The sequence below is a fragment of the Benincasa hispida genome, chromosome 8, assembly GCF_009727055.1.
Source record: "Benincasa hispida cultivar B227 chromosome 8, ASM972705v1, whole genome shotgun sequence".
NCBI classification, from domain to species: Eukaryota; Viridiplantae; Streptophyta; class Magnoliopsida; order Cucurbitales; family Cucurbitaceae; genus Benincasa; species Benincasa hispida.
The window spans coordinates 42,473,245-42,545,095 of record NC_052356.1 but is presented as its reverse complement, the minus strand read 5'-3'; the positions used below and the strand labels follow the sequence as shown (position 1 = coordinate 42,545,095).

The 71,851-nt window shown below is 34.3% G+C and overlaps 5 protein-coding genes and 1 long non-coding RNA gene across 9 annotated transcripts; 1 reads left to right on the top strand and 5 right to left on the bottom strand.

The window, feature by feature from the left end:
• The first annotated feature begins 22,956 nt into the window (after window positions 1–22,956).
• On the top strand, window positions 22,957–39,929 carry LOC120083186 (anaphase-promoting complex subunit 8). Its single transcript, XM_039038826.1, has 5 exons — window positions 22,957–23,164; window positions 35,169–35,388; window positions 36,151–36,457; window positions 38,119–39,369; window positions 39,482–39,929. The coding sequence occupies exons 1-5, from the start codon at window positions 23,122–23,124 to the stop codon at window positions 39,569–39,571; spliced, it is 1,911 nt and encodes a 636-aa protein (XP_038894754.1). The 5' UTR covers window positions 22,957–23,121; the 3' UTR covers window positions 39,572–39,929.
• On the bottom strand, window positions 31,694–33,948 carry LOC120083187 (pentatricopeptide repeat-containing protein At1g74900, mitochondrial). The gene is made up of 2 exons (XM_039038827.1): window positions 32,019–33,948; window positions 31,694–31,926 (listed from the first exon to the last, which is right to left on the bottom strand). Exon 1 carries the CDS (start codon window positions 33,826–33,828, stop codon window positions 32,326–32,328), a length of 1,503 nt encoding a protein of 500 aa, XP_038894755.1. The 5' UTR covers window positions 33,829–33,948; the 3' UTR covers window positions 31,694–31,926; window positions 32,019–32,325.
• A 1,328-nt stretch (window positions 39,930–41,257) lies between the features above and the next one.
• LOC120082448 lies at window positions 41,258–42,897 on the bottom strand. Its single transcript, XM_039037628.1, has 3 exons — window positions 42,737–42,897; window positions 42,549–42,637; window positions 41,258–41,620 (listed from the first exon to the last, which is right to left on the bottom strand). Exons 1-3 carry the CDS (start codon window positions 42,776–42,778, stop codon window positions 41,467–41,469), a joined length of 285 nt encoding a protein of 94 aa, XP_038893556.1. The 5' UTR covers window positions 42,779–42,897; the 3' UTR covers window positions 41,258–41,466.
• A 3,250-nt stretch (window positions 42,898–46,147) lies between these two features.
• Window positions 46,148–51,134, bottom strand: LOC120083755 (serine/threonine-protein kinase fray2). Of its 4 annotated transcripts, none has more exons than XR_005483535.1 (7): window positions 50,237–51,134; window positions 49,517–49,568; window positions 49,221–49,310; window positions 47,459–47,523; window positions 47,225–47,386; window positions 46,985–47,129; window positions 46,148–46,402 (listed from the first exon to the last, which is right to left on the bottom strand). XR_005483535.1 is itself a non-coding variant. In XM_039039613.1 (7 exons), exons 1-6 carry the CDS (start codon window positions 50,897–50,899, stop codon window positions 47,079–47,081), a joined length of 1,083 nt encoding a protein of 360 aa, XP_038895541.1. In that variant the 5' UTR covers window positions 50,900–51,134; the 3' UTR covers window positions 46,148–46,421; window positions 47,060–47,078. The 4 variants fall into 4 exon arrangements, 3 of the variants coding, with proteins under 3 accessions (XP_038895541.1, XP_038895540.1, XP_038895539.1); XM_039039613.1 differs by having other exon boundaries at window positions 46,148–46,421; window positions 47,060–47,129; XM_039039612.1 differs by having other exon boundaries at window positions 47,060–47,129; window positions 50,237–51,133.
• A 1,332-nt stretch (window positions 51,135–52,466) lies between these two features.
• LOC120083409 lies at window positions 52,467–54,650 on the bottom strand. Its single transcript, XR_005483415.1, has 2 exons — window positions 54,338–54,650; window positions 52,467–52,880 (listed from the first exon to the last, which is right to left on the bottom strand). It is a non-coding gene; the product is annotated as an uncharacterized LOC120083409 (long non-coding RNA).
• Window positions 54,651–67,178: 12,528 nt separating this feature from the next.
• Window positions 67,179–71,734, bottom strand: LOC120083835. Its single transcript, XM_039039725.1, has 4 exons — window positions 71,574–71,734; window positions 71,163–71,339; window positions 69,065–70,360; window positions 67,179–67,620 (listed from the first exon to the last, which is right to left on the bottom strand). The coding sequence occupies exons 1-4, from the start codon at window positions 71,586–71,588 to the stop codon at window positions 67,588–67,590; spliced, it is 1,521 nt and encodes a 506-aa protein (XP_038895653.1). The 5' UTR covers window positions 71,589–71,734; the 3' UTR covers window positions 67,179–67,587.
• Window positions 71,735–71,851: the final 117 nt, after the last annotated feature.

Below are 71,851 nucleotides of genomic sequence, written 5' to 3'. Positions count from 1 at the left end.
AAGTTGTTATTGAAAATATGTATTGCTTATTTCGTTTTAGAAATAAATCCAATAAACTAAAAGATCCATGACTATTATATGAGTACTTGAACTTTATGTGGAGACATAAAAGTGGATCAGGTTTGAGTAAATAGTCAAAATGTTCTATAGTATATGAATAAGGTTGGGTGCCTTATTTGGGTAATACTATAGGATGCGACCCACTCTCTAGTTGTTACAAGGAGTTGTAAAGTGCTATAAACGATGTGATCCTAATTCATACATGTTATGACATGAGGAGTGGGAGCGTCTTGTGCAACAGTTTTTGTATAAGATCGGATCACGAAATAAGTCACTCTTACTTTATAACGTTGTTTACTGTTTAAGATTGGCTATTTCAAAGTAATGACCTAGGTAACTTGACCTTTGAACTCCTGTTTATTCGGGATTATCCTTAGATTTGCATAGGTGAGGGTTGGCTCAACAACGCCAACTCAATAAACCTCCATTTTAGGGGTTAGACCAGGTAGATAGCTGGGGACATAGGGTACAAGATGGAACTCACTCCTATCCGCTTTCAGGGATAATAGATAGGTTGTTTCCTTAACTGCTGACTCCGGGTCTTGAACAAGGGGCCCAACCCTCTCATTGGCCTGAGAGGGACTCAGTTTGTTGATCGGATCACAAACCAATTGTTCATCAGAGGATCAGTGGGACTTAAGGAACAAGAGGTAATCTCGGGAGTAAAACAGAAATTTGACCAACCGTTATTACGAACAACCTGTGAAGGGTTAACTTACTAATCATGGTTATATCGAGTGGACATAATATATCAACAGTGAGAGGAGTGTAAATATGACATTTAGTGGAGTGACCCATTAGTTAACGAATGAGGATTAATTTGGTATAAAGAGTTTAACCAATTAATCTCGGATCATTGGAGCCCATGATCTGTAGGTCCACAAGGTCCCCCTAATAACTCGTAAATGGAATAGCTTTGGAGTGGCGTGATATGTTAATTTGAAGCGTTCAAATTATAATTAAGGGAATTAGTAATTATATGAGATATAATTACGCGTTTAATTTTAGAATTAAACGGAATTGGAGAATTAATACTTAAATATGATTTAAATATTACATTCATGAAGGTGGAATTTGTGTAAAATTAATTTATTATTTGATATTAAATCAATTAGAATGAATTAAATTGTTTAATTGTTTATTTTTTTTATTAGAAAATTAATTTATGAAATTAATTTTGTAAAATTAATAATGTTTTTAATTTTTGAAATCAAATTTATTTTAGAAATCATTTTGAAATTAGAAAAATTGGAAAAACACAAATTTGTGAAAAGTTGGAAAACTCCACTCACCATCATCAAAGGAGCTCACACTAAACCCACTTGACACTTGCTTCAATTCTCCAAGCATGAGCTCTACCTCATGCAGCCTTCTCCATTGCATGATAGTTCTGCAATAAATAGAAAAGATTGAAGTGGAAATTGGGCATGCATTAGTTGAATTTTTGCTAGAAAATTTGAGTTGAAGAAAGTGTTCTTCAAAAGGGTGCAGCAGTGAGCTTCTTCTCAAAATTCCCTTCATTCAAGCTTATTTTGAGTTCTACAACTCAATCTAAAGCTCCAAGAGAATAGTAGGGAAGATCTTGAGGTGGTTCACAACGAGATTTAGAGAAGATTTGCAGTTGAATTTGAGTTTCAAGAAGTTCTACAAAGGTAATACTTGAAACCCTCTTATTATTGTATGAACATACTTTATTTATAACCAAAGTTGATGATTTAGAATGCTTATTGATCCTTGTTGCTTCTGTTGCATGCTAACATACACCTACGATAGAGAGTCAAAATAAGTGCTACCGAGGGGCAGTCAAATACTCATTCACTAAAGCAAGACATTCTTGACTAAATACTATCCAGAATAACTCGTATTCTGATAATCATTGAGTTACCATTTTTGGTCAAGAACTTACTAGTAATTCTGCAAGTGTAACCCTCCATTTTCAGATCTTAAAGATTAGCGGCCCCAATGATGCTACCGAATTGGAGAGTCAAGGTTGAGAATCGACCTAAGAAATCCTTTCCAGTTATGAAGTTTGAGTTGTTGAGTTTTATGTCCTAAAACTTGTGGTTTGTAAACAATAAAACTTGTTCTGAAAATTCAATAAGTTGTTATTGAATATATGAATTTCTTATTTCGTTTTAGAAATAAAATAAACTAAAAATATCCATGACTATTACATGAGTACCTGGATTTTATGTGGAGACATAAAAGTGGATCAGGTTCGAGTAAATAGTCAAGATGATCTATAGTATATAAATAAGGTTGGGTGCCTTATTCTAGTAACACTATTGAATGCAGCCCACTCTGTAGTTGTTACAAGGAGTTGTAAAGTGCTACAGACGAAGTGATCCTAATTCGTACATGTCATGACATGAGGAGTGGGGGCGTTCTGTGCAATGAGTTTGCACAAGATCGGACCATGAAATAAGTCACTCTTACTTTATAACATTGTTTACTGTTTAAGACAGACTATTTCAAAGTGATGACCTAGGTAACTTGACCTTAATTCTGAGCTAACTATGAACTCCTGTTTATTTGGGATTATCCTTAGATTTGCATAGGTGAGGGTTGGCTCAACAACGGCAGCTCAATAAACCTCCATTTTAGGGATAAGACCGAGTAGATAACTATGGACATAGGGTGCAAGATGAGACTCACTCCTACCCACTTTCAGGGATAGTAGAGAGGATGTTCCCTTAAGTGCTGACTTCGGGTCTTGAACAAGAGGCCCCACCCTCTCATTGGCCAGTGAAGGACTCAGTTTGATGATCAGATCGCAAACCAATTTTTCATTAAAATATCAGTGGGACTTAAGGAACAAGAGGTAATCTCGAGGGTAAAACAACCATTTGACCCAGGAATTATTACGAACAACCTGTGAAGGGTTAACTAAAGGAAATCAAACACGAGGATTTTCATGAGTAGCGGAAGGGATCGTTCCAAATTCCATTTAAATTGAACACAAAATAATTACAGTCTAAACGAAAACTAACAACTCATGCATAATAAGAAATTACAGCATGTTAAACGATGATACAAGGGATATAGAATGCATACCTTTAAAGAACCATTCTTCTTGAATCCCTCGATCAATCTACAAGCGTTCAAGAACAACACCCTCGAATGCAACGACCAGTACAACACAAACACAACAAACGCAACCTCCACGAAACCAATCAAGTCTAACTCGATCCATGAACTTAGTGAGGACAACACTGGTTACCTTGGTAGGTATTAGAATCCAGGAGTTGTGGGCTTTATGTGATCTTGGCTTGAGGAAGAGACAGGAGGACTACGATCGAGTAGATGATCAAGCAAGTGAGAGATAAGCAACTGGTCTATCGTATAGAAGATATGCTTGATCGTTTAGCAAATGACAGCCTATCGTATAGATTTAACCACTCAATCGTGTAGCTATGATCAGTTGAATGACTATCGTATAGACAAAGCTAAGCAATCGTTTAGTCTATGCACAGCTATTGCTTAGTGAAGCTCTTTCACTTGATAGCTTATCACCGTGAGTACTTTTCTGAATGAAGTAACTCCCTAATTTTAGGAAAATAATTTTCCTTTTATCTCATGGTTAACATAAAACCGCCAATAACCTCCCACTCAATCGGTTATAGAGAAAAAGAATATAATTATCATATAATTAATATATTATAAATAATTATGATAACCAACTTATCATATTATATTTATAACCTATAGTTTTAATATTTCATCTCATGAAATATATAAACCATAGTTCTTTTTCTATTTTATGGTACTTAATGTAAATCATATTTACATTAATTCCTCCACTTGGATGTATCTCATACACCACACCAATTATATCACATATAATTAAATTTCCTCTTGTTAATTTGAACACTTCAAACTAACTCTAAGAACTAATTCTCAACTTGAATCCATTGAGCTATAAGGGGACCTTATGGACCTATAGCTTGAAGCTTCAATGGTACGTGAATAACTAACTAAACTCTTTAGTCATGGGATCCACTATCCGTTAACTATCGGACACTCCACTAAAAACTGACAGCTGTACTCTTCTTATTATAAATATATTTCTGTGTCCATATTAACCAATTAATAGTGCGATAACTGTGAACCCTGAACCCTAATTTCTCTACTTGTGGATGTTAACCACTGAGACCAGTGTGGTGAGTAGGTAATGTGAAAATTAATGTTTAATTGTAAAGAAAAGGGTAAAGAGTTAGAAGAAAAATTTAAGTTTGAAAGCTTGACTCTTGAGTGAAGCTAGAAAAATTGGCTAAGTGTAACCCATGCGTTGGAAGCTAGAAAAAATGGCAAAGTGTTTGCCCATACATTGACCTTGTGCTAAGCGTTGGAATTGAGTCAAGGGCATTGGCCTTACTCATTTTAGAGGTTAGTTGGGCATTTATGGAAGCCAAAGTGTGGTCGAGTGAAGAGAAGCCATGCATGGACAAGGAATGCGGTAGCCAAGTCTTGAGAGGTTAGCATGCATACGGAAAATTCAGGTGTGCGCGAGCGTAGGCGCTGGGTGTTGGAAATGCGCGCGCGGATGATCGTGTAGCTACGAGGGGCGCTAAACAATGCGCTAGACGATCGTGTAACTACGGGCGGCACTAAGCGATGCACTAGACGATCGTGTAGCTATGTGCGACGCTAAATGATGTGAAGTAATGCGCTAGACGATAGCGCTATATGATGGATGATAGCGCTACACGATCAGCATCAGCACTAGATGATGATGCTAGACGATGACGCTACACGATAGGCGTGGGCACTAGACGATGAGCGTGATACGTTAGATGATAGGCGTAAGTGCTACACGATAAGCGTCAGCGAGAGCTACACGATGAGCGAAAATGAGAGCTGTGCGATAGGCTATGTGCTACACAATGAGCGAGAGCGAGATCGTTGAGTGATAAGAATCAGCGAGAGATCACTAAATGATGAGCTGCATAATGGGTGGTGAGCTAAACGATTGTAGCATGCATTTATCAGTCTTAACCACTGATTAAGGGCAACAACTATCCTTAGTACAAGATTTAACTCCATGTAAGCTGAAGGTGTCATATTAAGCCTTAATGGTAAGCGGTGGAAAGCAGTATAAAAGGAGAGGCTGAACTTCAAATGATCAGTTTGATCATTTCCTCCGTGCAAATTGAGAGATCTTGGTACTTTGGAAAGCTTTAAGAGTATCTTTCAAAGGTAACACTTCTGAAAGAAGGTTTCACCGGAATAAGGCCGGAGAAGGGAAAAAGTGACCAAAGATTCTGTTCTCGGGTGAATCCGAGCCAGCAATAAAGAATTGAGTCTCCAGGACGAACCACACAAATTTTGAAGCTAAAATTTTAAGGTAATCTTTCTGAGACAAAGAAGAAAATTTCTTGAGATGATCTCTATAATTTGAGTTATTAATTCTGAAATTTGAATATGGAATTTCATGAACAAGCAGACAGCTGCTTGGGTTGAGTAAGCTGGTAGCTCGAAGTAAAACGCTCGAAAAGACCAAAGGTTGAGCATTCCTTTGCGTTGGACGTGCTATGTCAGCTGAGGAGAGCTTGCATTGAAGTTTTGGACACATAAGCAGCTTTGTGGACAACCATGTGTAGCTGAAGGAACACTTAGAGCAAAGTGTTGGTTGCACAAGTGGGTTGCGTTTGTGAGGAGCGGTTGGAAGCATTGCATGAGCCAAACTCTCAAGGAAATTTCTAAGTGCTAAACCTGCAACAAGGTATGCGTTGAGTGAAAATCTTCTAGGTGAAGGCTAAACGCAAAGCTTATTTGAGGGTTAGTCTCAAAAGGGAGACAAATTCTAGTAGCTAAATATATGCTTTTGTGTCCACAGGATTGACACCAGTGTTAGAAGCATATCAACCGTTGAGGAATAGTCCTAAGAGTTGTGAGTGACTACATATTTACAATATTTTAAAGAAACCATGTTTTAAGAAATATTATTTTCATGCTAGTTAGTTTTACAAAGTAGTTTCCAAGAAAACCATGAGTTATGTTTTAAACGCGTGCCATATATGAAAGTTTATTGAAAAACTATTTATGTGTGTTTAAATACACCAAGCATGCGTTAGTGCCTTTAAAAACATGTTTTCTCTGCATTTGCTTTACATGGTTTAAAGAAAAAGTCATAGTATGACTAGTTTTACTTGAAGCTCGATATTGAGGGACATTTGAGAAGGTATCTGAGCAAAAGTACCTAAGGTATGGCGGTACTTATTTATAATCACGTGCACGTAGGTAGTTAAAGTAAGAGATTGAGCAAAAGGGTTCTCTCTTGACTATGTTAGAGATTAAGCAAAAGGGTTCTCTCTTGACTAAGCAGTTGATGTTGGGATTTAACCACAACAGGGTTATTCTCAACTAAGTAACAATTTAAATGTTTTATGATGAAAACATCTTTACATGTTTTATGCTTGGAAAATGTTTATACTTCAGTACAAGGTTACTATAAATATTTATATTTCAGTATGATCTCTTTATTGAGACTTATGCATGAGAATATGTTTTCTTTCATAAGTCACTCACTGGGATAGCATGCTCACCTCGTTTTCAAATGTTTTTCTTTCCCCAGGTAGTGGCCAAATCCTCAGGAGGTTGCTCTGCCACTCAAAGACAATAGTTATTGTAACCCATCTGCTAGGTGGTTACTATAAATCTTGTACACCTGTTATAGTTGTTCATGTAGGGACTAAGTTTTAGGTGTCGGGACTTATGAGACTTGCAATGTAATCTCTGTAAATGTTTTGTGTTTAATACTTAATGTTTTGGCCATAGAGGCAGCCACTGTGTTTGAGATTGCATATTGGTATCAGATTTATTTCTGCTAGAGTTAATAGGCAGTAAGTGTCAAAAGGGTTGATAACTGCTGCTGTCATGTCTTTTCCTAGGCTCAGAGAGTAGTCTGAGAGGGGGTGTGACAATAAGCCTTCATAGATTGCTCGTAAGTACAATTGGGCCAATTTACCATTTTGCCCTATAGTTACATCTAACTCCTTAAGTATCACTGATTTCTCTAATGAACAGTAAGTCATAGTCCTACTATGACTGGGTCCTCTCTTCCAAAGAGAGGGTGTGGCCACTATGTTCAAGACCTGGAATTAGCCCTTAAGGGAGCAATCTATCTACTTACCCCTGCTTCGGGGAAGGAGTGAATTCCGTCTTGTGTAACTGAGTTTTTCAGCTCCCCAATCAGACAAATCTCCAGAAAGGTAGGCTTGTATAGTTGGTAATCTGACCACTCTCACCCATACTAATCAAAGGACGCCCTCAAAGGCAGGAGTTTCCAAAGGCCACTCTCACCCATACTTACCTCTGTTTCGGGGAAGGAGTGAATTCTGTCTTGTATAACTGAGTTTCCAGCTCCCCAATCAGACAAATTCCCAGAAAGGTAGGCTTGTATAGTTGGCAATCTGGCCACTCTCACCCATACTAATCAAAGGACCGCCCTCAAAGGCAAGAGTTTCCAAAACACTTAGGATTAAGGTCATGTCACCTATGGCCGTTTTAGTGAGATGTAAGTCTCAATTATCAACGATGTTATATAAAGAGATTAATCATCTCGTGGTCCGGTCTTATGCAAACTTTTTTAATAGGACACCCCTGTTCGCATGTCTCCACATGAATGGTCAGAATCAGACCATATGTAGTAGTTCACAACACTTGTAAACCTCTATAAAGCGGATTGTATCCGTAGTGTTACAAAGATAAGTTTCCCTTCTATATCCTTATACTACAGACCATTTAGGTTATTACTTAAGGCATGATTCACTTGTATATCTCATATACATGCTTAAGTCTACGTACAATAACCATGGATCTTTGTTTATTAGATATGGGTAAATTAAAATAAAATAACTCTTATTTTATTAATAACAATGTATACAAAGTTTACAAACTACGAGACTCTGGGAGAATTAGTACACTAATCCCAATAATCTCCCGCTTATCCTAATGCCTCAAGAGACTAATGACAATACAATAAACTAAGGCATACTCTAGACCCCAGTATCATCTCCCACTTGCCCTAGACAAAATGTCGCATGTCCTGTAGACCTAGACTCTCCAAATGACCCTCGAATACTTTAACCGTGAGGGCCTTTGTAAACAGATCAGTAACGTTGTGCTCCAATGCGATCTTCGTGACAATCACATCACCACGATGCACAATCTCCCTGATCAAATGATACTTTCGTTCAATATACTTGCCTCCACGATGACTCCGAGGTTCCTTTGAATTTGCCAAAGTCCCGTTGTTATCACAATAGAGAGTGATCGGCAAAGACATATTTGGAACAACTTTCAAATCTGTAAGGAACTTTCAAGCCACACAACCTTTTTAGCAGCTTCACAAGTGACTACATATTCGACTTCCATAGTGGAGTCCACGATACATCCTTACTTGATGCTTCGCTAAACTACAGCCCCTCCATTTAGAGTGAACACTGACCCTGATGTCGATTTCCGAGAATCTCTATAAGTCTAAAAGTCAAAGTTTGTGTATCCTGTAAAGATCAAATCCTTATCTCCATACACAAGCATGTAGCCCCTCATTCTCCAAAGATACTTGAGGATCGTTTTGACTGCCGTCTAATGATTTAATCCTAGATTGGACTGGTAATGACGGACAATCTCAACTGCATAGCAAATGTCAGGTCTAGTACATAACATTGCAATCATTAAGCTTCCAACAGCTGAAGCATAGGAAACCTGTCTCATCTTCTCAACCTCTTGAGGTGTTTTAGGGAATTACTCCTTAGACAAAAAAATTCCATGCCTGAAGGGTAATAAACCCCTCTTGGAATCCTGCATCCTATACCTGATCAACATTTAATCAATGTATGATTCTTGAGACAATGCTAACCTCTTGTTCTTAGAATCTCGAATGATCTGGATCCCTAAAGCATATTGCGTCTCTCCTAAATCTTTCTGGAATTGGCCGGCTTGCCACTTCTTAATGGCAGTCAGAAAACCTACATCATTCCCAATGAGTAGGATATCATCCACATACACCAGGAAAGCTACTGAGCTGTTGATGATTTTCTTGTAAACACAAAGCTCATCAATGTTTTGATCAAAGCCAAACGATTTGATCGCACTATTAAATCTAATGTTCCATGATCCATACATTTGTTTCAGCCCATAAATGGACCTATTCAGTTTGCAAACTCTTTGCTCTTGATCTGGAACAATGAACCTCTCTGGTTGAGCCATGTAGATAGTCTCCTTAAGATTACCATTAAGAACAGCAGTCTTGACGTTCATTTGTCATATCTCATAATCATAAAATGTGGCTATGGACAGGAGTATCCTGATAGATTTCAACATGACAACAAGTGAGAAAGTTTCCTCATAGTCCACTCCCTCGACCTGGGTATAACCCTTTGCCATGAGTCTAGCCTTAAAGGTCTGCACATTTCCATCTACACCTTGTTTTCGCTTATAGATCTACTTACACCCTATAGGTTTCACCCCATCAGGCTGATCCACAAGTTCCCAGACGTTATTGAAGTACATAGACTCCATTTCCTAATTCATGGCTTTAATCCACTCATCTTTATCAATATCCTCCATTGCTTGCTTATAAGACAATGGATCCTTAACTCCATCATCAGACATGATGTTTTGGGCTTCAGTCAAACCTATGTAGCATTCCGTCGGGTTCGCAGCCCTTTCACTATGTCGAGGAAGTCTCAACTCTTGAGATGGTTGACTAGATGAACTGACATCAACAACTCTTGTTGATCTATCAGTCCATTTAAAAACTCTTGTTGAACCCTCAGTAGTCTCACTAGAAAACTCATGTAAAACAAGCTTGCTTCGTGGTTATGATCCCATATTTGGTCTTCTTCTAAGAAGATATAATTTTTCGACACAAATACTTTGTTCTCACTCAGATCATAGAAGTATCTACCCCTCATTTCACTAGGGTAGCCTACAAAGAGAAAAAATTTTGAATGCAGTTCCAACTTCTTTGGACTAGCCACAAGCACGTGGGCTAGACATCCTCAAATCCTGAAGTGACATAAAATATCTTTATAGTCTTTCTATAGCTCAAAAGGGGTTTCAAAAACACTTTTTGAAGAATGTTGTTCAAAATATAACATGAAGTCTCCACTGCAAATCCCCAAAACGAGTCTAGAAGATGAGCATAACTCATCATAGACTAAACCATGTCTAACAGGGTTCTGTTTCTTCTATCTGATACACCATTTTGCTGAGGTGTACCTGGGTCCGAGAGTTAGGACATAATTCCATGTTTTATCATATAATTATGGAATTCAAGATCCATATACTCTCTACCAAGATCAGATCGTAGTGTTTTTATCTTTTTACCTAACAAGTTTTCAACTTTATTCTTATAATCCTTGAATTTGTCAAGAGCTTTAGACTTACGTTGCATTAGGTGTAGATACCCGTATCTTGAACAATCATCTATGAAAGAAATGAAATAAATACCCACCTTGAGCTTTAACATTCATCAGACCACAGATGTCTGAATGTATAAGCTCCAAGGTTTCCTTGGCTCTGTAACCTTTTCCAATAAAAGGTCGTTTGTGTTGGGTTTTATGTCTTAAAACTCGTGGTTTGTAAACAGTAGAACTTATTCTGAAAATTCAATAAGTTGTTATTGAATATATTTCTTATTAAGAATCTAATAAACCTAAAAGTCTCTTGACTATTACATGAGTACTTGAACTTTATGTGGAGACATAAAAGTGGATCAGGTTCGAGACAATAGTAAAAAAATGGTCTTTAGTATATGAATAAGATTGGGTGCTTTATTATAGTAACACTATTAGATGCGACCTACTCTGTAGTTGTTATAAAGAGTTGTAAAGTGCTACAAACGAAGTGATCCTAATTCGTATATGTTATGACATGAGGGTGGGGGCGTCCTGTGCAAATGAGTTTTGTACAATATCGGACCATGAAATCAGTCACTCTTACTTTATAATGTTGTTTTCTGTTTAAGACTAACTATTTCAAAGTGATGACCTAGGTAACTTGACCTTAATCCTGAGTTAACTATGAACTCCTGTTTTTTCAGGATTATCCTTTGATCTGCAAACGGTAAGAGTACTCCAACAACACTGCTCAATAAGCCTCCCATTTTGGGGATAACACCGGATGAATAGTTGGGGACATAGCCCTGCAAGATGGAATTCACTCCTATCTAATTAGGGTTAGTAGAGAAGTTGTTCCCTTTAAGTGCTAGTACATACAAGTTATTTTCCATTGAACCAAAACCAATCTCCATACCATTCTTGAAAATAAACACTTTACTCTCAAGAAAAGAGACAGTATACCCTTGTTCAATGAGACAAGACATTGAGATTAAGTTCCTTTTGATATGAGGAACTAAAAAAATATTATCCAGTAACAAATAATGTTTCTTGTCCAAAAATAACTTCAGCCTACCTTCAGCAATAGCTGAAACAATCTCGCCAGTACCGACTCGAAGAGTCAACTCTCCCTCTTACAACATTTGCCAGGAACTAAATCCTTGGTAAGAAGAACTAACGTAGTTAGTAGCACTTGAATCAAGTATCCAGGCAGAGTCATCATTCTCTACCAAACACGTATCCAAGACCAATAAATTGCATTTACTGTCTTTAGACCTCTTTTGGAGAGTAGTGGGTCAGTATCAGAACCTAAATAAATTCCAAGTTCCATTTTAGAAAACACTTCTCGTCGATGAACTTCATCGGAGTCAGCAACACTTGTTTTCTCTAACTGGAGGTTATTTTGGGAACTGACACTACTGGTTTCTTTGTCATCCATCCCTTTATGCTCGAAAAGTGAGAATTGACATTCAGACAATTCTTGCAATGAGTCCATGATCTCACATGCAATGCCCATGTTCTTAACTCTTTTGGTCAATGCCTTATGTATGTTAGCCAAAATGTGAAGTGGGGCCAACAAGTTAGCCTTCATCCACACCTCATATGCATTACGTGTTGGGTTTTATGTCCTAAAACTCGCAGTTTGTAAAATGATAAACGTTTTCTATTATCAATATACTTGTTATTGATCTCATAAATTGTATGAAAGTCTAAATACAATAAACTAAGACCCATGACTATTGTATGAGTACTTGAACTTTATGTGGAGACATAAGAGTGGATCGGGTTTGAGTAAATAGTCAAAATGATCTATGGTACATGAATGAGGTTGGGTACCTTATTCTGGTAACACCATTGGATGCGGCCTACTCTTTAATTGTTATAAAGAGTTGTAAAATGCTACATACGATATGATCCTAATTCATACATGTTATGACATGAGGAGTGAGGGGCGTTCTATGCAATGAGTTTGCATAAGATCAGGACCAAGAAATAAGTCACTCTTACTTTATAACGTTGTTTGCTATTTAATACTGAGTATTTCACCTAGATGACTTAGGTAACTCAATCTTAATCCTGAGCTAACTATGAACTCCTGTTTATTCGGGATTGCCCTTAGATTTGCATAGTTGAGGGTTGGCTCAACAGGCCAGCTCAATAAGACTCCCATTTTAGGGGTAAGACCGGATAGATAGTTGGGGACATAGGATGTAAGATGGAGTTCACGCCTACCCGATTTAGGGATAGAAGAAAGGTTGTTCTCTCAAGTACTGAATCCAGGTCTTGAACAAGAGGCCTAACCTTCTCACTGGGCTGAGAGAGTTTGGTTTGGTGATTGGATAATCACAAATCAGTTATTCATTAAAGGATCAATAAGGACTTGAGGAATAAGACGTAATCTCGGGGGTAAAACAGATATTTGACCCAGCCGTTATTACGACAAACCTGTGAAAGGTCGACTTGTTGATTATGGTTAAATCGCGTGGACATAATATATCTATAGTGAAGGGAGTGCAACTATGGGCTTTAGTGGAGTGACCCATAGTTAACGAATGGAGATTAATTTGGTCTAGTGAGTTTAGCCAATTAATCTCGGATCGTTGGAGCCCATGATCAGGTCTGCGAGGTCCCCCTACTAGCTCGTAACGGACTAGCTCTAGAATAACATGATAAGTTAATTTGAAACGTTCAAATTAGAATTAAGGGAATTAGTAATTATATGAGATATAATTATGTTTAATTTTAGAATTAAATAGAATAGGAGAATTTATATATTTAAATATGATTTAAATATATAAAGATGGATATGTATTAAAATTAATTTAATATTTAATATTAAATTAATTAAGTTTTATTTAATAATTAATTTTTTATTTTTAAAATCAAATAGATTTTTTAAATCAAAATTTAATTTTTAGATAAAATTGGAAAAATTGGAAAATAAAAACACAAAATGGAAAAATGGATTTTTCCATTATCCATCACCAAGTAGCTCACACACATTGCATTGTCTTGGCCTTGTCTTCTCTAAGTATGAGCTGCAACTCATGCAATTCTTCTCTTTGCATGTTGATCTACAATATAATGAGAAGATTGAAGTGAAAATCGGCATACAATCTACAGAATTTTGAAAGAAAATTCGGTTTGAAGAAAGGTTCTTTAACATAGGTTGCTATAGTGAGCTTTTCTCCTTCATCCCTTGATTCAAGTTTGTTTTGAGTCCCACAACTCAATCTAAAGCACCAAGAGAATAGTGGGGAAGATCTTGAAGTGGTTTACAACAAGATATGGAGAAGATTGCAGCTGGAGAAGGTGTTTTGAAGAAGTTCTACAAGAGGTATGTCTTAAAACCCATTTTTCTGCAGAAGCATGCTTTATATTATGCCAAAATTAGTGAATTTGAGTGCTTAGATGATCCTTGTGCTTCCGCTGCTGTTGATACAATCCTACATTATGAACACTTCGCGGTGCATCAAGGATCAAGACTTGAGGACACTCCTCGACCATGACAAACTCGAGGTCGTTTACCACAAAATATGTTTTAACAGACTCTTTGCATTGTATGAAATCGGTCAAACTAGAGAAATTTAACAGAAAAACAATCATGTTGCTAAAAAAAAGAAACACATTGACCTACATTAGGTTTTAAGCAAATACTCGTTGAAAAACATACAACATCCTATATGGTTTAGAAAAACTGAAATGAACCCTGTGTGACATCTAGTTTCGCAATGATGCTTCAAAGGTTTAGGACAAAAGCCGCCGAAGGGTGGTCAATTTATCCCTCCTCTAAATTGAGACATTCTCAACCAATCATTAATACCAGAATAAATCTTGCTCCTATAACAACTAGCCATCATTGATTTGGTCAAGAAATCATTAACTTGCTTAACAATTTCTCGTAAGTGTGACCTGTCATTTTAGGCCCTAGAGTTTCGCCACAAGAAGGCAATCCGAAGGGGAAAAATCCAATTGGGGAAAAAACTAAAGTGACCCTATCCATTTTTGGAGTTCACCTTGAAATTGACCAACTGCACAAAATCCATCTGAAAGGGGACGCTCCCAGGGCTCCACGAGGGAGTGCAAGAAGATCTCATGGTGTGAAACAATAAAGGAGACCGCAGGACATATTGACATACACCCTTCACCCACTTACTATAAATACTCTCTCCGTCCACCTTGATATTGACTCATGCAAACACCATCCGAAGGGCGATGCTCCCAGGGCACCATGAGGCTAAGCATGAATCTCACGTCATGAACATTCAGGGAGAAACGTGAGTGGAATCATTGACATATCATATATATCTCTTTCTTCCACTGAGTATTTTATAACCTAGAGTTTAGTTTACTTAGAAAAAACACGGTTAAGTATTTTAACTAAGTGATTTTTTACGTTTGCCTAAGAGTAACTCTTACCTTGGAAAGTTGAACAACTTTTAATCATCATCCATTAAACTCTTTAACGAAGTCTTTGATCAACTGTCGCATGCTTGCAGTAAATCTATCTAATTCACCTTTCCAGGTAGGTTTCCAAGTAGGGGTGTTCCATTTCCGTCAGTTTAAATACCCCAACCTAGATAGAGACCGCCTTCGATAAAAAGTCCCTTATAGATAGATTTAATACAAATTTAATATTTTATGCCAATCAATTTAATCCTATTAAACCTATTCAAAAGATTAAACTTAGGTATCTAATCTCATTAGAACCTTGAACTTAGGTCTGTCTCAATACAATTTTGAAACCCTTTTAAAACATGAGTATACCTAAGTTCGTATGTAACTCTTTCTTAACGATTTTAGTTCTAATTTCCATTATAACACTTATAAACGGAAATAATCAAAATCATCCACAACGTGAATAAACACATACAAGGCATTCATAACTCTTATAAATAAGCCTAAGTGTCATGCTCCATGCATTGTTCATTCATTGCTACTTTTATATAACACTTATACAACCAAGCAATGAACCAAACATACATGCTTCCATACACCCTTATACTATAACGCTTATAATATAAAGATGATGCATGAATATGTTTACTGTATGCATAAATATAACTTTTATATTTCATGATATACACATGCTTTCTTGTAGTTTCATCATGCCTTTAACTATATTATAACACTTATAATATATGATGCATGAATCAAATGCATAACCTAAGGTGGGTTTCAAATTTATTTGTATACACTATGGCATATAAATAACATACATCTCATGTACATTAAATAAAAGTTGATGAACCGAGATAATTAGCCTCAAATCCTAAAAAACAAAAGCTAATTATTACAAAGCACAATGAGTCTCCGGTTCAAATAGGCGAATTGGGTCTTGAACCGTTCGGGCGAAGAGATGCATCTCCTTGATCGTGTAACAACTCCTTGTGATCACCTACACAATAGAGTAAACTCTTTACTCAATCATTTACCAACGCTGTGTGAGCATAAATGATCGACTCCGAAAAAATTAGGACACCAATCCCAACATTAACTTACTAATCATGTTTATATCGAGTTGATATAATATATCTACAGTGAGGGGAGTGCAACTCCAGGCTTTAGTGGAGTGACCTAGTAGTTAATGAAGGGGGTTAATTCGGTGTAAAGAATTTAGCCAATTAATCTCAGATCGTTGGAGCCCATGATCTGTAGGTCCACGAGGTCCCCTTACTAGCTCATAAATGGATTAACCTTAGAGTAGCATGATAAGTTAATTTGAAATATTGAAATTAGAATTAAGGAAATTAGTAATTATATGTGATATAATTACACATTTAATTTTGAAATTAAACGAAATTGGAGAATCAATTAATATTTAAATATGATTTAAATATTAAATTCATGAATCTATTCATGATGGTGGAATGATAGCACTAAATTGTGTTATTTTCCTTTTCTTAATTCTAGGTCGTTACTATATTTAATGTGTTTATTTGATGATTTTGTAGACACTGGGCATCTTGGAGGTAGAATTCATCGTTACGAGCTATTTGGGGTTAATTTAGAGCAACTATGAGCTAATTTGAGCAATTGGGCTTCAAGAAGACGTGAACGGATGAAAACACCCTTAGACGAAGCGTCGCAACGCTCGTGCGACGCTATAAGGTAGTAGTTACCCATTCAGTGAAGAACAAAGCAGCGTCGCAATGCTACAAATTGAAACAAACGTGCGGGTGGAGCAGAGGCAGCATCACGACGCTACGAGATTTTCTATAAATGTGTCTCTCGCGTTTTAGGGCAAAGGACACAACCTCCAATCGGCCTCTAGCCGATTTTTACCCTTTTCTTACCTCTCTACTTGTATTTTTCTCCATTTTTCTTCTCATCTCATGTAACTAATGGAACGATGTCGGGATTTGTGTTCTTCATCTCAATGGGAAGGTAAGTTCTAGCTATTTTCTAGTTTAGGGGAATTTGGAACAATGTAGTTTTTTTAAGAGTTCCGTTGGAATGCAATCTTTTTGTTCTTGTTTATGGGTTTTAATCTAAACTTTGTGTTTTATGAACTGCATGATTTTAATTATTGATTGACGCCCAATAATTTTTCGTGTGATTCTAATGCTTTGTGATTACCTTGTAATATCTGACAAATGTTTATAGGTTAATCTCATTGGAAGCAATAGGTTAGTTAGGAAAAAAGGATTGCTCCTATCAACCTAGAGAAAAACTATATTGAATGTTTAATTAGACGTTGGAAGTCGAACACTCATTCTAGTATTATCCCTAGAACTTAATGCGATTAGTTAATTTGTATGGAGCGGATTCGTTTTCTATGCATGTTGATTAATTAGGTAATTAGGACCATTGATTGGAATTTCAATCAATTGGGCTAGGCATATTCAAGAAACTAAATTGCATTTAAATAACTCGATGAACAAAAATTACATTGGCCAATTCTGATTCCGTTAAGCTAGATCGTTTCTTTAATTGCATTGCTTTCTTTTATTTTCATTATCCCAAACATGGTATAAGTTATTCTTTTCATTATGCGACTATTCTTTAAGAGTAGTGTTTAAGGAACCTTTTATTGATATATACATACATACATACATACATACATACATACATACATACATACATACATACATACATACATACATACATACATATATATACATACATACATATATATATATATTATAATATATATATATATATTATATATATATTATATTTGTAGGTATCTCCCATCTTGGATCTTCACATTTTGGATCTTCTTAACTTCAATGTTCACATTCTGAAGTCATAGTCCCAAACGCGATAACTAAAGTACTTAACTTATTTCATATTCTTTTTCTTCAACCTAGATTCATAGGCATAAACGTGGTAGTAAATTGTATGAAAATGAAATTAAATATGTTCAATTAACTTCATATAATTTTGTTTTTGTGTAGGAACCTCCCTCGCCCGATCCTTTCCACCTGGATCTTTACCCATATCTTCTTAGTGATGTGATGAAATGAAGAGGAGTATTTTTTTTTTCTTTTTTGTCAAATTGCTCTTGTGATTAATTGTGTTAAAAACTACTAACCTCATTTTGTAATTGTTTCTAGACATATAGGGACGTTTGAAGTAAAAAATTGGTTATTATAATCCTAAGTTATTATAGTTGGCTTATGATAATTTGTGTTTAGAGTATAGATTATTTTAGTTTAGGTTATAATAGCATGTGTTTGAGGTGTAAACTATTTTAGTTTGAAAAAGAAATAGTAACTGCTGCAGCAATGAATAAAAAAATGATGAATATAAAATAGTAAAAACTGTAGCAAATAGTAAATACCATAGCAAATGAGATTTTTTTGAAATAGTGTTGGCTATAGGTAATTGGAAAATACAAAAATAGTATTTACTATAGCAAGAGGTGGTTATTCTAGACACCTTTTGTAAACCCAACTTGGGGTCGTTTGAATTATTGGCACAATTAGGATGATTTCTAAGGTACTTTTATAATTGAATATGTTTCCTTCATTTGGAAGTCGAACACTCATTCTAGCGTTATCCCTAGAACTTAATGCGATTAGTTAATTTGTATGGAACGGATTCGTTTTCTATGCATGTTGATTAATTAGGTAATTAGGACCATTGATTGGGATTCCAATCAATTGGGCTAGGCATATTCAAGAAACTAAATTGCATTTAAATAACTCGATGAACAAAAATTACATTGGCCAATTTCGATTCCCTTAAGCTAGATTGTTTCTTTAATTGCATTGCTTTTTTTTATTTTCTTGCACTTTATTTCTTTTATGCACTTTCTTTTATCCAACCATACCAATCCCCCCTCATTTATCACTTTAACTGAAAACAAACTTGATGAGCCAATCTTTCGTGCTTTCCAGAGGTTCGACCCTAGACTTGCTGCTTGTACTACCAGTTAATATAAGTAGTTAGTTCGGTGATTTATAAATATTATTTGTATAGCAAGGGCTTGGGAGCGACACCAAAATTCTCGCTGTCAAAAGGAGCCTTCGACTCTTCCTTCCTTCTCTGGACTTCTTTCCAAAACTCCCTTCTAAAGGCTCGATTTTAGAAACTAGACTCGTAGAGCTTTCCAATGGTACCAAGTTCGTCTGGTTTGCTCGAGTAAAATGTCCAAAACGAGCCTCTTCCTTTTTATACTACTATCTAGCCCTTTGCATGAAATCTCCTTAAGCCACCTCACCTACTAGTGGAGGTCAAGGGCCGAGATTAAGCCATCTATCCGAGTAACTAAAAGAGAAGCTTAAAATTGAGTGTTTCGAGCAACTAGATCCTCGCTGGGAAAACTTGATGGAGAAAGGTCCTTTTTCGATGCATGACTCTCTGTCAAATATTCGATGAAGGACTCGATACTCGATGGGGAAACTCGAAACTAGGAGCTCGCTTGATGCACGCTCCTTACTCAATCACTTGTACTCGACGTGCGACCCCTCCTCGCTCACCCTGGACGTCGACCCTTTCCTCGATCACTTATACTTGACACTCGGTAGCATTTCTGACCAGGAACAGGCCTTATCACAAGAATATTTTTTTTAGTGGGACGATAGCTCTTTTTTATCTTTATTATATTTGATCGACCCCTATTATTATTTGACTAAAGTTTTGTAAAAAAAAAAAAAAAAAAGATTTTCAAAATGGCAGCAACATACCATTTTTTGTGATTTCTTTTTACCCAAAGGTTGAATTAGCACCCCCCCCCCCCCCGATCGTATTTCTCCCGGATTCCATAGCATCGTCCTTTGTAACGATCAAGCTATTTTCCACGGTAATTCTGATTTATTGGCAAAGACTCAATGCTCGACCCTTCCTCCATTACTTATACTCGACGCTCGGCAGCATTTTACTCGATGCTTGCCTTGCGCTCACTCGACGCTCAAGCACCCTTCAGCACGATCAACACTTAGCCGAAATTTCTCTTTGTAAAGCCAGATTAATAAGTACTAAGAGCTAAGCTTCCACACTTAACCATTTTCCTTCTTCAACTCATTCTTTACCTCAGAATGCACAAATCCAATCTAACTTAGACATTTAACCCAACAATTTACTTAACTTAAACAATAAACATAATTAAAAAGGGGAAAGTAAGGTGCGGGTTTTACAACCTACCACCCTTAAAAGAAATTTCGTCCTCGAAATTTACCTGTATCAGATTGGAACCTCTCCTAATAAGATGTGGTTTGGGGACAAACCAAGCAGAAACTGGTGGACATGTAACGACCCAAGTTCAGAAGAGGTACATGAATGAGCTGGTATCACATCCGAATGAGAGGGATCTTGAGGACATGAAAGTATGGTTAAGAAAGGCTTAAAAGAATTGAAAGTTACTACCTATACCAACAATGTGCACCTTCCTTTTTGGTGGCTCAATCATAGGAACTCCAAAGTTAAGCGTGCTTAGCTTGGAGCAATCTGCCGAATCTAGATTCTGAATCCTAGGCCTGGGGCATTACAATTTTGATGCAAGAAAAGAGGCCAGTCATGTTCTTTAGTGAGAAGTTAAATGAAGCACACTTAGCTACCCACATATGATAAGGAATTGCATGCACTTGTAAGGGCTTTGTAAGTTTAGCAACATTACTTTTGGCCAAAAAAGTTTGTCATCTACACAGGTCATGAAAGCTTGAAGCACCTCAAAAGCCAAACAAAGTTGAACAAGAGGCATGCTAAATGAGTAGAGTTCATTGAGACATTTTTATATGTCAAGAAGGTATGCATTGTTTTCTTGATTTTAAACACATGATTGATTTGTACAAGATAGAGACATCTGAATTTCATGATGTGTATATTCAATGTTTAGAAAGGAAAAACGTGCATGATTATATTGTGTTTGATGAAATGCTTTTTAGGAAAGGAAAAATTTGTATTCCTAAGTGTTCCATTCGAGAGTTTCTTGTGAAGGAATCTTATGGAGGAGAATTAATGGGGCATTTTGGGGAATTTAAAACATATAACATGTTGGCTGAACATTTTTATTGGTTAAAAATGAGAAAGGATGTGAGTAAAGTGTGCAAACAATGTTTCAAATGTAAGGAGACTAAGTCTAAAACACAACCACATGGTCTTTACACACCTTTAGATGTTTCAAGTGAACCTTGGGTTGATATTAGCGTGGATTTTGTTTTAGGACTACTAAAGACTAGGAGACATCATGATGGCATTTTTGCGATAGTTGATCGGTTTAGTAAAGTGGCACATTTCATACCATGTAATAAAACAGATGATGCTACTAACATAGCTAATCTTTTCTTTAAAGAAGTGGTTAGATTGCATGGAATTCCTAAGATCATTGCTAGTGATAAAGATGCAAAATTTTTAAGTCATTTTTGGAAAGTGTTGTGGGGTAAATTGGGAACTAAGCTTTTGTTTTCAACAACTTGTCACACACAAACCGATGGGCAAACTGAGATGGTTAATAAAACACTGGGGACTTTGCTTAGGTCACTAATGTCTAAAAATCTCAAGTCTTGGGAGGATACTCTACCTTTTGTAGAGTTTGCTTACAATAAAGCAATACATAGCACCACTAATTGTTCACCTTTTGAGGTCGTGTATGGCTTTAATCATTAACTCCTTTAGATTTGTCACCCTTGCCACCTAATATGTTTACTAGTGATGTAGCTGTTTCAAGGGCAAAATATATAAAAAATTTACATAAATAAGCCAAAGAAAGGATTGAAAAGACGAATCAAAAGCTTGTCAATAGCAAGAATCATGGGAGAAAGAAAATGATTTTTAAACCAGGAAAAGTTTCCAGATCAAAGGATGTCTAAACTTCAAGCAAGAGGGGATGGTCCATTTCAAATGATAGAGCTGATCAATGATAATGCCTATAAATTAAATCTTCGAGGTGAGTACAACGTAAGTTCTACTTTCAATGTGGCTGATTTGACTCCTTTTGAAGTAGGGAATGAAGACCTTGATTTGAGAAAAAATCCTTTTAAAGAAAGGGGGGATGATGTGAATTCAACCATTGAACCATTGCATGTACCTAAAGGACCAATTACAAGAAGCAAGGCAAAAAAGATTCAAGAGGCATTCACACTACATCTTCAAAAACTAGTAAATTCACAAGAACCGAAAAATAATTTTGAGATCAAAGTTTTATATAATGTTAGTTCAATGAGTCAAGATGAGAATGACATGAAGATGGCACAAGAAAAGTCCTATAGTTTGGAAGATGACACGGTGGTCAAAAAAAGTGTGCAGATTTTGTGAAGAAAATGTTGTCAAGTGTGTACTGCATGGAGAAATGTAATGTCAAAACCTGTCAAACATGCACATCTACTTTGCCGCCTTCTAGAGGAGATATTTAAGGCAATTTGAAGACTTTATAAATTTTTAGTTTGTATTTTGACTTATAATTTTGTATGCAATTAAGTTTCAAGTTTCTAGTTGTTATTTTTTTACAATTTGTAATTAATTGTATTTGAATGACTTCTGAGTTTCTTGGTCTATTCACGACCATTTGGCCTATAAAATGGCTTGTAATGCTCTTCAAAACTCAGATTATCCATAGTAAAAAAGATTTTTCTTATTCAACCCTTTGGTGTTGTCTTTTTCTTTCAAATCTTGCTTTAGATTTGATGTTTAAATCAATTCATTGGATTAGTCTTGATCAAGCTAATTCTGGAGTGAGTTGTCTTAGGATCTATGAGTGACCATCATAGATTCTAAATTTTATCTAAGTTAGCTTTCTTTGTGAGTGTTTGTAAGGTTCCTAGAAGGACCTCTAGCTTTGCATCCAACAAGCATCGTGGGTGCTTATCACATGCATTGATGAGAGAAATACAAACTATAAGCTATGTGTTATATTTAATATAACATATAGTTATATATACATATAATAAGTTAGTTGTTATTATTATTATGATTATGATTATGATTATGATTACTACTTAAATTAAATTTATTTATATTTTAAATTTCAAAATTAAAAGGAGGGAGTTACAACTCCCTATGCTTAATTTTCTTTCATCAGGTCGTACGTAGTGTGGGGGTGGTTTTGGTTGGTGTGTGATCTTGATCTTCTTCACAAAAGTATTTTTTTTTATCTTTCTGAGATTCCTCCAGAAGACCCCCTGTAAGAAAAGTCTTCCTCTCCCTCAAACTCTCTCCTTCACCCCAAAACTCAGAGCGCACACACTCCTGAGAATTCTCATTCTAAGAAGAATATGGAGGTCGCATTTGTGGTGGTGTCCTCATTGTTGATTTGTTTGGTTTGTGATTGATCATGAACGAAAAGGAGGGATTACATGAAGAACGGTTTTTCAATGGTATGATTTTCCTTTGTCTTAATTTCTTATGTTAAATGCATGCTGTAATTTTTATTTTGATGCATAATTATGTACTATAAATGTTGATTTATATGAAAATAAAATTTGGGACCAATCCCGCTTCCGCTATGGACCTTAGGGTTCCATCACCCATATCTTCCACTCCGATTTCGTGGGTTTTTTCTCCAACCACGCGAAAATTTGGGATTTTGATATCTCTTGAGTTTTTCCTCCAACTCTAAGGTTTAATATTTTGTTCCTTGATTACTATTTCATTTTTTCTTGAGATTTGCTTAGATTTGGTTGTATATCTCTGATTTGTGAATTTATGCTGAACTTTGGAGGAAGGGATTTTCAAGTGTTGTAGTTTGGACGAAATTGTGGAATTTTTGTTGTGATTTTTCTGTGTTCCAGTTAGGGGTGGGTAGATTAGGAGTTATTTTGAGTGTTTGAGTCATATTTTTCATGCGTGTCTTCTTCAGGTTGTCTAGAGTTGTGCACTTAGTGCTAAATTTCAATGGCACCCAAGAAAATAGGGGAAAGAACGTAGCTAGTACCTCAGGAAACCAACCACAATATGACCAAAATAAATTTCCCTCTCTAGGTGCTTTTGAGCATTTCCGTCAAGCTGTAGCTGCTAAAATCCTAATTCCCGAGAGAGCTTTATCGTTAGGGCCCAACTACTTTCCCCACATAATTGTTGAGATTGAGTGATGTGGATGGGAGGAGTTGGCCAGTCAGCTCGAGCTTGTGATTTCCACAATAGTTCAGGAATTTTACACTAATATTCAGGAAAATAGGGATGTCCCCGTTGTTAGAAGGGTGCCAGTTTCTTTCTTCTCTTATTGCATTAACAATATTTATGAATTGGCTGATATAGGAAATGATGAGTATTCTCGCTTTTTGTATCAAGCTTTTAATGAGCACTCAATTACTGAGGTCCTCTATGCACTAGGGGTCAATTGGGATTGAATGAACGGGGAGCCCATAAAGCTTAGGGGATAGAACTTACTGATCTCAAACCAAATCTGGCATGCATTTATTTACGCCAGGCTGATGTCGTCACCCGTCTCGCTGATGTGACCAAGGATAAGGCGAAATTACTTTTCTGTATCTGCATTGGTCGATCTATTAACATTGGTAGGGTCATTCATGCCCATATTTTCGAGGAGGTCAGTGTGGCACCACTGGCAATTTTGGAATTCCTTGCCTCATTACGGAGCTATGCAAGATCAAGGAGCAAGATGAGAAGGTGGTTCTTAAAGCTCCCATCAATATGACCACCATCTCCGCCTTTAGAGGTCACGTAGAGGCAGTAGAGAAAGAGGAGGAGATTATTGGTGATGATCAGCCAGAGGATCATCCTAGGGAGGCTGAAAAAGAGAGAGTGGCTGAGAGTGTGGTCGAGGAGGAGTCCTTGAGTATACGTGCCTTTAGGATCTCCGATGAGTGCCTAAGAGAGGTACACGACACTGCTAGAATTGTGCAGTGTATAGAGAGACAGATGGCCTCCATGGAGGAGCGTCATCATCTCTACTTGCCAACATTGGCTGCCAGGCTAATGTTCTGCAAGAGCCGACCAATTTTCCCCATCATAGGTTAAGTATCATTCATTTGAGTATGACTACATTTGAAGACGTAGATTACATTGCAGGACATGTTATATTCGTCACCATTGCTAGGAACAATTTGAAAGGATCCTCCCATTTTATTGAAGCTATCAAAGACAATTATATAAGAGTCTATGAAAAAGTCTTCTCTTATGAAGTATTTAAAGATTGAAGAAGGATTTTAGCCTTTGAAGTTTAGAAGATCAAGGTTTAAGTTACAAGATCACTTGGTCTTTTAGAGATCCATTTTTACCATCGGTCCCAAAGATTAGAGATTGTATTTTATTTGGTAAGTAATCACTTCAGGAGATTTTCAAGGAAAGATAGACCTAGCCTTTAAAGTTGAAAAGATCAAGGTTTAAGTTATAAGATCACTTGGTCTTCTAGGGATCCACTTTTTTTTACCATTGGTCTTAAAGATTAAAGATGATATTTTATTTGGTAAGTAATCACTTCGGGAGATTTTTAAGGAAAGATAGAAATTTGCTTATAGCTCAAGTCTGTGGTACCCAAATGCCAGCTTTTGTGAAAAAGTAAATGAGTTATTTTGTATGCTTTAACTTATTTTATTCTTTTGAAAAGAATTTAGAGAAGGGTTGAAAAAAACTATTAAAATAAGATATTTTAGCAAGCATATACATGCATAAATATATTCATAAATGTCTTTTATCATCATATTTTTTACTGTAGTAGTGCTTGTTTATCCCTGGTCCCTGCCGTTTTCTTTTGGTTGCGATGACGCTTGTTTATCCCTGGTCTCAAGCGTTTTATTTTGTCATGTGGTGCTTGTTTATCCCTAGCCCTTAACACCTTTTGTTGTGGTAGTGCTTGTTTATCTTTGGCCCCTAACGTTTTCTTTTTACTACGATGGTGCTTATTTATCCCTGGCCCTTGGCACCTTTTACTTCGATGACACTTGTTTGTCCCTGGCCTTGGCACCTTTTGCTGCAATGACACTTGTTTATCCCTGGCCTCTAGTGTTTTTAATTTTTCATGTGGCGTTTGTTTATCCCTAACCCTTGACATCTTTTCTTAGGGTGGTACTTGTTTATCCTTGACCCTCATCGTTTTATTCTTGCTGCGATGGCACTTGTTTTTCCCTGACCGCAAGCTCTCTTTTTATCTCGTCATATGGTGCTTATTTATCCCTCGCCTTTGACACCTTTTGCTGTGATGGCGCTTATTTATCCTTGACCTCTAGTGTTTATTTTTTCCTGTAGCGCTTGTTTATCTCTGGCCCTTAATACCTTTTGTTGTGGTGGTGCTTGTTTATCCCTAGCCCCCAACGTTCTATTATTGTTGCGATGCTTTGTTTATCCCTGGTCTCCAACTCTCTTTTTATCTCGTCATGAGTCGCTTGTTTTATCCTTGACCCTTGACATCATTAATACATTTGAAGTATTTTATCTCAACAAAATAGTGGCTATACCTTCGTCCACCTTCTATGGTTAATTTAATTTGTCTTAATTTTGTTAATTTTAATTTGATGATTTTCCACCTTTTTTATGCTAATTTTTACCTCTTTTTAACTTTTATTTTATAAGTTTGGCTTAACCAATTTAGTTAAGGTAAAAAAACAAAACAAAACAAAGCAAATGTAGAAAAATTTTGAATTTGGTTTTGGTTATCCAAAAGTTGTCCTTCCTTTTTAAGGATATGACAAGTTTGGTGGAATTTCAAATTTGAAATAAAAGTTAATACAAAAAATAACATTTGAAGTAAAATTTTAGGTTTTAAATATCCAACTTTCTCCTACAAAACTCAAGCCATCATTTCATACAAACCCCTTCTTTTCTCTTCAAAAAAGAAAAAAGAAAAAAATAAAAATAAAAAGAAAGAAAAGAAAGAAAGAAAAGAAAGAAAGAAAGAAAGAAACCCCTTTTTCTTCTCTAGAAACCTAGAGAGCCTCCATCCACAACAATCCCAAAATCTTCCTTTTCTCTTCCTAAAAGAAACCTAGCAACTATACCACAAATCCTCTCTCCTTTAGAAACCCTAGAGCCTCCATCCTTACATACATCAAGAGAGAGTTCCACACAAAAAATCTCTACAATGTCAAGAATCCAACACACAAAAAAAACTCTAACTTAAGTGAAAATGTATTAGTAGGGCTTTGGTCCCAAGGTTCCATGTTTGAAACAACAAGAGAGTTTGTTTTGGATTTCTTTTCTTTTTTTCTTCAAGCTCCTCTAAAAAGGAAAAAAAAAAGAGTTAGGTATTTGGTTATTGTTCTTGTTCTCATTTCTCCATTTTCCTTTATATTACAATTATTTGTTTACTATCTTGTGAGTTTCTCTTTTATTTATTTATATATAATGTTTCACATCTGGTTGTTTTTCTTCTTTTTTACTCATTGTTTGTTTTTACTTCTCTTTTCTTTTCCTTGTGAGTTTCTTAGTAATAAAATAAGAGAGATGTGAAAAAAAATTAGAGTGCTTAGAATGGAAGAGAAGAAAGGAGAAAACAAAATAGATGAAAAAAAGATAACATAGTAAAAAACAATCTGGTTAATATTATTATTATTTTTTTATTATTTTTTTCCCTTTGTTAGTTTATTCTCAAAACTTCAATCTCTATATATTTATCTTTATTTTATGTTTATAATTAACATTTTAATCTATTCTTTTTATTATAGCATTGATTATTGTATCTTAGGCATTTTTTTTGTTTTTTATATGCATATCCAAATATTATATTTTTCTTCTTTTTGTTTTGGTCAATTTAATATATTCCTATAAATAGTTGTTTAAATTTGTTAATTTTTTTAAAAAATATCCGACGATTTTAGAAATATTTGAGAGTCCGATTTTCTAGAATATCGAGGTGAGAAAGTCGATTCTTTGGAAGTCTGAGATCGACCTCCAATATGCTTTATTAAATTTATAATATCTTTCTAAATATCATTGTGTGTTCGTTTATTGCTTTAAATTCATTATTAAATTATATATTTTGCCAATGTAGTTTTACATATTTAAATTAATATTATTTTTTAATAAAATTTCTCTAGCATTTTCAACACTTTGGTTTATTTTTCAAATCTTTGAAATTAACTCATTTTGAGTTTTGTTAAATGAGTTTTAATCTCTTTTCTTAAATATTTGTTTCAAGGACATTGTTCTAAAATTTCCGACGACGGGATCTAGAAAATTTAGAAATTCGATTTTCTAAAATTCTTGAGGTGATGAATTGATTCTTTGGGAGTCCGAGATCAATCTCTAATATGTTTTTATTCAAATCTTAATATACTATTTTGTGCTATTTAATTTTTTAGGATGCTTTCTTTAATTATGTTTTTTTATGTGTGTTTATATTGTTTTCTAAGTAATGTTTCTTTAAGTTTTTAAATCTTTTCTAAAACCTTTTTTAAAAAACTTTATTCGAATTAAACCCTTGGTGTGTTTTTGAACCTTTAAAAAACTAATATATTACTTCCAAAGGTTTTCTAATAAATTTTTTTAAGGTCGTTGTTTACCTAAAAAATTTCCTGGAATCCAGAAAATTTGAGAGTTCGATTTTTCTAAATTCTTAAGGTGAGGGATCGAGATGTGATCCCAAGAAAAAATAAATTTAGTTAACTTTAAAAAACTCATTATTAAAAGGTTTTTCTGGATTTTGCGAAATTATAATTCTTGAAGTGAATAATTTTTCCTCAATTCTAATGTAGTCAAATTCATGGAAATTCTTCCACTTATTTTATGGAATCATTGTTTCAAATATTGAAATAATGAAGGGAAAAATAAGACATTTTAAAAAAAAAAAATTCTAAACAAATTTTATTTTAAAGAATAATTTCACTTCAAGATTTAGATCTTGGCCACCGTTTTCTAAACGGGTGTTATGGGGTGCTAATACCTCTCCCATACATAAATGACTCCCAAACTTAACTCTAGATAATTTATTTTATTTCGGTATCCAATCACATCGTAGAAATGATTGGTGACAGACTCATTTTTATCTTCTTTTAAAATTAATTTTTTTTTAGGATGTCGATAGCTCCACATCATCTCAAACATCATCTCAAACATGTGGCGACATCACAATCACAAATTTCATATCCACCAACACAATTCGTTGGGCGGCCCCATTTCAGATGAATTTCATTTTGTAGGTTGAAACTAGGCCACAATTGTGAAGAAATTATCAGTCCAGTTTCTATGAGCCATAAAAAGTTAATTAACAAAATCAATTATAAATATTTAATTTCAATAGAGAAAATATCCAAATTCTCATAAACCTAGATTAATGATTTAATTTCTATTAAATCTGGTCTCTATTACCAAATTTTAGCATCAATAGACTCAAATGTGAAAGCGATTGTCACTGATGGATTGTAATAAGATGATTAAACCAACCAATATACATATGGTAAAGGAATGAATCATTAATGTCCGAAATTCTTTAAATCAATATTCTCCAATCCCAATACCGTATATTCTTCAATTCATCCTTTGATGATATAAGAACTTGTTTATTTCAATGAACTAAATATTGACTGACAAAGAGTGTTCTTTTGGAATCAAAATCACATAGAAATTGAGTAAGTCACTAGAGAAAAAATGTCTATCACGTATGTATAGGCAACTCCCCACTACATGGATAACTACCCTCATTTCGAGTAACTACCAACTCTCACTATTTTATGGGATAGAGGAATTTACATCCGATAATTATCTCTAATACTGCACTAATAATCGTCGTGTGTACAACAATGATAAGTATCAATTACTTAAATCATATGAATCAATATTTGAAATCAAAATGATGTCTAAGAGTTTGTAATGAGAGAAAGTGAAGAACAATGATTGAGGATGACGGAAATGGATCGGATTTGAATAATTTGTTCAATGGTTGAAGAGAGAGATAGATAAATGTGGGAGGTGTGAAGAAGAAGATGGATTGTGGATCAATCATCCGATGCGAAAATTAAAAATAATTATGGTATTAAAAAGTTATTATTTTTAAATATAGAAATATGAACCAAAGTATTTATAAAATATAACAAAATTTAAAAACAATCAATGATAGACGTTGATAGACAATGATAGTGTTCAATGATAGACGTTGATAGACATTGATTACTCTATCCGTGTCTATCAATATCTATCATTGATTGTTCTAAAATTTTGCTACATCTTGTAAATATTTCAATTGTTTTATCATTTGAAATACTTTTCCTTAAAAAAATAAAAAGAAATTTGAGAAATTTGAAAATTGGATAATGATTTTATTTAGAGAGGTAAAAATTGAGAGGGAAAGAATAGAGAAAAATATATATGTTATGTAATTAAGTATTAAAAAATTGAATTCAAGATTTGAGTTTGGTACATATTTATTTCGTAGGAATTAGTTATATTTTAAGAATGAAAAAAAAAAATTAAGCAACTTTTAATATTAGAAATCTTAGGAAAATATGTATATAGTTGAAAATTAAAAAAATGGGGAGAGGAAAACACTCTGGTAGATAACCAATTTTGTTTCAGATATCCTAATTAAATTTAACTCTGCAATCAAACACAATTTTATGACTTAACTCAACTCAACACCCCAAACACAAACAAACTCTCCAAACAATAACTCAACTATGCAAACAAACACCCCTAGAAGCGTGTATCGCACTGAAACCACTTGTTATAATATGGAGGCAATTATTGTCCTTTCTTTATGCAAACATTTGCCTTTAGTTTTAAAAAACAATTCTTTTTACATGTTTTAAAGGACTTTTCACTGTATTCTCTCTTCTTTGAAACTTTTCACTATGTTGTCGAGAAACATTCTCATTTTTCATCATGACGTCAACCAATTTCTCATTTTTACATCATACTGTCAAAATATCTCCTCCATGGCAAAAGAAAATTACCAGAACCTTAGATGAATTAGACTTAGAAACATTTGGATTCACAAATTCTAAAACTTTCAAATTAAGGCAGGATAGGATGATCTTACTCGTATGTTCTTGACATGCAATAGTTCAACAAGAAGCTTTTAGTTAAACTTGAAAGCAAAAACTCAAAGGCTACAATTATTTCTATCATCTGATCTCTTCGAAACAACCTAACGAAAAGACATCGTATAACATATCAACTAAACCCTAAATGCCAAGCCATCGACCATAGCAAAAAGACTAAGGTGTCCCTACTTAACATTTCATGAAAGGATAAACCTGGAAAACTATGATATTACATTAAAACTCTAATGAACTGTGCATCATAGTTTGAAATCCTATGCCGCTCACCATAGTTATCGAGTCTGATATCAAATTCGAAAGCAGACAGCTTTAGACTTCTAGTAAATACAATATTAAAGGACTGAGTTACAGCCATAAATTCATTGATTTTCCTTTCCAGACCATCAACAAAGCAATAATTTTAGATAGAAAAATTGGAGGCGATTTCGATCGAATTTCTAATTGCTTAAAAACACTTTTTAGACACTAAAATGTCAATCCAAACAAAGCTCGTCAAGTCAATGGTGTTGTATTCCTAGATATGGCGGCATTGATCTTAGGGATGACAATAAGAACTCTGCCCTCTAAAAGTCGGGCCATAAAATTTCTAACCATTGAAGATGTGATATTACAAAGTATATCTACATGTTTGTCAACATAGATGCCTTTTTTTTTTTTTTGGCAAGAGTCAATGTGGATGTTGAAAGTGTGACACGAAAAATTTCTGATCATTTGATAACAATTTCAATTTTTTGTTTTCTATCTTTAAAAGTGATGTTTGCTCCTTTTCTCCTTTAGCATGATTTCATCTTTAAACATATTTTAGTTCTCAGCCATTTTCATTTTAAAAAATAAAGTTTGTAAAAAAGAAGTAGAAAAACAAACGACATTACTTAATCAAGATTCATTCCAAATCTATTCTATAGATTGTACAACTATGTCAAGAATACGTAGAAAAACAGAGAAACAAAAGGGTAGGAATAGTGTTTCTTAGGTTAATTTTCAAAACCACAAAGAAAATAATAATCAAACAGGACCTTATAAAATCCAACTAAATACACACGTGTTTCAGATCAATATTAGCATATGCTCATGCAATCTTACATGTTTGATGTAAAGACTTTGGCATTCTACTGCTCTACTTCTGATAGTTGCCATGTTATCTTGTCCGAGCACGTCCGTTCACTTGTGATTATCAGCAAGGATATCTGCCAAGGAAAAATATTTCGAGGTTAAATGGTTATAACTTATGGTTAATTAAACAAATTAAGCATATTTTTAAAGTAAAACTGATCTAGACCTGATATGGGATAGCAATTACTACCAAGCCACCTTGAAAGAGATGAACTCCAGTGACCACTTATCCATTCTTTAGTGATGGAATGGAAGACTTCAAGATATCAACTTCATTCCACCTCTTAACCAAGGGTTTACGGAGACTAACTTGTCCGTCTATAAGCCACTCAAACACTTCTGGATTCATAAGTGTAGTTCAAAACCTTATTTGACATCTTCAGGAAGAATGGAAGTGGTTCTGAAGTGACCAGCTTCACAACAAGATCAAATGAAGGCACTGAAACTCACATCATTCATAACCGATGGTAGCTTCATAACTTAAATTTGCGAGGAAGACGACCACATTTGCTGTGCAATCTCAAAATCTCATTTGCAAAAGCTTGGTTACCCGTCAGCAAAAGCCCATTGAGAACTCGATTGAAAGTGAACTTTCGAGGGAGGAATCCTCTATCAATCATCTCAAGCAACAGCTTCCCAGCAACCACTAAATCATCAGACTTTTTCCTCACAAACATTGCACTAATCAAAACATTATATGTATCCAAATTTGGTAAACAACTCCCCTGCCCCATCTTCTCAAACATATTCAACCCCTTGTTTATGTCACCAGCATCACAAAAATACCGAATGGCGACATTATATGTCTGAACATTTGGTTCACACCCATCAGTTGTCATTCTCTCCATAAACTCCATAGCCTTATCCATATTGCCCACATGACACAATCCTCTTATAACCACGTTATAAGTGGTCAAATTTGGCACATAACCCTTTTTAATCATCTCCTCAAACAACAATACTGCATTCTCCACACTATCTTTCTTACACAAAACCTGTATCATAGCATTGTAAGTAGCTGTTGAAGGAAGAACCCCTTCACCAACCATCTCATTGAAAACCTTCCAAGCCCTTTTAATTTCACCCACAACACCAAACCCATGAACCATAGTAGTATAAGTAATAACATCAATTTCAACTTCCCTTTCTTTCATTTGCAAAAAGAATTCCCAAGCTTCCTTAATCTGACCAGCTCTAAAATACCCTTTCAAAAGTATATTGTAAGTAGTAATAGTTGGAGTTAAACCTCTTTCCACCATCTCCTTCAAAACCTCTAGGGCTTTGGGTGTACGCTTAATCAAGCACCACCCATTTGCAATAATGTTATAACTAACAACATCAGCCTTAAATTTTCCTCTCAAAACCTTAAACAGATTGTTGTAAGCCATTTCTACACGTTTTGACTTACAGAGAATGTCGAGAATGGTGTTAAAAGAATGCAGGTCCTGACAACATCCATGCTCCCGCATCGACAAGAAAGCCTTGATCGCTCTGTCTGGTTTTCCAGCGCCTACGAACCTCTCAGCTATAATTGCGAAGGTTTTTGAACTGGGTCCAACCCGGCGAGCTCGCATTCGAGCCACTAGAGCCCATACGGTCTTGTAGTCGCGCATACGACCTGCAATGTCGATGGCGTGGTCGAAAGAAGACGAGGAATGGGCGTAAGATGGATGGTACTCAAGGTGTTTGAAGAATTGCAGCGCTTTGGGTCCATGGAACCATAGGCGCTTGAGAACCTTGTCGATTAGTTCAGGGGTAAATTGAACTTGTAATCCAAGGAGGGATCCCCTCAAGCTTTTTGGGTCAGATTCGAGGACAAGATTGGCGATGTCCGCGGCGGTGTCTAGGGCGGAGCTAGATTGGGCAGTGGAGTTGCGATATGAGAGGAAGAATCTAGGATTTGGTGCGGAAAGATGGAGAAAAACAACCTTCGTCTTCGTCTTGTTTACTCTTCGATTAATGTTTCTTAGAAACATGGCGAAATGGGTGCGCTACCAGCTGACTGAAACATCTTTTTCCCACTTCCTCTTCATTTTCCCTCGTATTTTCTCTCTGCCCAAACAGAAAATTTTTTATCTTTCGATTACATTCATTTTTTTTTCTTTTTCTTTTTCAGATATCAATTTATACCTCTAAATTTTGGGTTTATATCCATTTAAATTATAAACATATCAATTTGAACATTGAATCTTGAGGTTGTATCAATTTAAACTCAAAACTAATAATTGTATCAACTAAACTTCTACAAATATATCAATTTATATCCTATACTTTTGTAAGTGCATCCAACTAAAACATAATGGAGTGTTTAAATTGATACGATTAAGAAAATTTAGGGTTTAAATTGATACACTTATAAAAGTTTTGGATTTAAATTGATACAATCCACAAAGTTCAAGATTTAATGGATATAATTATAAATTTATGGTTTAAAAATATACGACTCCTAAAGTTTATGGGTATAAATTGATATTTACCATTTTGTTTTCCTTTCTCTCTCTCAAAGATAGAATTTTTGAAATGATATATTGCACTAGGGTTGGAATCTCAATCTCACCAGTCTAGTGACTCATTCATTCTTATCTCCTTCCTTAGATTTATATTTTATTATCCTACTCTTTCTATTCTCTTGCTATTCACTCTCGTAATCTCACTTTAATTCATTTCTTTTACGTTTTATCCTATCACGATGACTAAATATCAGTGCTCGTTGCTATCAGTTTTTTATCGAATAGTAAGAATAGCGAAAGTCAAGACTAAGGGTTGAAAATGATGGTGTATAGTAGCAAAAATAGCAAGAAGTGAGAGTTACGAATAAGGATTGAAAGCGGTGATGAATACTAGTAAATATTGGAAAGTCTAGCGGATGTATACTAAATAGTAGAGAGAGAAAAAATGGTAAATACTGTAGCAAAGAAAAAAAAACAATGAGTGAAAAATAGTAACTATGGTATCAATGAGGATTTTGAAATAATATTTACTATACTTAATTATAGGTTATAAATAGTTGTACATACTACTCTTATTATAATTGGTGCTCTCGATAGAATGGACTATAATAACCCATTCAACCAACTGATGCCCTAGACGGACCCTCATGCCCCTTTGCCCCTTTGAGTTTTAAAGAGTAGTACAAGTTCCTTTCAATTGGGTCAATGGTACAATTATCACTATGATTGGGCTTTTAAGTAGAAAGTGGGCTTTTATGTATTTGGGCCATGAACGCTGGAAAGAGTCGATATTGAAGATTTTTTAAAAGTTTTAATATTATTATTATTATTATTATTTTGATTGATTTAAAAGTTTGGGCGGGCAGGAGCCGGAGCCTCCGAGTCTGGTGGGGCGAAACGAACAGAAAGGGCGCATGTTAGCCACCCCCAATATTTGAAGTTTGAGTTACATTACATACAAGGAAGAGCTCAACAAGGGCGCCATACACCCAGAGATTCAATGACTTCCAAAGATAATTGTAGATACGAGCTTCGTACTGCAATTCGCCAGCTCAGTGATCGTTGTCTCTACTCTGCCTCTAAATGGTACACTTCTTATAGCCCTAAATTTTCTCTATTTTTCTCAGTCTCTGTCTTCATGTTTCTGGTCTGTTTTTTGTGTTTTATCTTGTTTGAACTGCTTAAGTTGTAGTTGATGTGATTAATTTTGATATTGGGTAGGGATTCTCTTAAAGTTCAGATGTTAGTGTTTCATGGTTTCTGTGAAAGCTGCGGAAATGGACAAATTGGTGATTTTGAATCGTGTCTTTCTTTACTTTGATGTGTGTTGAAATTTAAATTTAAATTCCGGCCATCGTAATTGATCAGAGTTCAAGTTGTGGTTGATGTGGTATTGGGTGTGGATTTTCTTGAAGTCTAGATGTTAGTGTTTTATGGTTTGGACGAATTGGTGATTTTGAATCGTGTTTTTGTTTACTTTGATGTATGTTGAAATTTAAATTCTGGCTGTCGTAATTGATCAGAGTCCAATTTGTGGTTGATGTGATTAATTTCGATATTGGGTGTGATTTTCTCGAAGTTTAGATGTTAGTTTCATGGTTTCTGTGAGAGCAGCGGAAATGGACGAATTGGTGATTTTGAATCATGTCTTTGTTTACTTCATGAATGTTCTACTAACACGACATATACTTTATGTATGTTGAATTTTAAACAGCATCCATTGTAATTGATCAGAGTTCTAGTTTTGGTCTCTCGTTTTTAAACAATCTGAGAGCTCTTGTAACAGTTAATATACTGTAATTGGTTAAAAGATCTCATTGAAGTTTTGACGTGCCTTTGCCTTAACAGGGCAGCAGAGCAGTTGGTGGGTATCGAGCAAGATCCAGCTAAGTTCACACCTTCAAACACTAGGTTTCAACGTGGAAGTTCAAGTATTCGTCGGAGATTTCATTCAAATGAGGGTAGTTCAACCCCAATTGCTGGCATGTCTTATGTCTCTACTCCAGTGATGGAGGAGGATGAGGTTGTGGATGGTGATTTTTACCTTCTGGCCAAATCATACTTTGATTGCCGTGAATACAAAAGGGCTGCTCATGTTCTTCGAGAGCAAAATGGAAAGAAATCTGTGTTCTTGCGGCTGTATGCTCTTTATCTGGTTCGTTGATCCTTACCATCTATAAATTTTCTTTGTGATTCCAAGTTTCTGTTATATATTGTCATAAAGTAAACAGACTGGATGGATGAATACAAGATAGGCCAAAGTCTAGTTCAATGATTGCATCAGTCCATACGTATTCAGTTGTCATGATGTCCACTGTGTATTTAAATTTTGTTCTGTTGACAAATTGGCCAGTTTTTTGGTTCAGTTAAAGACTTAGAAATTAAGTGGGGAATGTAAGAGAAAATGTTTCTTGGCTTTACCTGAAAGAAGCTTCGACGAAGAATGCCTTGCATATTCTATTTCTATACATAAGTAGATATAGCTTTCCGAAGAAAAATAGTAAAAGAAAGATTTGTTACTCTCCTCTAATCTTCTTTTGATCATATACGCTTAATCATGACTTTGATAAGATCTATTCCAAGATTTTCATTTCTTGCCATTTTTCCCTTTTAAAGTCATATGTTTTAAAGATTTCAATTGTAAACACTGGAATTTGATAGTATAAGGAGAACTTAATGTTTATGAGTTTCCATGTTACAAGTTAGAATAACAATCATAGTTTGTTACAAGTTTTACACAAGGATATTTGAGGTGAAGCTTTACTGAATTATTATTGAAATTCTTTTGGTGTGTTCATGAATTCAAATGCCCAATCAGGAATTTGAAATGTCCAATGACATATTTATCTAAGCAAGGCGTTGTCTTGAATTTTTAGTTATAAGAGGGCAAGGTGTTGTCTCGATTTTTTTTTAAACAAATCATCACATTTATCCCCCTACTTTCAATTAAGTAATAGTGATCTTTCCCATGTTATTTTGCGTTTGAGGCTTCACCTAGAATTCAGCTTAAATGCAGTACGCATATGTAGATTGTTGCAAGTATTCTTGATGACTTTACCAAATACCATGGTCCTTTGTGAGGTTCAATGTTTCTTTTTGGGATTTTATTTGGAGAAGAGACAACCTGTCACTGACTCATTGAACGCGTTCTTATCGTTCCATTGTCCATGATTATTAATAATTAATATATAGTCATCAAGGAAATTGATACATGAAACATGAAAAAGCTTATTTGATTTAATTCTAGAAACAAAAATTTGAAAACAGTAGGTGGGAAAGATAACATGTTAGATATGCTTTCTACACGATTTGAATACAATGATTACTAATATTTTCTTTTCGTTCAGTCCAGTGGCTCAATTTATGTATTTCATGATAAAAATGGACCAATTAGAAACACTTTAGGAATTTGTTTGGCACTTATTTAAGATAAAAACAACAAATTTCAAGGAAGTAATTTGAAATTGAGAGTACTCCCTGAACATCCCTTGAGCTTTTATTTTTATCGTTATAGGCATTCATGGGCTTTTGTCTGAATTATATTAAAAGAAATCGTCTTTTTGGAAAACGGGGCAGGGGGAGACTGTCACGAAATTCTTTTATCTATTTAAGTATGGCTATTCGTTATGGCAGATAAAATTCAATGCTCGTCTTCCATTTTATGATGATTTTTTTGACTTTGCTTGCTTTAATGTTCTATATACTTATATGTCTATGTTCTTGGTTTTCTTTTTTCTCCTTCACTTTGTGGTTCTCTTTTTCTTCAATTTAAAAGCCTCGTGGCCAAGCTGACAACTCACATCTTGCTTGGTGTAGGCTGGTGAAAAGCGGAAAGAAGAAGAGGTAGTAGAACTTGAGGGATCATTGGGTAAAAGCGACGCTGTAAATCGAGAGTTGGTTTCACTGGAAAGAGAATTATCAACCCTCAGAAAAAATGGCACAATTGACCCATTCGGACTGTACATGTATGGACTTGTACTTAAACAAAAAGGCAGTGAAAATCTTGCTCGCACAGCTCTCGTGGAGTCGGTGAACAGCTATCCTTGGAACTGGAGTGCGTGGTCAGAGCTGCAATCCTTGTGCACTACAATTGACATATTGAATAGCCTTAATCTCAATAACCATTGGATGAAGGACTTTTTTCTCGCCAGTGCTTACCAAGAACTTAGGATGCATAACGAATCCTTGGTAAAATATGAGAACTTACAAGGTACTTTTAGTTTTAGTAATTACATACAAGCTCAAATTGCAAAAGCCCAATATAGTTTGAGAGAGTTTGATCAAGTTGAAGCAATATTTGAAGAACTTCTTAGGAACGATCCATATCGTGTAGAAGACATGGATATGTACTCAAATGTGCTCTATGCAAAGGAATGCTTCTCTGCCTTGAGCTATCTTGCTCATAGAGTTTTCATGACAGATAAGTATAGACCTGAATCTTGCTGCATTATTGGAAATTACTATAGTTTGAAGGGGCAGCACGAGAAGTCAGTTGTGTATTTTAGAAGGGCACTCAAATTGAACAAAAACTATTTATCTGCTTGGACTCTGATGGGACACGAATTTGTGGAGATGAAGAACATTCCTGCTGCCATTGATGCCTATCGACGGGCTGTAGATATAAATTCATGTGATTATCGAGCATGGTATGGGTTAGGGCAAGCTTATGAAATGATGGGCATGCCTTTTTATGCTCTCCATTACTTCAAGAAATCTGTATTTTTGCAGCCAAATGATTCCAGATTGTGGATTGCCATGGCTCAGTGTTATGAAAGCGAACAGCTACGAATGCTGGAGGAGGCAATCAAGTGTTACAGAAGGGCTGCAAATTGTAATGATAGAGAAGCAATTGCCCTGCACCAGTTGGCTAAACTGCATTCTGAGTTAGGGCAGTCTGAAGAGGCAGCATTCTACTACAAAAAAGATTTAGAAAGAATGGAAGCTGAAGAGAGGGAAGGACCAAATATGGTTGAAGCTCTGCTTTTCCTTGCTACGTACTATAAAACACAAAAGAAATTCGACGAAGCAGAAGTATATTGTACACGGCTTCTGGATTACACTGGTCCGGTGAGTATTATTGGGTCTGCGCGTTTGACATTTACCCTTTCTTGACGAATATGTAATTTAAATTTCACCTGACGCTCAATAACCATCTTCTTTTTGGTGTCTGTCATTGTAGGAGAAAGAAACGGCCAAGAATTTACTCAGAGGAATGAGAATAGCACAATCTAGCTTTCCATCTATGGATGTTGAGCTCTTCCCTCCCTAAGTTTTCGCCATTGCAACACCTGATTTTCTAACCTATTTTTCCAATATTTGAAAACAAATACAGGTCGGTCCATATCGAACTATATATACTGCAAAGTGTTTGGCCTATCGATCTTCATTTCTTCGAAGTTCCAGCATCAAGGTTTGGTGTCTTCATTATTCAATGTTTTATTCAATTGTATTGTTCTTACTCTCTCACTCACTCCACCCTAGGTTGGCTGTGCATCCAGAAAGGCTCAGTCGAAAGAGCATTTCTTGCCTTGTGCAATCAGTTTTCTGTCGTATCATTGTCGATTAATTCATGTAGTCTGAATTTAGAAACCGTTCTAATTATTTCAAACAGCAGTTTTTTGTTCTCATTTGAATATGCAATAGAAGTACCGCAATTTATGCACATTGAGAAAGAATGGTGCCATAGGTAGTGATAGGATTTAGTTTGGAATTGAATTATTGATTTTTGGAAGGGTAACAAGAACTATAGCTATTGGGTGAGACTCATACTCTAAATTTTGAGTTACGCTATATATTGAATTTAAACTTTTGAGCTATATCGGATGATTTATTGTGAAACAATTAATTTCTTATGATTTCAATTTATACAAAAGTTATTTTAAAAGAATAAAATTAGCTAATTTCATAAGCATGTCATGAAGTTAGCATCTTAATGTTGTACTTATAACAGTTGAACCTTATGTTAGGAACATACTAACAACAATAACAAAATAAATCAACTGAGGAGAAACCAAATTCTCTTAATCTTGTCCCACGCAATGTGGAATTATGAATGAATTATAATAGATCAAACAAAATAAGGTTCTAAACAATTTGAAAAGTGGGTTAATGAAGATGATTATGAACAAACGAACGATCTATTTTAATAGAAATACAATATAGAGAATGACTATAATATTATATTCTTCCACATATCTAATTTATTGAATTTCATTCAAGTGATAACTGATAATAACATGTTCTATTCTTCGAGTTCATCCAAATTTGAAAATATACTTGAAATATTTTATTAATTATTTACACAAATTCATTCCTTATCCCAAATGCCTAATTAATATTGTATGCAATATACTTATGAATTCAATGTATATAACAATAGAAAATACATTGGACATTGCATGTCAACAATATACTTATGAATTCAATGTATATAACAATAGAAAATACATTGGACATTGCATGTCAACAATAACAAAATAAATCAAGTGGCGATGCAACCAAAAACTCTTAATTGTGTCTCACACAATGTGGAATTACCCGTGAATAGTGATAGATCAAACAGAATATGTGGTTCCACAAAACTAGAAAACTAATTTAATGACGATAATTATAAATCAAAGGGAATGTTTCCCTTTTAGATATTCAAATTTATCAAATTCCATTCGAGTTATAATAATATAATGTAACATATGCATAGCTCAATGTGTATTATCAATCTTGAGGTTTGGATTTGATCACCACCCCACATGTTTTAAAAAAAAAAAAAAAACTGGTGATCGAGTCCCATCCAAATTTGAAAATATACTTGCAATAAACATCTATCCTATCACATAAAGTTCCACCAATTAAATTGAATAATTAAAAACTCTCCTATTCCCAAAAAAGGAATGTTCCACGCCCACGATTCTGAAGATGTATACCAAACAGTTATATCATAGAATAAGAGAATTCACTATATCCATCAGCATCAGAATTTCACAATAACTGAAATCAAATTATGGTTCAGAATAGTTTATTTCATCAGACCACTGTTTTCAAACTTTCTCAGATCAACAAAAAAAGCAAACGTAACAGCAGCATAGTTTACAGCCACCAACCCACCAACAATCCAAACTCAAATCTATATCCAAACTAATGTGTAATCCTCCTTTCATTGTAGCATTCTTAGTTTCGACTCGGGTCTGTGAAGAAGTTGTTGATCGATGGCATAATTTCTGGGGACTTGTTGCGTACGAATTTCCTCAGGAAATGTTCGGCATATTTCTCTCCCTCAGCAAAGTTATCCAGGACTCCAGCAGCCCTATTCTCCTTGCTCACTCTGATTTTCAAAGGATAAAAAACGATGTACTAATCAGGTTACAAAACTCCTAATTCAGAATAAAATACAACAAATCAGTTCCCTTACGTACCTCAATTAATCCCTCAACTAATCATAGGATATTAAATTCTAAGTAGGACAAATAAGAAGTATTGGGAAAGACTAATCATTTCAGCCCCGTTTGGTAACTATTTGGTTTTTGTAAATTAAGCATATTTTCAATCTATTTAAATTGATTTCTTAGTTAAATTCCAAAAACAAAAGCTAATTCTCACAAACTTTTTCTAGTTTTAAAAAATGGCTTGATTTCTGAAAAACATCCATAGAAAGTAGACAATAAAGCCAGGTGATGGAGGTGTTTTTAATTTTCCAAAACAAAAAACAGAAAACAGAATAGTTACAAGCGTTCAAATTTCTTGTCAAATTCAATTTGCAGATCTTGGCAGTTTAAGATTCTTTACAGTTATTTTGCAGCAGCAATCAACAATTTGAATGTTAAATCTATTTAAAAACTCATCATCCTATTCGAACTAATCACAGGGATGGCAAAGGGTCAAAGGTAGTTTTATGACCAAAAGTTCTTATTATTCATCTTAAAAAATCTAGTATCGTCATATACCATGAGTATACCCAAAGATTCTTTACAGTTATTATGCCGCAGAAATCAACAATTCGACTAGTTAAATCCATTTAAGTACTAGTATATACATTATTATACATGCATCATAATCTAACAAATTACTAGTACTCATCGTCCTCTTCGAACTAATCGCAGGGATAGCAAAAGAGTCAAAGGTAGGTTAATGTCCAAAACATCCTCAAATCCAGTACCGTCATATACCATGAGAATAAGCAGATTAAACCACAAAAGAAAATCAAACTTAAAAACACAAATGGAAAGTTAAAATTAGAGAAAACACGGAGAGACCTGACTTCAGGGTTGATGCAGATGTTACGGACTAACTGAAATCCGCAGATTCCGACGGCCACTCCTACCGCCGCGAAAAGTGGGTAAACCTAAAAAAGGAATCTAGATGATTAAACGGCAGGGAACGGACATCAATCAATAGAAAAACAGAATCAGAGAATAATTAGAGCGCAGATCTGAATGATTACCTCGGGCCTCAGCCATCGACTAAGGTTGGAGGAAGGAGCCATTGATGAATATCGGCGGAGGAAGCGGATCGAAGAGGCTGAGACGCGGCTGAATCGGAGAGTTGTGGGGGAAGGAGATGTGAATTTCGGGATTTATATATATTTATAAATTATTTTTTCAATAAAATTAGACACGGAGTCGTAGATAATTGGCTGTTCTATACGGCTTTTTACTGGACATTCGGCCAATTATTAGTTGACACGTACACAAATGCTTGAGTTGCGCCTTCGTTTTTACAAAATATTAGGATTTTTATACAAAATATTTCTTTCTTTTTTTTTAATGCACTACCATTTGAGATTGTGGTAAGTAAAATATTGTGATAAATTTTAATTTAAATTAGATGTTTGGTAAATTAATATTAATTTAGTTATATGAATAGGGTTGTTATTTCAATTATTTTTATCTAGATAATTAATTTATAATTTATTTTAAAATGTCTATGATTTAAATTCCAACTAAATTTATTTAATCTAAATAATTTGATAAAGTTTCTGAAAAATATCTTTTTGGACAAATTATTTTAAAAAAATAATTCTTATAAAAAATGAATTAATTAACATCTAAAAATATATATAGCAAAATACATTAATTTAAAAAGATATTATTATAATATATTTAGTTAAATGGTTAGGAAGTTGGCAAATCTTTAGGGAAGCTGAATCTAAAAGTTAGTATCTATCACCTTTTACACCTTAGTTAAAATTAGAAAGTGATTTTATTAGATTAATAAATAATTTTTTTTACAAAATAATGTAGATAGTTAATATTTTTCTATAAACACTTTTTATGATTGCAAATGCAATCTTGAGCCTAAATTTTAAAAAGACTTTATTTTATTGAATGGTTATAAAGATATATCTTAATCAAGAAAAAACAGTGGATTGTTGACTTCTTTCTCTTAATGCAAAAGAGTGAATTATAATCGAGAGCAAGGCATTTGGTTATGTAATATTTTGAGGCATTTTGTTCTTTAATACTCTGAAGAATTTCGTTCTTTAATACTTTAAAGAGTGATAAAAGGCCTTTGGCCGATCGTTTAGATTTTGTTAAAGTATTGTTAATTTGCACAGTGAACGTAGACCTGCTAAAGTACCGTTTACACCTTTACACAATCGTTCGTTGTATGTTTTAACGCTTCCTCTTATTGGTGCATCGTCTACACGATTGTGTAGATTTTTGATAAACGACAGAATGATTTTCGAGTATATATGATGTAGTTTAATTATATTTATTGTTCATTTATATATTTTAGATTTAAATATAATTTTGATTCAAATATTTGAATTTAAATCCCTTCTATTATTTTATTAAAAAAAAAATATAGATCATAAAATCATATCAAATATTTAGTGCTTATTAGAATTTGAAATTATTTATATTTAAAAATTTGAGATTTAGGTATTCTCATATCTATCATATCTCAATTTTATTGTATGACACTTATGATCATTAGGTTTTTGGGTTGAGATTTAATAATAAAATAATATTATTAAATTATTTATTTTCTTATTAAATTATTCTAAAAAAATAAAACAAAATATTTGAATAGCAGTGATTAATCAAAATATCTACTTATATCCCCAACTAAATTGTGATTAATAAGATAACATATATTTATTTAATTTTAAACATTAAATTTATAATTTAATTTAATTTAAACATATATACATTTATTTATTTATTAAAATTAACAATATTTGATCAATACTTTTGATTATTAGGTTTTTATGATGTGAGATGAATGCAGGGCGAACAAACTATCAACATATACATCCAGCCAAATTTTGATTAATAGAACACTAAAATAATTTATATTTATTTTTTAAAAAAATGTATTAAATTAATTATTTAAATTTAGATATATATTTATTTATTCATTTATTAAATAAAACAATATTTGAACAAATCAATGTTAATTATGAGATTTTTTTTCATGGAATTAAACAATTTTTTTTATTAAATTAAACAATACGTGGAAATAAAAAAAAATTAAATACAACAATGATATAGAGATCTTTCCATTCTTATTGAATTTTGAATGGCAAACTAACAAAATAAGTCATATTTGAGTAAATGTATCAACAAAATAATAAATTGTAATATATTTTAATTTATATAAATTGAAGTTCACTCATCATTCATTTAAGTGCCATACACATAACACAATTGACAATAATAAAAAATAATAATAATTCACTTATTTATTTATTAAATCAAATAATATAGGAAACTAAAGAACTGAATGATATAATAAACAATGTAGAAATTGTGAGAATCTATACCTTTGTTGCACGTAATAATAAACTAGTAATATTTAATTGTGCCGATTTTGCATCAATAAAATTTGAAATTTGTTCAAAAATAAGACTATTAAGGGAGTTCAATATTTTTATTACTATTGCCCAACCAACTTAGTAATTGACACACACTCCTTTTTAAAAATCAAAGGTTTGATCTCTATCATTATAATTATTAAACTAAAAAACTTTCATTTTTTTAATTAAAATGCGATGAAAATTAATGACAATCAATATGTAGAAATTGAAAGACATACATAACATTACTTATAATAATATAATCAAGTGTGGTAGCTTATACGTAAATGTATCAATTTTTTTTGGAATGTTAATAGTAACAACGTTTTTTTTTTAATCTATAAATGTTGAAGCCAACTTGCGTGCACATCCATTAATCTTATGGGACAATCCACCTGACCCTATAACATTTGGGTGTCGAAATTCTTAGATAAGTGACTACCATGATTGAACTATTGACCTCAACCATTCATGAGCTTCTTTTTTACCATTAGGTCAATCATGATGGTATCAATGATTTTGTATATAGTATAATGTACATCTTTTATTCTTAATTTAAAAAAAAAAATGCATGCCCCACCACTATATCACAAACACCATCTATATTTTACACCTATATTTTATCCATTGTTTCCAAGTCAATTATCATCTTTTATTTTAATGGGAAAAAAAGGGACCAATTTCAAAATTCAAGACTATAAATAAAAATATTGAATTGAAACCTCAAGAACATTTTGTATAATTTAAGTAAAAAACTAAAAAGGAAAAGTATTTCTTTTTGTTTTCGAACTAAATGAACCTGTTAAAATTTACAGTAAATATCATGTAATATTAAATCTTTAATAGTACAAACAAAAAACAAAGTGTTATCAAACAAAATAAAGCGATACACGAGAAGAAAAAAAAAATTAAAATTCACTAAACTTCCAAGTCGTAATTTTCACTCCAAACTCTCAATTTTATTAAATTGAACTTCAAACTTTTTTTTTTTTTTTTTATCCCTATGTTCATTTTCTGCCAGGGGAAAATGCTAGCAGTTGTTAAAGAGAAAAGTTAAAAATACTCGACAGAAAATGCTTGATATTTCTTCCTATAATTTAGGCTTACATGAATCAATCTAATGTATCACTTGATATTTTTCATCTTCAAACTCCTAAAACAAACAATAAGATAATAATATACATGACATAAAGCCACAACTAGAACCAACACGCATTACAAAAAGTACACTTATCCTTGGGCTGGATATGGGCAAAAGTTGTACCTGACGTTCTTGGTATCTTTTACTGGGAGGCAGACAGAAGCCCACTGCGAGCAAAATAATGGGCTAATCATCAATGTACTAGCTTTCTAATACTACCTAGAACATATTCCAATCATTATTAAATGCTTCTCAAGGTAAATAATAGGCATAAATACTACTTTGGTATCCATCCTTTGGTCCTTGTATTTTGAAAATGTTCATTTGGATCCATGTAATTCCAACTTAAGTTCATTGATCATTATACTCTCAAAAGGTTTATTTTTGTCCTTGTACTTTCAGCTTTTGTTTATTTTTGTCCCTAGTGACATTTTTTTTTTTAGTACAATAAAAAAGTGACCATTTTAGTCACTTAAAAATTAAATAAAAATGAAAAGAAATAAATCAAAATGGTCACTTTTTAGAAGTATGAAGACCAAAATAGATATTTTGGATGTATAGAGACCAAAATGAAGAAAAGTTGAAAGTACAAAGATCCAAAGGAATATTTTAAAAGTATAAAGATTAAAATAAAGTAAAGTTGAAACTATAAGAACTAAAGTAGTATTTAAATCTAAATAATAAAAGGAAGGTAATACGAAAAAGGTATCCTTCTATCATAATACTAAAAAAATTTCCGTAGTTCTCACCATGCAACAAAATCCAAAAACAGCTATCATAACCAGCAATGGGCAATGGAATTCTGAACCAGTTTAGGAACCTACCAAATATCAGCTTGTTGATCTAAACTTTACGAGCACGGTCACGCCAAGAACCTTGTTGTTTTGCAATTATCTATAATGAGGTTCCAAAAGATAGGGCTGGCTATCATACTTCCATTCAACACCCAAAAGTCATCAATGAAAGAGGGAGAAAAGAAGCAGAAATACCTTCTCACTCAATAGACTTGTTGCCACACCGCTATCACACAACTCCTTCGACTTTTCGTTCCCCAGCTCGTCCTCATCATTGGTTGTACTTAATAATTGACCCACTGGTGCTCCAAACATGGCCTCGTCATGAGCAGCTTTGATTTGCTCCTCTTTCCTAGCCTACAATAAACAGTAAATTAATTCCACCAATAATATGAGAGACAGTCAAACAAGTTACGAGAAAGGAACAACCTCAATTGCAGAAAATCGAAAGCTTTGTCCAATATGCTTTACTAATGTTGCATCATCTTCTGCAGCTGCATGTAGCAAGAAAGCCATATAAGGATATGCAATTTACTCAATAATACTATGAGAATGCCCATCCCAGGCCATAACCAATTTACTAGAGAAGCAAAAAACGACATTTGAAATACAGATTTACCACTTAACAAGTTCCTGTGGATGAATTTTGGTGGCACACCCAAACGATACTTCGAAACCTTTTAAGGCAAAAAGTTCTCATGTAGGCTGTTAGGCCACCGGCAATTCATCAAGGTATAGGAGGAGGGGGTAAAAATGGCATTATAGAAGATTGTTAGAGCATGGAAGCGAGGGACGTGAAGGAACGTTTCTGTTGGGTCAGTGGGGAGAGACCATTGGGAGAGAGAATGTTGGTGTATAGGTGAGTGAGGTGAGTATATCAGTAGAACTAGAAGGCAGTAGCCTATTTCTTTTATCTGAATTTTGGTTGAGGCTTCTCCTGGTGAGAAAAGGAGTCCGTATTGCCTTAGGGCAATTTTGCATTCAATAATACTAATCTTGTAAGGAAATACCTTACAAAGGCCTTGTGGATGCTGTGTAGATATTCCCATGGTTTAGGTAGGTTGGTAAACATACTATGGTAAACAAGAGTCAAAAGCAAAGATATGTTTGTATTATTTGAGTGAGATGGTTGCATAGTTGTGGTTCTATGAAGCTGTTTCTAGGTGCACAAAATACCTTTGGTAGGGCTCTTCGACATTTTGAAGGATAATGATCGTCGGGACTATTTTATGGGTCTCACCAACACCAAGTTAGAAAGCAACAAAGAACCATCGAAGGGTGCGTAGTGCAACCCAAAAGACAATGCAAAAGATTGTTGGGACTATCTTTTGGACCTCTAGATTGTATACTCTATAAAAAGTAAATGTAATTAATATTATTGTTGTTGTTGTCGCCATTGTCGTTATCGTCATCTAGATAAAAGAGGGACCTTTTTATAACTTCTTAGATTAGTTGGGGAGGTTCCCTAACCTGCCCTTCTTAACCCAGGTTTTTAGTTTAAAGAAATTCAATCTATTGAAAATATAATTCATTATAAACATCAAATAAATTGATGAAAACAGAGGAACGTGCCCAGGCCAGTGCAACATTTTGTAAGAAGAAAATGCCACTTCAAAATTCTGTAGAAAAAGAACCTCATGAAATTTCAGCAATGTTCATCCTACCCAAATCCTCAAGCAAGGGTGTGAACAACAATAGCTAACAAAGAAACTATTCGCACAATACAAAATATGATCAGAAATCAACCTAAAACCAACGGTATTATAGAACTACAATAACTCCAATTGTCTATAGTAGAGAATTGAAAAAAACAACCATACAAACATGTACAAAGGAAGAATAATAAATCAATTTGTTTATTTCTATATTCTTGCATGAGAAAAGAGGAGACTAAAAAAATACAAATTCTACCCAGCATGAATTGACACAAACTTACTCGGAAGGAGAGTAAAGATGCATGTAGCAGTTGGTATACCGTCGACAATTCACGATTGAGATACTACCAATTTTAATATTTAAAACAAAAATTGCTTGAAGTAAAAAAGGATAATATATAATAACAAATAAAAATAATTACAACATATGGCGAGTATAAACGATTATTATTTTTAGAATGCAAATTGAATATTGGTTCATAAATCAACTATTGATTTGAAAAAGAAATTAGAAGACTAATTGCTGAAATTTATACCTTCAATTTCTTCATCATCAAGTGGAGCATCCTTGTTGAACTCAAACCTTTCCCAACCTGGGCCTGTGCCTTTTGTATCATCCGTTCTGGCTGCATTTTGAATATGAAGAGCCAGATTCAATACTTATCAAATGTCTATATTTGTTTGTGTGCTAAAGTCCCCATTACAATTGGAAAGAGGGGAGAACTTGCAAATGGAAGTCGAAGTTATAATCCGGGAGGACCTCAGAGAGATCACCTCATCATCCGTGTAATACATTGAAAAACAAAGTATTATTTATCAACTGATAAGTTACCAGTTTCAGCAAGTTGTAGTTTCATCTTCGCTTTCACTCTTTCAGCTGGAGACTGGTGAACAAACAAAAGAAAGAAATCAGTTTCCAATTAAAAGAATAGCATGGCAGTATTCTGCTGAGAGATGACATAGATGGGGAAGTAAAGTAATAATATCACGTTTCAGGTCAATTCACCAACAACGGAACCAGTACATCGGCACTTGTCTATTTTTAGAACTCAAGAACACGGTTGTATAACCTATTGAACAGACCCTATTCAAGTAAGGACATTACCTCAGCACTTATCTATTGTAAACAGAATTACTAGGAGAATATATAAGTTCTTTGTTTTTAGGTGATACAAACTAATAGAATACCATCTTCTGGAGACCAAACTTTAGAAGTATATAACTAACTTTAGAATGAAAGAAAAATAAAACAGAACAGGACAACTCAACTAACCCTACAACTACAACAATTAAGTTCCAATGAAACTGGCAGTCGGCAAATATGAATATAAAATTGTTGTGTCAAACTATTAGCTACTTATACACCAAAATGTAGCATGAACATTCAAAGGTGGGGAAAATTCCAAATAGTAAAATGATGCAGAAACCAATAACAAACTGAAGAGAAACAGAACTTTGATCAAAAGATAATGAAAAACAGAAATATGCATATAAACTGATTGATTCAATTGCCAAAAATGAAATATGCAATCCTAGGAAGGATGAAGCATACCATCATGTCATATCCTTCAATCAATCTTGAATAATCAACACCTTCAGTCTTCTGTCCTTCAACTTTACGGTCTTTCTGTTTTCCCCCTCCCTTACTTCCATTCAACTTCTTCCTCTCTAGCGACAAGCTTCTACTCCGTCGACGCCGCCGGTCCCTATCTGAATTACTCCTAGACCTACTTCTCCTCCTCCTCTCTCTATCCCTATCTCTATACGTATCCCCATACCTATCTCGACTCCTACTTCGCCGCCTCGAATGTCTCTCCCTATCTCTACTCGAACTCCGCCTCCTCGAATGCGAATGTCTCTCCCTCTCCTTACTCAAAGACCTTCGTCTAGGGCTCGATTTCCGACGATCTCTCTCCAAAGCCCTAGGGCGCCTCTCTTCTCCTTCGGGAGAGCTTGGTTTCTTCTTCTTAAGCTTGTTCTGAATGGCCTCGAGCTGCGCTTGCTTTTCGAACTCGGAGGCCTTGGAAGGGCTTGAGGCTTTAACAAAAGAACTGAGGAAGGAAGACGACGAAGGCAGCGCGGAGCCCTTGGACGCGGAGACCACGTCACTGTTGGAGTCGGAGGCGGAAAAACCGAGGCCTCGTTTGAACCTTGCTGCCCCTTCTCCTTTACGAGTGAGCTCATCGTAGTACGCCGCAGCTTTCGATTCCTCCATAAGCGGCAAATTTGGTTTTGGGCTTGAAGATGTGAAACGCTATAGATTTTCGAGCAGTTACCCGTGTGAATCAGAGTGAACGGCGGTCAATGAAACTGGTCGGAGACTGTTAAGTCGTTGCTCCATTTCCGACGAAGTTGAACTTCTTAAACCGCTTCCAGTTCATCGCCCATTCGAATTTTCAGAATTGGATCGTGCAACTGACGTTTGCAGAACCACAAGGAGATCTTTAAAAATAAATGACATCATTGTGTGTATATATATTAAAGAAGATTACTTATTAATGTACAATTATTAGGTTTAATCAAAGTTTAAAATGTTAAATGTCAGAAATATAAAATGTCGATCTTAATAGTATTTTTTAAAAAAATTAATCAGTAAGTGAAAAAAAATTAGATTTAGTATTACAGATTTTTACATAACAAAATTTTTATCAAACCGCTGGACATTAGGTTCTTTGATTTGTAAATATGTTTTTTGAGATAGTATTCTCTCCCTTATTTGTTGGGTGTTTGTTTGAAGGTTGTTGCTCCTATATCTTTTTTGTCAAAAAAAAAAAGATATTAGCCTACCCAAGCATAGCTAACTTGTCAAGTTATATACAATTATCAAGCGATCAAATCTTTAATGTCCGTGTATATACTATTATCAAGAGTTGATTAAAGTATAATCTCTATATGTCTATATAACATTATCATTTTTAATATAAGAGTGTGATACATATCTTTGAACATCCTACCAAATTGTCCAATCATAACTTATCATGTGACAAATTTTGCATTTTTCCTTTTTAAAAAATATTTTAATATTTTTTATGGAAGTGGTGAGACTATACACAAAGATAGATGATGTTCGAGATGCATCCAAATATTGTCCAATATTACTAAACTATGCTTTTATCAAATTCCTTCCTATTGTATTGATTAGTAGATACACTTCTTATTGACCTTTTAACGCGATGCATGTCTAGTGGCTCAAAAGAGTCTTTTATACTATTTTTACCATTTTTAGTAAGATTATTTGCTTAATACATCTAAAATTTAATATAAAGTTGTTTAGCTATAATATGACGTAAATAAGTTCTTTATAACTTAAACGTGAAAAATAATAAATTTAGGATAAAATGAAAAATTCTAAAAGTTAGATAGAAAGAGCATCTCATATTAATGGACCCGAACTATAAATCAATTTAATTTCTTAAAAAATATTTTTCTTTAATTAATTTAATAATCTGTTTTATCAAACACGAAAAACAGTTAAAAGTTCAACACAATCACTTGCAAAATCAAATCTCAATCAATATGTGATTTAAGAGAATCATTAAAACGTTATAGTTGACAACAAAACCAGAAAATAAAGAACAAAAACTCTTCATCAACTTAGCATTCTTTGAAATTCAAGCTAACATCAAAGATGAACCTTTGATCTATTGTATACACACTTTATCAAACACTAAAAACAGCTAATCTAGGTTTGATTTGTGTTGAATTAATGTAATTCATAAGATTACCATAGCATATCGCAAATGACTCGATCCCGAATACAGAATTAATCTATAACTCAAATGTTTCTTAATAGAGTCCAACAACCATTATCCTCAAATAGGGTACTAATCTTCCATCATATGCATAGCAAGGAGATGCAAAAAAAAAAAGGATCAAATGATATACAACAAAACTATTGAATAAGAAAAAACTACCACAAGAAGGTACCTAAAGAAATTCCCATTAGAATAGTTGAAATGTTCTGCAGTAAATTGCTGAAGTTGTATGAATTATGCCCTCAATAAGCTAGTTGTCCAAACAGAAAGTATGTTCTTCCCATAAAATATAAGGTATAAACTGAAGCATTGACATCAATTTAGAACCTGATCATACAAAATTTGTAGACAAATGAGATTTGAACTTGAAGATGTTGCAGATGTTCCGTGGCTTGAAAATTCAAATTATGTAGCCTCTTCATTTGAATTGTCGTTGATTTTCTGCACAAAAAGAAGCCATAACCCTTTTAGTCCTTTCAAGAGGTATCATGATGCAAATATTTTGCAGAACTTGTCATCTTCAATATGCTAGAGAACCATTGAAGTATCTAATAAACATTATTAGAGAATGATGCAGTAAACCAGATGAATGATAGCAAAATTAAGGGAGCGTTTGAACTCCCAACTTCCCTTGGTGGAGTGGGGTATTATAGCCCTTCGATATTTGGGTCTCTTATTATAATAGTTAAAGTTCTTGGTTATTATAACTCACACTTAGCTACAGTAAAACTATTTGAAAACTCTCATTGTCTATAGTGTTTACTGTTTTGTAACTATCCTCCCTCCTTATTTGTAAATTGTAACTTAGACTAAAATAGTATGCACCTCAAACGAAGATTATTATAAACTAAAATAATTTGTACCCAGACTATTATAACCCACTAAACTAAGATAATCAACTCAGCGCTCCAAATAACTCCTAAGAGTCCATGGAACTTGATAGTCAAGATTCAAGAGACATTACTTAAGAAAAATTCAATCCTAAAATAGAAGAAGATTGTTAAAAGTACTGATATTAATATTGTTAGTGATATATAATTAAATTTGTCTTTACCCACAAATTTAAGTTTTTGGGTCAATCGATGATTTAAGATGGTATCAAAGTAGGTGGTCCAAGGAGGTCATGTCTTCAAACCCCTGCATTGTTTTTCCATCCCCAATTGATATTAATTTCCACTTGTTGGGTCTTCTTCATATTTCAAGCCCACATGTGAGGGGGAGTGTTAGTGATATATAATTAAATCTTTCTTTACCCACAAGCTTATGTTGTTAAATCAATCAGTGATTTAAGAGATATAAGTAAATTTACTTGTTTTTGAGTTCAATGATGATTCCTACAACATCATTTCTTCTCCCATTCATATTAATTTTCATACGACATCCTTTCCTCTCCCATCAACTTAACCTTTAATAGTGATTCCAACAGCATCATTTCCTCTCTAACTCATATTAATTTTCACTTGTTGAGTCTTTTATAAATTTTCAAACTCACAAGTATAGGGAGTGTTGAAGTATAGATATAATTAAACGTAGGATTCGGTGTTGATATAACAAAGATCATTTCCCTTGTTCAAGTATTAAGATTATGCTGATTAGCTGCGCCCTACAAATAGATGAGAACGAAATATTCAGAACCTTACAGCTTACACCGTAACCGTCAGTGCCCTCTTCAATATGTTCCCCACATCATCTACTAATTCCTACAATTGATTTGCAATAATCTCGAAGTTTTAGCTCAACCCCAATGTCGAAATTCAGTCCGAATTACTAAAACGCGATAAATTGACAATGAACCAAAAGCTAAACAACATTGATAAAAGAAAGAGTGGAATTATGAATAATAAGCTATAGGCAAGGGCTGATAAAAAATTACATAAAGCGAAGTAGAGAAATCTTACGGATTGAGCTTTATGCCAAGACAATCCTCTGTAGACGTTGACTGAGAAGGTAGCAGTGAGATAAATGGTGGCGACACCGAGACCGGCAGTAAAGGCCTTGAACGCCCAATCGCCCACTTTACTCGCTGCTCCCATTTTCGCCGAGATTTTCGACGTTTCTCCGTTCCTCGCCGTAGGAAATTTCAGCTAAGTTTTGATCGTCACCGACCTCACTGCTCCAAAGAAGAACTGACCTCGATTTGCATAGAAATGCAAGAACCCTTTCAGCGACGTCGTTCTGATTCCCAAATGAAGGGTTTTTATTCGGTCTTTTTACAGTACAACAATTTTGATAAAATGCCAAATATGAAGGGGGGAAAAAAAGGCAAAATACATTTTTCGTCAGATTTGAAGTAGATGTCTTATAATGGATATTTTTAATACCTAAAATTTGAATAGTAATTCTAAATGATCTCTAGACTTATTTGACCATTAGTTGATTTAATAGTTTGCTAACTAGACTATTAAATGATGATGTGTGCCTATTTGTCAAATTTTATTTTAAAATTAGATTTTATTAGGTTAAAATGTTAGATAGTTTAAAAATATTTTTAAAAAATAGAAAAAGAAGAAACAAATCTTTTAGTTTCTTGTATCTTTACTCTGAAGACCAATAGTCCATTTTAATTTGGATTATAATAATATGTGTTTGAGGTGTAAACTATTTTAATTTGAGAAGGAAATGGTAATCTGTAAAATGAATAAAAAATGATGAATGTAGAATAGTAAATATTATAGTAAATAGAATTTTGAAAGAGTGTTGGTTAATTGAAAATTTTGAAATAGTATTTATCGTAGTAAAAGATAATTATTGTAATCATAAGATAATCCTTGTCATGACTATTGAATAGTCCTTGTCTCAAATGTGTTATTCAACTTTGACATCTGCTAACCTCTTGGACGGCAACTTCCGGTAACGTTGGTGGCAACTTCTAGCAGTGCATGCTTAATCCCACAACAAAGAGGTTTTTATTTCTTTTATTTAAAATTTTGTTTAAAATTTGGTTTTACGAACATGTTTTCTTTAAATTTTGGTTTGGAATTGGTTTCCTATTCATCTTTTCCTTAAAATTGGTTCAGAATTTGTTTTCTATTCATATTTTTTAAAATTTTGTTTAGAATTAGTTTTTTAACATCTATTCTTTAAAGAGACGTTTGGGAAAAGAAGTTGTAGGGTTGGCAACAAGGCTAGAGCGGGCGGGGGACTCCCAATCCCCATTCCCACGGGGTATTTCTCCCCATCCTCAACCTGTCCCCGCCAATTGAAGGTGGGGACAGGGACGGGGATTCCTGATGTAACTAGAAGGTTTACTTCTTTAATTAGCTATAGTTAGTTTGTTAGTTTTGACTTTAACTATAGTTAATTTATTAGTTTTGAACAAACTTGTAATCTTTCTCTATAAATAAAGCATATTCTCTTATTTTGAGGAGAGATTCATTGATTCAAAATATTAGATTTTTTATTTCACACCAAAATTGGTATCAGAGCACTCCAAGATTTAGGAACCGATGGTGGGAAAGAGAGTCCATCAACCAATCGAAAGAGATGTACACGGGCAAGAACAAGAGGTGGAAGATACTTCCACCCTCTCTCCAAGTACCTTAACCCGACGTTTGCTGTCCGTTGAGAATTCATTGGAGGGAATTCATGGCACCTTAACAAACCTTCAAGAAAGCATAGAAACCCTTGCTAGAAGAGTTAAAATGCTTGCAACCGCACCTCAAAATCGAGAGAATATTCAACCAGTTGATCAAGAATGGGGAGGAAGAGGAAGAAAAGGCGGCGAACGGGCAAGAAATGGCCAAAACCAGCAAGAAATATTTCAAGAAAGACATCCAAGAATTCAAAGACAGCACCATGAATATCTAAGAAGACAACCAATTGGCCAAGAAAGATATCAAAAGAACCAAGATTGAGATTCATCTAGTGAATATGATCAAGAAGAAGGATTCTTTGTGCCAAGAAGAGGAAGGGGCGAGAGACGTGAGGACAATGATTTCAAGATGAAAATTAACTTTTCAAGTTACAATGGGAAGCGAGACATTGAAGCATTTCTTGATTGGATCAAGAACCCAGAAAATTTCTTCACATACATGAACACTCCCGAGCACAAGAAAGTGCATCTCGTGGCACTAAAGTTAAAAGCTGGCGCCTCGGCTTGGTAGGATCAAATTAAGATCAATCGGAGAAGAATTGGTAGAAAACCAATTCATTCATGGGAGAAGATGAAAAGGTTAATGAAGGAACGCTTCTTACCTTCTAATTACAAGCAAACCTTGTATAGTCAATATCAAAATTGTAGACAAGGAGAACGATCGGTGGCTGATTGCATTGAAGAATTCCATCGACTAAGAGCAAGAACAAACCTTATGGAGGGTGAATAACATTTGATTGCAAGGTTTATTGGAGGTCTACGCATGGATATCAAAGAAAGGGTAAAACTACAACCTTTCCACTCTTTTACTGAAGCTATCTCTTTTGCTGAAACTGTGGAAGAGATGAACGAGATCCGAGTCAAGAATTCATCAAGAAGGTCCGCTTGGGAAGCCTCCACAAGCAAAAGGGTTAGTGCTGCAAGTAAAGCACCAAATCCCCCAAATCCACCAACCTTAACCAAAGACAAATATAAAGAAAATCAAGAAGGAAGTGAGGAAGACCAAGACCACATTCAAGAAGAGAGCTCAAAATCCCTACAATAGGCCTTTTTTGGGAAAATACTTTCGATGTGGCCAAGTTGGTCATCTATCTAATGCATGCCCCCAACGAAAAACGGTGGCTTACATAGAAGAGGAAGAAGAAATAATGGCTGAAAACAGTGAAGAAGAAGATTAGGAAGCCAAGTTCATTGAACTGAATGATGGTGATAAACTCTCTTATGTTCTCCAAGGAATGTTAATCACTCCCAAAGAGGATTTGAACCCCCAAAGGCATTGTCTTTTCAAGACAAGGTGTACAATCAACAACAAGGTATGCAATGTCATCATAGACGGTGGAAGTAGCGAGAATTTTGTCTCCAAAAAGCTAGTGGCAGCTCTAAATCTCAAAGTGGAGACTCATCCAAACCCATACAAGATAGCATGGGTAAAGAAATGTGGTGAGGCACAAGTAAGTGAAATTTTGCACCATTCCCCTTTCGATTGGTAATAGCTACAAAGACCAAATAATATGTGATGTATTGGAAATAGATGTATGTCACATATTGTTAGGAAGACCATGGCAATATGATACTCGAACCTTATACAAGAGGAGAGAGAATACATACAAGTTTAATTGGATGGGCAAGAAAGTGGTCTTACTTCCACTAAACAAGAAGAATAATAAAGGCGTAAAAATGAAAAAGGAAGACAACAGCCACTTGTTTATAACAATTAGTGGAAAAACTTTGATGAAAGAAAGAGAAGAAGATATTTAGGACTTGTTGTTATTGATAAGTTCGAAGAAATACAAGAGAATGGGAACCCTCTAGTGATACAAGAATTGTTCGATGAATTCCCCCTCCTTAAAGGAGAACCCGAGGGGCTGCTCCTATTGAGAAATATTCAACACCACGTTGACCTAATCCTGGGAGCTACACTACCAAACTTGCCTCACTATAGAATGAGTCCTAAGGAATACGAAATCCTTCATCAAAACATTGAAGAGTTACTCAACAAAGGGCACAGTAGAGCCATTAATCGAATCACCGTGAAATACCATTTTCCAATCCCTCGTATAAGTGATCTACTTGACCAACTTGGAGGAGCATTGATCTTTTCTAAGGTAGATTTGAAGAGTGGATACCACCAAATAATAATACGACCGGGTGATGAATGGAAGACGACGTTCAAGACCAATGAAGGATTGTTCGAATGGCTAGTCATGCCTTTTGGGCTATCAAATGCTCCATGCACTTTCATGAGACTCATGAATCAAGTACTCTATCCTTTCCTTAACAAATTTGTCGTAGTGTATTTTGACGATATTTTGGTGTATAGCAGGAACATTGAGGAGCATTCAGCACCTTCGAAGCCTTTTTCAAGCATTAACAACCGACAAACTCTATATCAATCATAAGAAATGTCTTTTTCTAGTAAAGAAAATTACATTTCTTGGCTTCTTAATTGGTCACAATCAAATTAAAGTTGATCCAAAGAAGATTGAAGCTATTACCCAATGGCCAACTTCATGCTCGGTAAAAGACATTCAAGCCTTCCTTGGTTTGGCTTCATTTTCCAGAAAATTTATCAAGGATTTCAGCTCTATCGTAACACCTATTATTAATTGTCTAAAGAAAGCCAATTTCCATTAAGGAGAGAAACAACACAGTAGCTTTGAATGATCAAAGGAAAGTTGAGTTTCAGCCCTATTCTTAAGCTACCAGACTTCTCTTTACCACTTGAAGTAGACGTGGATGTCTACGGAGTGGGCATTGGAAGTGTATTATCATAGCAAGGGCACCCTATTGAGTTCTTTAGTGAAAAACTCAGTAATACAAAGCAGAACTGGAATACTTATGAACAACAATTCTATGCCCTTGTTAGAGCTTTGAAACTATGGGAGCACTATCTTCTTTTTAAAGAATTTCTCTTGTTGACGGATCACTTTTCGTTGAAGTACCTACAATCTCAAAAGAATATCAGTCGTATGCACACATGGTGGATTTTCTTCATTCGAAGGTTTGACTTTGTGATCAAACACCAATCAAGCAAGGAGAATAAAGTAGTCGATGCTCTAAGTCGAAAGAATTCTCTCTTTACTATCTTAGCCACCGAAGTAACTGTTTTCTCTCATCTCCCATGTTTATATAAAGAAGATGTTGATTTTGCTGAGTTATGGTATAATTGCACCCACTTTATAAAGACTAATGATTTTCATATAGTGGATGGTTTCTTATTCAAGGGAGAGCAATTGTGTATTCCACACACTTCCCTTCAAGAAGCTCTTCTAAAAGAAGCACACTCGGGAGGATTGGCTGGATATTTTGGTCAAAATAAAATTTTTGAACTAGTGACTGCTCGGTTTTATTGGCCACAAATTCAGAAGGACACAAATAACTTTGCTAAGAGATGTTCTATTTGTCAAAAAGAAAAAGGCACAAGCACTAATGCGGGTCTATATTCACCATTACCTATTCCCACAACCATTTGGGAAGACTTATCAGCTGACTTTGTACTTGGTCTTCCAAAAACCCAACGAGAGTATGATGCAGTAATGGTGATAGTGGACCGTTTCAGTAAAATGACTTACTTTCTTGCTTGCAAAAAGACAAATGATGCAGTTTATATAGCCAATCTCTTCTTTAAGGGATTGTTCGACTTCATGGAGTGCCCAAGTCCATTGTATCTGATAGGGATGTCAAACTGATGGGCAAACAGAAGTTACCAACAGAACATTGAAAAATCTTATACGTTGTCTAAGTAACTCAAAACCGAAACAATGGGATTTGTCCCTTGCCCAAGCAGAGTTTCCCTTTAATTATATGAAGAATAGATCAACAAGAAGATGCCCCTTTTAAGTTGTATATACCAGAACTCCAAGACTAACTTTTGACCTTTCTAACTTGCCTTCTGTAGTGGATGTTAGCATTGAGGCTGAAGGTATGGCTGAAAGAATTCAAAAGCTTCATCAAGAAGTCCATGATCATTTGGAGAAAACTACCTTGTCTTACAAAGAAGCTAGAGACAAGTCTAGAAGAGAAGTTAATTTTGAGGTAGGAAACCTAGTAATGATCAACCTATGTAAAGCTCGATTTCCTACTGATACGTACAACAAATTGAAAGATAGACAACTTGGACCATTTCAAGTATTAGAGAAATATGGTACCAATGCATACCGCATTGAATTACCAACAGATTTGCATAATAATCCAGTATTCAATGTGGCTAACTTGAAGCCTTATTTTGCTCCGGACAGCTTCCATTTAGCATCCTAATTACCTCGCGGACGAGTCCAATCTTGAGGGGGTGGATTTGATGTAACTAAAAGGCTTACTTCTTTAATTAGCTATAGTTAGTTTGTTAGTTTTGAACAAACTTATAATCTTTCTCTATAAATAAAGCCTCTTCCCTCATTTTGAGGAGAGATTCATTGATTCAAAATATTAGATTTTTGGTTTCATACCAATTCCCCATTGGGGAAACGGGTCCCCGCAGGAACTCATCTTTTTTTTTAATTATTATATATAAATAAAACTTTAATCGGGCGGGGGGGGGGGGGTTCTCTCCCCTATGAAACACAAATATTTCATGTGAGGCAAAGAATTCGTATCAAACACGTATCAGATATCGATACTTCCCAGATACGTATCTGATACGCGATTTGACATATCTACTTCTATGCATACTTTTTTTTAAAGAAAAAAGACAAGTAACTCATCTAATCTTTCCCAATCTAAAACTAGGCAACATATTTAAAAAGCTCACTACTTGAGTCCAAAACTAAAAGGAAAAAAAAAAAAAAAAAAAAACGACGAACAAAACCTAGACTAGAATTATCTAATCTCCATTATCACATTTGAGTCCCCATAAAGTCCACAAAAATATAAACCATTTGGATATCTTCAACAATTCAATGAAGAAATTATTCGTTTATCTTCATACTTCTCCCTTTAATCTTCTTCTTCTTCTTTGCAATATGAATCACTTTTTTATTGTATTTTATTAACTATTGTACTTCAACATCTTAGATGTTTTTTTTGTATTGTATTTCAGTATTTGTATTCTATTTTGTGCTATTGTTATTAACTTGTATGTTAAGTTTATCTATATCCTAGATTTTTTTAAAGAAAAAGAAAATGTATCTTCAATGTATCAATATTCTCGTTTTTTAGAAATATATAAATTAAAAAATATATAAAAAAAAGACGCATCCTTAGACATATCCGTATCTTAATTTTTTAGAAATTGATGAATCGTCATATCCGATCGTATCCGTATCATGTAGCCGTATCTGTATTTGTGCTTCATAGCCCTCCCTATTCCCGACCAGGGACCTGGTTAGAATCCCCTGTCAAACCGAGGGTCAAACCAGGGACGGAGCGAGGACCTGCGGGGTTTTTGTCAACTCTAAGGAGTTGGTTATTATAGTCATAGGTTATTATAGTTGGATTGTAATAGTTTGTGTTTGGGATGTAGATTATTTTAGTTTTGATTATAATAATATTTGTTTGAGGTGTAAACTATTTTAGTTTGAGAATGAAATAGTAAATATTATAGCAAAGAAAAAAAATGATGAATATAAAATAGTAAATACAGTAACAAATGAAAGTTTTGAAATAGTGTCGACTATAGTTAATTTGGGGTTTTGAAATAGTATTTACTGTAGTAAGAGATAATTATTATAGTCTTAGGATAATTATAATTCTTGTCCCAAACACCCCCTAAAATTTTGATCATAACTTTTTTTTATTTTGATTTTAATTGTAGCTTAGGTTGTTGACATTGCAATTTGATGTGAAAGTAATTGTTTAGAATTAGAATTTTGAATTTCTTTTTCTTTTTTAATGGTATTCTATAAGTCTAATTTTGAAAAGCTAGAATTAGAACTAGGAAAACTTTGTGCCTTTGTTCTCTTGAGAGTATATTTTGAATTTTGCGTTGGTTATACATGTTCTTTTATTCGAGCATTTAGATTTTTGTGGTTAGACACGTTCTTAAATGTTCGGTTGGCTATATATAGAAATTTAAAATTGTGTGATCGACTTTAAACGTTTGTTGCCTTGAATATGATAAAAGTTCTTGCAAATGTGTAAGTTGGTAGTTATATATATATATATATTTACATAATGGATAATGTAGATCTTAAATTCATTATAATGGTCGACTTGTTGAAGCTGAGAAGTTTGACTATCATGTTGGGGAGATTGAGGTTGTGTTGACTGCTAATAAGGACATGTTGTCAATCATTGAGCTAAATAATTTTATGACGGAAGCAAGTGTATCTAACGTCCATAGCTATTGGTATCTTAAACCTAGTTTCGAACTATCTTGTGACTTATGTTTGCTATGCAACGATAATGATATTTTAAATATGGTAAACCAAAGACTTAGAAACAAGACTTTTCATAACTATGTTCAACATAATCCAAATGAGGAAGTCAAGCAATTAGATCGACCTCCCCAAATATTGATATGAATTTGAATTTGCTATCTAATTTGAATGATCTAGATATATAATCATTTTATGCGTCTTCTTCTGATTTGAAATCTCCATATTCATATGAGAATGATGGGGAAGTGCATAGCTATCCTATAGTTAGACCAGAAACTAATTTGAAAGATATTTCTTTTCAAGTAGGAATGAGATTTAATAGTAAGGAGGTGCTAAAGGAAGCTATCAAAGAATATGATAAATAACCTAATGGAAGAACCACTTTCATGAGATTCATTATCCCAAACATGGTATAAGTTATTCTTTTCATTATGCGACTATTCTTTAAAAGCAGTGTTTAAGGAACCTTTTTATTGATATATATATATATATATATATATATATATATATATATATTTGTAGGTATCTCCCCATCTTGATCTTCACATTTTTGGATCTTCTAACTTCAATGTTCACATTCTAAAGTCATAGTCCCAAACGTGATAACTAAAGTACTAACTTATTTCATTTTCTTTACTAGATTCATAGGCATTTTAAACGTGGTAGTAAATTGTATGAAAATGAAATTAAATACGTTCAATTAACTTCAATATAATTTTGTTTTTGTGTAGGAACCTCCCTCGCCCCATCTTCTCCACCCAGATCTTTACCCATATCTTCTAAGTGATGTGATAAAAAAAAGAGAAGCATTTTTCTTTCCACCCAGATCTTTACCCATATCTTCTAAGTGATGTGATGAAATAAAGAGAAGCATTTTTTTCTTCTTTTTTGTCAAATTGCTCTTGTGATTAATTTTGTTAAAAACTGCCAACCTCATTTTGTAACTGTTTCTAGACATATAAGGACATTTGGAGTAAGAAATTGGTTATTATAATCTTAAGTTATTATTGTTGGCTTATGATAATTTGTGTTTAGAGTATAGATTATTTTAGTTTAAGTTATAATAGTATGTGTTTGAGGTGTAAACTATTTTAGTTTGAAAAGGAAATAGTAACTGTTGTAGCAATGAATAAAAAAAATGATGAATGTAAAATAGTAAAAACTGTAGCAAATAGTAAATACCGTAGCAAATGAGAGTTTTTGAAATAGTATTGACTATAGGTAATTGGGAAATACAAAATAGTATTTACTATAACAAGAGATGGTTATTCTAACACCTTTTGTAAACCCAACTTGGGGTCGTTTGAATTATTGGCACAATTAGGATGATTTCTAAGGTACTTTTATAATTGAATATGTTTCCTTCATTTGAAATTCTTAAGTTTCTAATTTAATTTAGAAATATAAAAAAAAAATTCTATGATCACTTTTATTCTTGCGCGCATAAAATGAGTCTCTTGTTCTTGCCAAGTCTATTGCCCTTCAAATTCAAGCATCCATTTCTCTTGATTTCTTTGCTTCTTTTGTCTAGGTGTACCGCAAAGTGAATCTAACATATCTAAAGGTCCAAGTTCAAGAATATGTGCAATAGAGTTCAAGATCTTCACCACACATGATGAACTTGCAATCATTTTACATAACATTTTATTTTGGATCCTATCAAACAAGTGGGGAAGACATCCAAAAATATTAATCTCCTGAGGTGAATCATACTCATTTTTACTAAATACCGGACAATGAGAGAATCCTAAATTAGGAACAATACAGTATCACAATTTAAATTTTGGCGGGATTGAAACTAAATTTGAATCAGCAAGAACTATCAAAAGAATGCTTCCAACAAAATGTTACTGGAAATTTCATCACCAATATCATACTATTTTTCTTTGGATTTGAGAAATTAAAAAAAAAAAAAAAAAAAATGAAAGAGGGGGAATTCTAATTCTAAAATCAATGAAAATTCTATTGTAGGGAATACCATGAAAAAGAAAAAACCAAGTTAACATCATCATTACTCTGACATCATCAAAATTGAACCAATGTTACCAAATTAAAGTGGAAAAAAGCATAAAGAAAAAATTGAAGAAGAAAATTAAACTAAAAGCTAAAATGCCAATCCTATCGTCATTAGGGTGGGGAATTAAAAACAGTCCTGATGTCGCCGGACATTTGTTAAGAAAAGATTTATTCTGGTTTATCGACCAATTCTAAACAAAATTGAAAAACAAAAGATGGCCAGAAACCCGATTTTGAACAAAAATATAAAGAAAAGATGAATAAAAATCTTGTTGTTGAGGGCCTAGCCATACACTGCCCGATGTTGCCGCCGAAGTTACCGTAAGTTCATGTCCAAGAGTGCTTTTGTCGAAGTTCAAAGATTTTTGTCCGTTCAGATTCTCCATATCGCAACTATTAGTCTTCAACGTAAAAGTACAAGAAACTAAAAGATTTATTTCTTCTTTTTATATTTTCTTATCTTTTTAAACCATCTAATATTTTAACCTAATAAAATCTAATTTTAGAATAAAATTTGACAAGTAGACAAGTACACATCATCATTTATTAGTCCAATCAACGAACTTTTAAGTCAAGTAACGGTTCAAATGGATCTAAGGACTATTTAGAATTATTATTCAAATTTAAGAACTATTATAAAACCTATAGATACCTACTTGAAGCCCCAGGGACTAAAAATGTATTTTGTCTGGAAAAATAATGTTGTTAGAAAAGAACTTAACATACAGTATGTATTAGTGATGAAAAGTGTTTTGTTTGTTGTATTAACAAAATTAAATTATGCGTTAATACATCCTTAAATCATAAAAGAAAGAGAAATTTTCACATATAGAAAAAATGTCAAATTATTTACCGTAATATTAAAAAAATTGATAAATATTGATAGACTTCTATCAACTTCTATTAATAATAGATTTGTATCTGTTTCTATCACTGATAGTATCAATGATAGACTCCTATCAGTTTCTATCACAGATAGACATTGATAGACTTCTATCGACATCTATCAGTGATAGCCTTGTATTAGATTTCATCACGGATAAACGTTGATGTCTATCACAATTATAATTAAATTTTATTATTTATGTAAATATTTTTCTATTTAATGAGTAAGGCCATTAAAATTTCAAATTTTTATGTTATACAGACTACCTAAAATACATACTAAAAAAATGAAAGACTAAAGTTGTAAACTAACTAGAAAAAAGTTAATATTGGAATTATAATGAAAGACTAAAGTTGTAAACTAACTAGAAAAAAGTCAATATTGGAATATAAATCAATAAAAAAAGAAAAATGTTAGACGAACAATGTTCAACTAGTGTAAAATTGACCTAGATCAGGATTTGAAACTCAAAGGACGTGTTTGGGGCAAAGAATATCCTAAGACTATAATAACTATCTTTTGCTACAGTAAATACTATTTCAAAACACCCGATTAACTACAATCAATACTATTTCAAAACCTCTCATTTACTATAATATTTACTATTTACTATAGTTTTACTACTTTACATTCATCAATTACTATCTCATTCTCAAACTAAAATAGTTTACACTTCAAAAATATTTACACAAATAACAAAATTTAATTATAGTTGTATCACAAATAGATGCTGATAGAATGGTTTTCATTCAGAGAGTATTTTATTTCTTTTCCAATTTAGCCTTACTTTTCAAACGACTGTATACACTAGTTCAGGTCAATTTATTCCTACTTGACTAATTTCATCCATTCCTTGACTCTACTACTTGGATTCAAGAACCTTGTACAGTACTCAATATCTTATATGTGAACTCATGACCTAAATAGGCATCACTTTACAACTCACCATGACTTGTGTCAGGCTAATATCTAATCTAAGCCCAAATTTGATTCCAAAATTTTCCCGATACTTGGGGGTATCAGAGTGAAGTACAAGCAATTAAGAAAATGTGGGGAGAATGCATTCTAAAACCATAAGGATGGTTTGAGCCTCCCCTTCGATTGGGTGGAATAAGTTAATGTTTGATTTACAATTATAATAATTAATATTTCTAATTATTGTCACCCGACAATTAACTGCATTATTATTATTTCAAATCTATCTTTGTTACAGCGTCCTACTTACCCTCTCTCATCCGCATTAATCTTTACCACAAATTCAAACTAAAATAGTTTACACTCCAAACACATTATTATAACTTACAAACTATTACAACCCATAGACTATAATAAACACTAAATATAATAACCAATTTCACACTCCAAAAATCCTCTAAAGAACTGTTACTCCGCATCCCAAAAGCCTCTAAGAGATTGTTTGGGACGCTGAGTTAATTATTATAGTCGGTGGTTATTAGCTTGTGGGTTATAATAGTCTGTGTTTGGAATAGACTATTTTAGGTTGTGTTACAAATGAAGAGGGAGAATTACTCAAAATAGTAAACAATGTAGATATTGATAATTTTCAAATAGTTTTATTCTAAGTATAGATTATAATAATTGAGAATTGCGACTATTATAATGAGATGCTCAAACATCGGGTCAAGGGCACACATCCCTAAACAATCACATCCTAAACAAGATGTTCTGAATCAACTTCTCTTCTAGATTGAAAAGCTAAAGATACTCTTAACGGGATAACTGGACTTGTATGCCCAAAAAGCCAACAAGATAAACCAAAACACCAAGAAAAAGACCAGCTGGGAATCACCTAAAAGAGGATTTATCCAAAAGGAATTGGAGAAAGGGAAGAGAGAAAGTTGCAAGCTTTGGCCCTTGAGCTTCAAAAACATTTCTTTTCCAGGCAACCAACCAGTTGAAACTCTGGACCATTAGAATTTGGAATCTCTCTTTTCCTTTCCATTTAGTACTTCAGCACGTTTCTAACAGACATCGTCACGATAAGGACTCAGGGTATTACAGCAAAATAAATACCATGTGAAAATTGGAATATAATTAACTAAGCTTTCCCAGAGGAAAGAAAAATGCCAAGATTCAAGTATATAGTGATGGAGGGAGGGATATAAAGATTACATAAACATTCATAAGTTAGTGGACATACAGCGCCCATATGGTGTACTTGCTCATGGCCTGTGGAACTTGCTAGGAAAAACATTTCACTCGCTTAGCAACCAAGACTTTCTTGCTAAGCAGCCCATTCAGCGTTTTTGTTTTTTGTTGCAGCTGGTTTTGTTTCTCAAGCAACAATTATGAATTTCAGGACAGCCAGAATGAGTTCTACTACCGCCATTTCTTCTCAGACAAAGATATAAGCTGCAGAAACACAATTCCAGGATTACATTAGTAAATAAGAAAGCTCTGACATGACACCTCCTCTCATTTATTGACATGAAAGATGTTGAAATGGAATCTAGGAAAAAGGGTGCAAACGTCCCCAAATAAAAGAACAATAATAAGTTCCATCAAGGTTTTCATGTTGTATTCTACTTTCTGATAGTATATCAAATAGTCTACAACACTACAGTGTATTTCAAATTTTGGTCATCTATTTGAACAAGTAGATGTGGTTCAATTTAATATAAATTGGAGCAAGTAGATGTGGTTCAATTTTTGTTATTTCAATTAGTTGCATATAAAGACTCTTGTTATCATTTTCCTCGTACATGAAAGCAAACCAAACACAATGGGCCAGCGTGTTAGCTAAAGCTAATATTAATAAAGGGTGGAAACTGCATTAAAGACGGGTTAGGGGAAAGCAACCTCCTCGGTTGCAGCAAGTCTTGTGGCCTAGCTAATCCAATTATTTTTGTGATAAACAAGTCAGAATTGCAGGCTATGACCTACAATGGCCTAGGACGGCCGGAGGTTTGTTTTACATATACATATATATATATAATTGGTGTTCCTCATAGTGTGTGAAGTTAAGGTGAAATCTTAGAAGTTATTTAATGGATTACTATCTATTTATACGTGTTTTCTTTCTATGGCTTATGATGACAAACCAAAGAGAATTCAAATATTCAGGAAACACAAGGCATCAGAGCCAAACATGTCCAAATATCGGCGTCACTTATGAGAGGTTTCTCAATGTTTGGGTTGTCAGCTCCTCGAAGAGTAAATTTAATAAGAGTTGATGGTTTACAAAAGGAGGGATGGAATCTATAGGTCATCAAAATGACAACCATATGCTGGAATCATAACCAATGAAGACAAAATTTGAACGGTAGGGATAGAGTTATGAAGGAACAAGCTATATGCACATGGAATTGCATGTACCACATGATATGCACTTCTAACCACAATTTTTCTACTTAGCTAAATGAGATACTGTATGCTACCAGCTATACCTGTAAATACTTGAATTTAGAATCCCCTCCAGATACTAAACATGAATTCTCTCCCAGGGAATTTTAACATCACGGTAGGGTATTAGTAATCGGTAAGAGCAGATGCATCCTAAAACTTAATCCTAAGAAATGGCCATAGAAGCAAGTATTATGGCAAAGTAAAGTTACGGGCATTGGTTGCCTGAATGAGATACTGCAACAGATTACTGATAATAATAGCTCCGAAAATGGAATCAAAATAGATATATTCAGTCTAAGACTCTAGACTAAACAACAAAGTATATCTCTTTAGGAGAAACCAAGTATTATGCTCTCATCCAGTACCACAAGTATACGAGAAACTAATTCCAGACGCTTTGAAACAAATCAGAAGGTTTATACAAGCATCTTAAAGTAGATATAAGACTAACCTGCCGAGCAACCTGAGCTAACCGACGGTTGTCCCGAGATGATTCTGTCATTAAGCTAAACTTGTCTGATTCAGATGATATACTTTGTTTATCCTTCATCCTTTTCTTTGATATGCTTTCATCAACTGATGATTTACCATCAGGGCTGCTCAAAGATTCCTTCTTTCGCTTTCTTTGGAATGTATACTTGAGAACTTTACTATTTGAATGTTGACTAGGAATCTCATCAACTACATCGGAGTTTTTCATATCCAATTTAACTAATGACTCCTTAACTGAATCAACGTCAACTTTATATGGAGAAGCCTCCAAATTCTCCCCACATAAACTTTCCTGGCTAGCGAAGTCAGATTTACCTACAACTGCTGTATCATGGTCTGTCGTGTTCCTAAGAGGGCAATCATTTATTACTGCTCCATCTCCCTCACTGACGTCAGGACATCCTGAAGGTGTTGGCATTTCATTAACTTCAGACAGTATAGGGGTTGAGAGCAAAATTAAACCACTCTGACTATCAATTTCCTTTTGTGACAGACATTTCCCAGTATCATCGTTGTCCACTGAAAGACTTTCTGAGCAGTGAAGATCAGGCGACTTGCATTGTTTAGGTATGTCATCAAGAACGGTTAAAGCTTTCTTCTTGTTGTATCTAATCCCCCGTTTTCTTTTTCGGCGAAGGGATTTAAGAATTGGTACTTGAGTATCCCTGCTTAATAGCTTAGGCAATGCCTTGATCTCATTAGAATTTTTCTTTTCTCCACCGATATTATCGGCCTTGGTAATGTTTGTTTTACGCATCAGTTTACCCTCTTCTTCACCCATATTGCACACCTTATTCTTGACATCTTCAGCTTGTCCGGTCAGACATACTTTTCCATCAAACAATTTTCTTTCGAATGCACGTACTCTCTGGGTGCAGCCATTTCTGTAAAGCTCAGGTTCTTTGCTTCTCATCACCATAGAGGCAAAATCCCTCTGAACTTGGCCATTATCCACTGGCAAGTCATTCTTACTTTCAGGCCAACTGTCAAGGCATGTCCCATTTAAAGTATTTATGTTATAGGGTGCAATCTTCTCGTGCGAGTTTGGAAAATCCTCCCGAGATGCAACATTATTAGCCAAGTTTTGCTTATCTTGGGGCTCTACCTTTTTGTTCCTCACATGTTCCAATTCATCTTGAACTTCCCGCAACTGAGCTCTAAGTTCCCTCACTATGTCCTCGGCTTCCTCAAGCTGGGCTTCAAGTTCTTCAATCTTTTTCTTTTGATTTAAAGACACCATTTCTGCCTCACTGACCTGAAAAGATGGCACATTTCAGCTCCACACGTGTTCACAAAAATTAGATAAGCACAAGAGGGAACTGAAGTTTCTTTCATCGGTTATGTTGAGAAAGATACAACTATTAAGAACTTCATTCAGACAATATAAAACTGAACTAACAGCTAATCAATCAGAGCTATATCGTTTTTTCTTTTTAATTATGCAGATATACAAAAGTAGTATGATATCTCAATTCCAATTTTAGCTCTGCCCCCGTTCTATTACAAGAGAGTATCAAGAACTTTAACCAATACAAAAGACTTCAATTGACAAATCAAAGAGGATTTCACACAAGTTAAAAACAACCATTCTGTCCAATTTCCTCATTAATAAATCATGAGCAAAACATTATGCGGTTCTCACTCTCTTTGATCTCATTCTTTTGACACTTGATTTTAAAAATGTTTGGTGGTGTTTTGCAACTACCAACTTAAATTGTTTACTACGCAATAGTTGAATTAAGCAACAAACAGCCAGCAAACAGCAACAACTGGTCGAATGCCTGATTTAACAAATGGCTAAAAGCGATGCAAACACTAGAGAAGTTTTTCACCATGAAAGGACTACATCCATTATCCAACATTAAAGATTACCAATTAGCGTAAAGATGATAAATTTTCCATCTCAAAACCGTTAACAACAACCCCATATAACCAAAAACCACCAGGCCATCCGCATCAGAACGTGATCGGAAGAGCACGAAACACTTTCAAACAAGAAATGGGAAAGCAAAAAACAAAGAGAAAAATCAACCCCATTTATACTAAAAGCGTTATACCTTAGAATCCAACATTTGTTTAAGCCTAAGCAGTATCCGAAACGCCTCATCTTTAGTAGTGGACAGCTCCTGCTGACACCGAATAGCGTTCCTCTCAGAAACCATAATACGCGCCGCCGCCTCCTTGGCCGTATTGAGGATTATATCGGCGTAAGCCTTCTTCAGGGCCGTCAATTTCTGAAAATAAACAAAACCCATTACAAAATCAAACGACTAAAGGGCAGTAAAACAAACTTCAATAAGATCAAAATCATCCCCTCTTACACATTCCCCCAAAAAGCCACAAATCCCAGAAAAACGAAACCCAACGCAAAAGGGAAAAAGGAGAAAGGAAGTTAGTTAAAGCGGCAAGGGCAGTCTCACAAGAATCAAAGACGAACAAGAAATAGCAGCGATTAAAAGGAAAATTACCTCGGAGTCTTCCATTATTAGTGAAGCGTAGAGTCTTCTTCTGTGTTTGCTGGTTTTTTGGTCCGAGTAGTGAAGAAGGAAGAAGGAAGAAGAGAGAAAGAATAAGGGGGGAGGTTTGTTCTGTTTCCCCCCCTCGCTTTTACATCAGCTGTCTGTTACGAACTGAAAGACTAAAGTCCAACCCTAATTACCAAATTACCCTCACTACCCTTCCGTAATTACACCACCTGCTACTTCAGTGGCTAACCGCAACAACGCCGGTGTTTAATTTCCCTTTT

What these genes read in the sequence shown, in the direction of transcription:
- LOC120083186 (XM_039038826.1), top strand. Translation starts at nt 23,122, where the DNA reads ATGAACGAAAAGGAGGGATTACATGAAGAACGGTTTTTCAATG. An exon ending in TGAAGAACGGTTTTTCAATG is followed by an intron (nt 23,165 to 35,168) that starts GTATGATTTTCC and finishes TTGGGCGGGCAG; the next exon opens with GAGCCGGAGCCTCCGAGTCT. An exon ending in TTCTGGATTACACTGGTCCG is followed by an intron (nt 39,370 to 39,481) that starts GTGAGTATTATT and finishes CTGTCATTGTAG; the next exon opens with GAGAAAGAAACGGCCAAGAA.
- LOC120083187 (XM_039038827.1), bottom strand. Translation starts at nt 33,828, where the DNA reads ATGTTTCTAAGAAACATTAATCGAAGAGTAAACAAGACGAAGACGAAG.
- LOC120082448 (XM_039037628.1), bottom strand. Translation starts at nt 42,778, where the DNA reads ATGGCTCCTTCCTCCAACCTTAGTCGATGGCTGAGGCCCGAG. An exon ending in GTCGATGGCTGAGGCCCGAG is followed by an intron (nt 42,638 to 42,736) that starts GTAATCATTCAG and finishes TTCCTTTTTTAG; the next exon opens with GTTTACCCACTTTTCGCGGC. An exon ending in TGCATCAACCCTGAAGTCAG is followed by an intron (nt 41,621 to 42,548) that starts GTCTCTCCGTGT and finishes TTTGAAAATCAG; the next exon opens with AGTGAGCAAGGAGAATAGGG.
- LOC120083755 (XM_039039611.1), bottom strand. Translation starts at nt 50,899, where the DNA reads ATGGAGGAATCGAAAGCTGCGGCGTACTACGATGAGCTCACTCGTAAA. An exon ending in ACTACAACTTGCTGAAACTG is followed by an intron (nt 49,311 to 49,516) that starts GTAACTTATCAG and finishes TTCAAAATGCAG; the next exon opens with CCAGAACGGATGATACAAAA. An exon ending in TGATGATGAAGAAATTGAAG is followed by an intron (nt 47,524 to 49,220) that starts GTATAAATTTCA and finishes TGCTACATGCAG; the next exon opens with CTGCAGAAGATGATGCAACA.
- LOC120083835 (XM_039039725.1), bottom strand. An exon ending in AACAAATGTTGGATTCTAAG is followed by an intron (nt 70,361 to 71,162) that starts GTATAACGCTTT and finishes CCATCTTTTCAG; the next exon opens with GTCAGTGAGGCAGAAATGGT. An exon ending in TAGCTCAGGTTGCTCGGCAG is followed by an intron (nt 67,621 to 69,064) that starts GTTAGTCTTATA and finishes GTGTTTCTGCAG; the next exon opens with CTTATATCTTTGTCTGAGAA.